The sequence below is a fragment of the Triticum urartu genome, chromosome 6A (assembly GCF_056163025.1).
Source record: "Triticum urartu cultivar PI428250 chromosome 6A, HENAU_Tu73, whole genome shotgun sequence".
Taxonomy (NCBI): Eukaryota; Viridiplantae; Streptophyta; class Magnoliopsida; order Poales; family Poaceae; genus Triticum; species Triticum urartu.
In genome coordinates this window covers 277,891,184-277,963,272 of record NC_141878.1, presented here as the reverse complement: position 1 = coordinate 277,963,272, position 72,089 = coordinate 277,891,184, and the positions used below count along the sequence as shown (strand labels likewise).

The following is a 72,089-nucleotide window of genomic DNA, read 5'->3' as shown; positions in this document are numbered from 1 at the left end:
AAAGATTCATGATCAGAATGTATAACAAATTCCTTGGGCCATAAATAATGTTGCCATGTTTCTAAGGTCCGAACAAGAGCATATAATTCATCATAAGTAGAATAGTTCAGACTAGGCCCACTCAATTTTTCAGAAAAGTATGCAACATGTTTGCCGTCTTGTAATAACAACCTCCTAATCCAATTCCACTAGCATCACATTCAATCTCAAAAGTCTTATTAAAATCAGGAAGTTGGAGTAAAGGAGCATGTGTCAACTTATCTTTCAATACCGTGAAGGCTTCTTCCTGTGCTATACCCCAAACAAAAGGCACATCCTTCTTTGTAAGCTCGTTGAGAGGTGCAGCAATGGTGCTGAAATCTCTCGCAAAACGCCTATAGAATCCAGCGAGGCCAAGGAAACTCCTCACTTGTGTGACCGTTTTGGGCTGCGGCCAACTCTCAATAGCTTCAATCTTGGCTTTATCAACTTTAATTCCCTGTGGAGTAACAACATAGCCAAGAAAAGATACTCGGTCGGTGCAAAAGGTGTACTTTCCAAGGTTACCAAACAAACGTGCATCACGTAGAGCAATAAAAACAGCACGTAAATGTTCCAAATGTTCCTCCAAAGATTTGCTATAAATCAATATGGCATCAAAGTAAACTACCAAAAATCGTCCAATGAGAGCATGTAAAACTTCATTCATTAATCTCATGAAAGTACTAGGTGCATTAGTTAACCCAAAAGGCATGACTAACCACTCATATAATCCAAACTTAGTTTTAAATGATGTTTTCCATTCATCTCCCAATATCATACGAATTTGATGGTATCCACTACGCAAATCAACTTTGGAGAATATTGTAGAGCCACTCAATTCATCAAGCATATCATCTAGCCTAGGAATAGGATGACGATAACAAATAGTAATATTATTAATGCCTCAACAATCAACGCACATACGTGACGTACCATCCTTTTTCGGCACTAAAATGATAGGAACAGCACAAGGACTAAGGGATTCGTGTATATAACCTTTGTCGAGCAGTTCTTGTACTTGATGCATAATCTCCTTCATCTCCTCTGGATTGGTACGGTATGGTGCACGGTTGGGTAATGATGCACTGGGAATTAAGTCAATTTGATGCTCAATTCCTCTAATAGGTGGTAATCCCGGTGGCATGTCTTGTGGAAAGACGTCAGCGAACTCCTGCAAAATTTTAGTGACAGCAGGAGGCAAAGAGGAAGGCATGTCCTCAAATGAAAATAATGCCTCTTTGCACACAAAATCATAGCAAACAGATTTGCTAAAATCTAGATCATCAATATCAGATTTGGTGGCAAGTAAACATGCACTTTTCAATTTAATTTCAGAAACAACACTAGATGGTTTATTATTAGGCTTCATTTGTTGCTCAAATTATTTTGCCACAATCTGATTTTCACTCTTATTTTTCTCCTGTTTTGCTTTATTAGCTCTATTAATATCATCTTTCAAAATGGAATCAGGAGTCATAGGAAGCAAAGTAATATTTTTATCCTTATGAACAAGAGTATATTGATTGTTTCTACCATGGTGTACATAATTTTTATCAAATTGCCATGGTCTACCAAGTAATAAGGAACATGCTTGCATAGGTACCACATCACAATCAACATAATCAGCATATGTAGAGAGACTAAAATGCACACGAACAGTATGTGTTACCTTAACCTTGCCGCTGTTGTTGAACCATTGGATGTAGTAAGGATGTGGATGTGGTCTTGTGGTGAGAGATAGCTTCTCCACCATCTCCATGCTAGCCAAGTTATTGCAGCTCCCTCCATCTATGATGACGCGAACAGAACATTCCTTCACAACTCCCTTTGTAGCCATGTATTGCGTCTCATGATCAGAATCCTCTCCGCCGTGTTCTTCATGTGTAATAAGAGCCAAAGTCTCATCATCATAGTCACTAGCGGACTCATACCCACCATCCTCAGTAACAATCATCACACGCTGAGATTTGCATTCTCGCGCAAAATGTCCTCTTCCCTTACAACGACGACAAATAGTATCACTTGTGTGCCTTGTTGATGCCATGGAAGAAGAACTCTGTGCAGGCCCAGCAGGTGTGCTCTTGGCAGATAGTGGTGGTTGTGCTTGCTTTCTTGTATCACGGTTGGAGGTGGCACCTGATGGAGGTGCTGCTGGAGTGGAAATAGAGGATGCACGTGGTGTCCATGATGAAGATCGACCTGCAGAAAAGTTAGTTCACGCCAATGCTTGTCGATCCTGCACTTCACGTTCAGCTTTACAAGCAAGATAGAATAAACGAGTGATATTAGTATACTCCTTGTACTCTAGAATGGTCCGAATCTCTCTATTTAACCCACCCATAAAACGTGCAAGCATGGCTTCATTCTCCTCAACAATACCACATCTAATCATGCCAGTTTGTAATTCTTGATAATATTCTTCTACAGAATTTTTTTCCTTGTCTTAAACGCTGCAATTTTTGAAGTAATTCACGTTGATAATATGGTGGAACCCAACGAGTACGCATAGCAGTTTTCAAAGCTGCCCAAGTAGCTAGAATAGGATATAATCTACAATGTTCAGACCACCAAACACATGCAACGCTAGTGAAAGCACAAACAGCAGCAGGAACACGTCTCTCCTCAGGATATTGTAAACATGTAAATCGTTGTTCAGTTTCTAACTCCCAAGTAAGATATATATCAGGAACATATCTACTCTCAAATGGTGGAATGTTCAATTTCAGTTTAGGGAGATGGTCATGATCACGTACCTGAGGTGGTTGTGCAGCCCTACCATTTGCGATGATATGCATGAGGACGACCTGGTGGCGGTGGTGCTTGTGGTTGCACGTAGTTCTGATTTTGATCAACCTCATCCTCGTAATGGTCCTCCACCTTTGTAGTAGCAGCAGGAGCTACAGAAGCATCAACAGCGGCACCAGAATTTTGACCAGGCTCAAGGGGAATGCGCAGTGCCCGTCCCACTTGATTTGGAAGGCGATGTTGTTGTTGTTGTAGAGGTGCGTTAGGTGCAGCCGATGGTGGTGGTGGAAGACGCGCGAGCAATTCATTAAACTTGTTATCGAGCTTTGTTTCGAATGTCTTCTCCATGCCATCTATCTTCTCCATGGCCTCTTCAAATCTGTTTAGCACATCTTGCACATGTCCACTCATCATTTGCTGAAATTTATCATGTAGCTCTTTGTTCGTCATGTTCTCCCAATCTGTCTCATTGGCTTGTGATCCTGCCATGGTTAGCAGCAATAGAAACACACAAGAATATGATCCTACAGACTACTAGGAAGTGGTGGTGGTGTATCACAAATCCGGCAAGCGAATCTCAAATTCTTACCAGTTCTCACCCAGTAGCAGGTGGTGATCGGCAACTGTCGTAGTCAAAACTCTCAAAGATTGGATAGAGCGATTGCCAGATGGTGTCAAACGCACGATGTAGATATATGTGGAGCTGGGAAGGCTTATGATATGGTAGCAAAAATGTCAGCAATAATCAATTCAGAGATGCAAAGTTGAATAAATGCTGAACAACGGTACTGTGCTAGTCCTAGGTGATGAAGCTATGTACCTAGGGTAGGGTCATGGACCTGTCCAAACTGACCTACCCAAGGACATCTCTAGAAGAAATCATCTTTCAATCGACTTGAAGGTGTCTCACTCGACAGACTTGAAGATACTCGACCAAGAAGCAATCACTCGACCAAGACCAAGCCACTCGACGGTCAGGTGACCTAAAGGTGCTCCGCATGCTAACGGTCGGTTATTAAGTAGCCTTTATGGTCATCATAGCACTTTATTAGGGGCGTTACCAGTAACGCCCCACCTTAATGTATTTAAAACCCTGCATAACTGAGGGCCGGAGGGGTCGCGCGAACTCTATATAAGCCACCCCCCTCCTCAGTGTAAAGGGGTCGCACGCCTGTAATTCACACACGCGTAATCCAGTCGACCGCCTCCGGGCTCCGAGACGTAGGGCTATTACTTCCTCCGAGAAGGGCCTGAACTCGTAAATCTTGCGTTCCTACAACTCCTCTATAGCTAAGATCTTGCCTCTCCATACTTACCCCCATACATCACTGTCAGTCTTAGAACCACGACAGTTGGCGCCCACCGTGGGGCGGGTGTTTTAGCGTTTTGTTGGAGGAGTTGCGATCTTTTCCGACTCGAATCATCATGGTTTTTGGTGGAGTTTGGGTGGAGGGCCGCGAGATCCGTCTCGGCGCGCTCACGTTCATCGCCGATGACTCCGCGTGGCTTCAGGAGGCTCCGCTCGACGTGGACGCACTCCCTGTCCGCGGGGCAATGCACTTTAGCGCGTGCGTCCACGTCGTTCTCCTGCGGACCGTCGACCCCCTACCGGTCGGCTCCTGTGTTGTCCTCCCTCCCAGTTCCCGCCAGCGCAAGCGCTCTGGTCGGTCGAGACTCCAGCGGTGGGTGAGACACGCGGTGGCACGCCAGTCGGCCACCCCTCAAGTCGCAGCGATCGAGCCCGACGAATCCCTCTACGGCCTGTTTGACCTGTCGACCGGCTCCGCAGAGACCGCATCCGAGTGCGACAGCAGCGATCCGACGGCGGAGGTTCTGATGGTCGATGGACCTCCCAGTCCTCCCGGTTTTCCCCGCACCGAGGGAGGCAGAGCTGGAGGAGACCCGTCGCGTCCTCATGAGGAATATCTTCCCGAGCCTCTCACGTCGCTACAGAGAGAAGAACTTCGCCGCCGGAACATGGATGCATTGCACACTCCTATCATTGGAGAAACCCCCGAGGCTCGTGCCTTGGAGGACGCGTGCCTGGCAAACTTGGCCGAGCGCACTCGACTGGAGAACCTCCAGCGAGTACTCGACGAGCGTGCACGACAATGGGTTCCCGAATCCAGTCAACGTCAGCTCTTCCCGCCCCCGCAGGTATATCGAACTCCGATTCAGAATTTAGCAGCTGCAGCCCGCATAGCAGAGTCGATTCAACCTTCCCAGTCGGAGGCTGGCAGAGGCTTGCTGCAAATCAGAGCATTGCTCCGGGCAGCAGGAGACCAGAATTCCGCTGTTTCTCAGTCACGGAACAGGATTCACAGTAGATCCGTTGCCGCAGACACAGTCCAGTCGGCTCATAGCCCAAGATCGCCCCCGAGGCATCAGGGACGTGGGGACCAGCGTAATCAGCATGGTAACCGTGAGCAATATGATCACCGATTCGATCGTGATGATCGACGTCGAGTGCCCACCCCTCCCCCGAGGAGCGGGTCGTATGCGCCTCGACAATAGGATGATAGGCGCCCTCATAGTGTTGGTGAAGGATTCCAGTCGACTCCAGGGAGCCAGGCTTCGATGCGAGATCCATTCTCGTTCAAGGTTTGATTGACAGGAACAGAGCTCACCGGGAAGGACACGACAGAGATGCTCCTACCAGCAGCAGAGCACATGTTTCGGGGCCAGAGTGCTTTAGTAGAGCCATCAGGGCCGCTGTGATTCCTCCCAACTTCAGGTTGGCGACTGGAGTCAGCAAGTTCACTGGCGAGTCCAAGCCCGATACTTGGCTTGAAGACTGCCGAGTGGCCGTCCAGATTGGCGGAGGCAATGATGAGATGGCCATGAAGCACCTGCCTCTCATGTTGGAGGGCTCGGCCAGAGCGTGGCTGAACCAGTTAGCACCCAGCAGCATTTACACTTGGGAAGATCTCGCCCGAGTGTTTATCACCACATTCGAAGGAACATGCAAACGACCAACAGGGTTGACGGAACTGCGGTCCTGCGTGCAGAAGCCGAATGAAACCTTGAGGGATTACATCCAGAGATGGATCACGTTGCACCACACGGTAGAGAATGTGCCTGACCACCAAGTAGTCTGTGCCTTCAAAGAAGGCGTCAAGTACAGAGAACTGAAATTCGGTCGAACCGGAGATATGTCTCTGAACCGAATGATGGAGATTTCCACCAAGTACGCTAATGGAGAAGATGAGGATCGACTCCGGAGCGGCAAGCTGAAGTCAGTCGCCCAAGAAACCGGAGGAAATTCCAATCGGAAACAGAAGCGGAAAGCCGAGCGAGCTGCTCCTGGGGAAGCCTTGGCTGTGACTCAAGGAAAGTTTAAGGGGAAACCCAAAGGACCTTGGAGCCCCAAGAAAGTTAAAGACCAAGACGGAAATGATGTGTTGGATTTGCCGTGCCTCGTCCACACTAAGAAAGATGAAGAGGGTAATTTTATTTACCCAAAACATACCACTCGACAGTGTCGACTCTTGATCCAGCAGTTCCAGGGCAAGCAGCCCAAAGATAAAGAGAAGGAGTCAGACAAAGTTGAGGACAAGGAAGATAGCGACGATGGATACCCCCAAGTCAATTCCACCCTAATGATTTTTGCTGATGTTGAGAGCAAAATTCGACTGAAAGTCATCAACCGAGAGGTGAATATGGTTGCTCCGGTGACACCAAGTTATTTGAAATGGTCTCAGACTGCCATCACGTTCGACCAGTCCGATCACCCAACGCATATTGCCACCCCTGGGAGGCAAGCTCTGGTGGTCGACCCAGTGGCTGAAGGCACTCGACTGACCAAAGTCTTGATGGATGGTGGCAGTGGTTTGAACATATTGTATGCTGAGACGTTGAAAGGGATGGGCATTCCGATGTCCAGACTCAGTGCCAGCAACATGAGTTTCCATGGAGTCATTCCTGGGAAGAAGGCTGAATCACTCGGCCAGATTGCTCTTGATGTGGTTTTCGGTGATTCCAAGAATTACCGCAAAGAAAAGTTGACATTTGAAGTTGTAGACTTCCAGAGTGCCTACCACGCTATTTTGGGCAGGCCGGCTTATGCACGCTTCATGGCCCTACCATGTTATGTGTATCTCAAATTGAAGATGCCTGGCCCCAAAGGTGTGATCACTATTATGGGCAATCGGAAGAAAGTGGAAGAATGTTTTCAGAAAGGTTCGAAGATCGCCGATGCTCAGATGGCAGTGGTGGAGTTGCAGGAATACCAGAAGACTGCAGACCCTAGTGATTTGTTGCGAGCCAAGAAGCCCGCTACAGAATTAGCTTTTCAGTCGACTGGCGATACGAAGACAGCTCACATCCACCCGACCGACCCTAGCGCTGCTCCAACTCATATCTCGACAACACTCGACTCCAAATAGGAAGAAGCGCTCATCCAGTTCCTCCGTGAGAACTGGGACATTTTTCCATGGAAGCCTTCTGACATGCCGGGTGTTCCCAGGGAGCTGGCTGAGCACCGCCTAAGAGTCGACTCAAAAGTAAAACATGTCAAGGAACATCTCCGACGGTCCGCTGTCCAGAAGAGAAAGGTCATTGGCGAGGAGGTGGCTCGGCTCTTGGCAGCGGAGTTCATCCAAGAAGTCTACCACTCCGAGTGGCTCGCCAACGTTGTTATGGTCCCCAAGAAGTACAAGTCACTTCGCATGTGCATTGACTTTAAACATATCAATCGGGCCTGCCCAAAAGATCATTTTCCTCTCCCCCGCATCGATCAGATAGTCGACTCGACTGCGGGATGTGAGCGACTGTCGTTTTTAGACGACTATTCCGAGTACCATCAGATCCGTCTGTATGGACCTGACGAGATCAAAACAGCCTTCATCGCTCCATTTGGGTGCTTCTATTATGTTACCATGCCGTTCGCCCTCAAGAATGCCGGAGCCACATTCATGAGGATGATTCAGAAGTGTTTGCTCACCCAAATCAGTCAGAATGTGGAGGCGTACATGGATGATATTGTGGTCAAGTCACGGAAGGGTTCTGACCTGCTGACTGACCTTGCTGAAACCTTTGCCAACCTCAGGAGGTATGACATCAAGCTTAATCCATCAAAGTTCACATTAGGAGTTCCTGGCAGAAAATTACTCGGTTTTCTCATTTCCGAACGGGGAATCGACGCCAATCCAAAAAAAGTCGGCACTATACTCCGAATGAAAAGTCCTGTGCGAGTGCATGACATCCAGAAGCTTACTGGTTGCTTGGCCGCTTTAAGTCGATTCATATCTCGTCTCGGTGAAAAGGCATTGCCCCTTTACCAATTGATGAAGAAGTCCGACAAGTTCGAGTGGACTCCTAAAGCTGATGCAGCGTTTGCAGAGCTCAAAGTACTGCTCTCCACCTAGCCGGTGCTTGCTGCCCCAATCGGTAAGGAGCCTTTGCTGCTTTACATTGCAGCCACGGGACAAGTCGTCAGTACGGTACTTACGGTCGAGCGGGAAGAAGAAGGAAAGGCCTTCAAAATTCAGCGCCCAGTATATTATATTTCTGAAGTTTTGACCATATCCTCATTATCAGAAGCTTGTATACGGGATTTATATGACCACAAAGAAAGTTGCGCATTACTTCTCCGTTCATTCCATTACAGTCGTCAGCGACGCTCCATTATCAGAGATCCTACATAACAGGGATGCAACCGGTCGAGTGGCAAAATGGGCGATTGAACTCCTTCCTCTAGATATCAAGTTTGAGGCAAAGAAAGCTATTAAGTCCCAGGAAATCGCAGATTTCGTCGCCGAGTGGATTGAATAGCAGCTGCCAACTCAGGTTCACTCGGAGCATTGGACCATGTTCTTCGACGGTTCCAAGATGCTGAATGGTTCCGGTGCCGGAGTAGTGTTGGTCTCCCCCAGAGGAGATAAACTAAGTTATATTCTTCAAATCCACTTTGACTCCTCCAACAACGAGGCAGAATACGAAGCACTTTTGTATGGGTTGCGCATGGCCATTTCACTCGGTGTCCATCGCCTCATGGTCTATGGCGACTCAGATTTGGTGGTTAATCAGGTGATGAAGGAATGGGACGTTAGAAGTCCAACCATGACTGGTTATTGCAATGCAGTGAGAAAGCTGGAGAAGAAATTTGAGGGGTTAGAGCTTCATCACATACCCCGGCTGAAAAATCAAGCAGCTGATGATCTGGCAAAAATAGGTTCCAAAAGAGAAGCCATCCCCAGCAATGTGTTTTTGGAACACATTCACATACCATCAGTTTAGGAGGATCCCTTCAGTGAAGAGGCCCCGCAGCCAAAAAGCGCCACGGATTCGACTGAAGTTGAAATTCCAGCTGTAGTCGACCTGATCATGGAAGTCTTGGTCAGCACTCCCGACTAGACAGTACCGTACATTGCATACATCCTAAGGAAAGAGCTCCTAGAAGACGAAGAAGAGGCTCGACAGATCGTCCGACGATCCAAGGCCTTTACAGTCATAAAAGGACAGTTATATAAAGAAAGCGCGACTGGAGTCAGTCACAGGTGTATTACACCAGAAGAAGGTCAGATGATCCTTGATGATGTCCACTCAGGGACCTGTGGTCACCATGCGTCCTCTCAGGCCATTGTGGCTAAAGCATACCGAGCGGGATTCTACTGGCCAAGAGCCAATGAAATGGCAAAAGAGATAGTCGACAAGTGTGAAGGATGTCAGTATTACTCCAATATGTCGCACAAGCCCGCGTCGGCTCTGAAAACCATTCCACTCGTCTGGCCCTTCGCTGTTTGGGGGCTAGACATGGTTGGACCACTGAGAACAGGCAGGAGCGGCTTCACTCATGTGCTAGTAGCAGTCGACAAGTTCACCAAATGGATTGAAGCCAAGCCTATCAAGAACCTTGACGCTTGCACTGCTATCAGTTTTGTCAGAGGGTTGATATTCAGATACGGAGTTCCACACAGCATCATCACTGACAATGGGTCAAACTTCGATTTTGACAAATTCAGGGCCTTTTGCGCCTCTCAGGGTACCCGAGTCGACTATGCTTCGGTTGCTCACCCCTAGTCGAATGGGCAAGCAGAAAGGGCAAATGGCCTAATTCTCAAAGGACTGAAACCCCGGTTGATGCGCGATCTCAAGCACGTAGCAGGTGCATGGGTCGACAAGCTTCCGTCAGTCCTTTGGGGATTGAGGACAACCCCGAACCGATCGACCGGAAGAACCCCATTCTTTCTAGTCTACGGAGCCGAGGCAGTCTTGCCGAGTGACCTGCTTCACAAGGCTCCCCGAGTCGAGCTCTACTCTGAAGATGAAGCAGAACAAGCCCGGCAGGACGCAGTTGACCTCCTGGAAGAAGAAAGAGAAATGGCCATGATCTGATCGACCGTCTACCAACAAGACTTGCGCCGATTCCATGCCAGAAATGTGAAGGGTCGAGCCTTCCAAGAGGGAGACTTAGTCCTCCGAGTGGATCAGCAGAAACCACACAAACTCGCCCCTACTTGGGAAGGCCCCTTCATAGTCACCAGAGTCCTTCGCAATGGAGCATACCACCTCTATAATGTCGATTGCCAGATTGATGAGCCGCGAGCCTGGAATGCGGAGCTACTCCGCCCCTTTTATACTTGAATTCTCACTCGAATGAGATGTAATAAGAAAAAACTCCTGTAGTTTATTTTTCAAAAACAAGAGCGTTATAATTTTCTCAGTGATTTTTATTGTTTTTTGTTTGCGAATGAAATCCCCCAGTGGGTGGCTTAGCTGTGAATCCGTTTTGCCTAAGTTTGAAAAAATCCTACCGAGTGGAGAGCAGTCCTCCCACTCGGGGGCTTAGCTGCAGTCCAGTACTCGCCTAAGTTCTCTCACTGGAGGACTTAGCTGTAGTCAGGCACTCGCCTAAGTTTGAAAAAATCCTATCGAGTGGAGAGCAGTCCTCCCACTCGGGGGCTTAGCTGCAGTCCAGTACTGGCCTAAGTTCTCTCACTTGAGGACTTAGCTGCAGTCAGGCACTCGCCTAAGTTTGAAAAAATCCTACCGAGTGGAGAGCAGTCCTCCCACTCGGGGGCTTAGCTGCAGTCCAGTACTCGCCTAAGTTCTCTCACTTGAGGACTTAGCTGCAGTCAGGCACTCGCCTAAGTTTGAAAAAATCCTATCGCGTGGAGAGCAGTCCTCCCACTCGGGGGCTTAGCTGTAGTCCAGTACTCGCCTAAGTTCTCTCACTTGAGGACTTAGCTGCAGTCAGGCACTTGCCTAAGTTTGAAAAAATCCTACCGAGTGGAGAGCAGTCCTCCCACTCGGGGGCTTAGCTGCAGCCCAGTACTCGTCTAAGTTCTCTCACTTGAGGACTTAGCTGCAGTCAGGCACTCGCCTAAGTTTGAAAAAATCCTACCGAGTGGAGAGCAGTCCTCCCACTCGGGGGCTTAGCTGCAGTCCAGTACTCGCCTAAGTTCTCTCACTTGAGGACTTAGCTACAGTCAGGCACTCGCCTAAGTTTGAAAAAATCCTACCGAGTGGAGAGCAGTCCTCCCACTCGAGGGTTTAGCTGCAGTCCAGTACTCACCTAAGTTCTCTCTCTTGAGGACTTAGCTGCAGTCAGGCACTCGCCTAAGTTCTCTCACTTGAGGACTTAGCTGCAGTCAGGCACTCGCCTAAGTTTGAAAAAATCCTACCGAGTGGAGAGCAGTCCTCCCACTTGAGGGCTTAGCTGCAGTCCAGTACTCGCCTAAGTTCTCTCACTTGAGGACTTAGCTGCAGTCAGGCACTCGCCTAAGTTTGAAAAAATCCTATCGAGTGGAGAGCAGTCCTCCCACTCGGGGGCTTAGCTGCAGTCCAGTACTTGCCTAAGTTCTCTCTCTTGAGGACTTAGCTGCAGTCAGGCACTCGCCTAAGTTTGAAAAAATCCTACCAAGTGGAGAGTAGCCCTCCCACTCGGGGACTTAGCTGCAGTCCAGCACTCGCCTAAGTTTGAAACACATCCTGCTTTGTAGCAACAAGGGGCAGGTCGACTACCGCCTCCTCCTTGGAGATCTTCGCCACAAATACAACACGCACTTCATCCTGCTCTGTAGTAACAAGGGGCAGGTCGACTGCTGCCTCCTCCTTGGGGAGCTTCGCCACAAATACAACGTACGATCCATCGCTGACCCGCAAAGACGACGAGGTGCAGGTCGACTACTACCGTCTCCTTCGGAACTGCGCCGCAAATACAAAAGTTGTCTCGAATAAAGAACGATTTCCACTCGATGGGGAACGCATAAAGATATTCGACGATAAACCAAGTTCGGATAAATCCTAAAGGTTTTCGGACCACAGATCAAAGTACTCGGGCATTCAGCCTGAAAGAGTTTAACGGTTACAAAAACCACTCAGCATTCCGAGGCAAATTTAAGGTGAGGCATAAAAGTTTGTTCACTCCACAGGAAGAGGGCTGGCAGGCTCGACGAACTCATCCAGGTCGACACCGTCGGCTATCCGAGTGGCTGCAGCGATGAAAGTCTCCATAAAAGTTCGGAAGTCATGTTTCTGGGTGTTGGCGACGTTGATTGCTGCCAGTTTGTCTTGTCGCACCTCCTTGCAATGGACACGAACCAAAGACAGAGCCACGTCAGCGCCACACCGAGCAGCAGACTTCTTCCACTCCTGCACTCGGTTTGGGATTTCATTTAGTCGAGTCATCAGGGACTCAAGATCATTTTGGAGCACAACCTCTGGCCAAAGTGCCGGGTCAATCCCCAACATGGCGACCTTCAGTCGAGCCAAGTAGTCCACGACACCGTCAATGCGGGATTCCAGTCGGAGCAGATTCATGGCAGTTTCATCTTTCACAGGAGAATTGATTGGATCCAAACCAGGTTCGATCCGCCCAGTCTCGCTCGATCGGGTTCAGTTAACACCCATCGATCGATCGCTCGGGTTCAGTAGCGCGTAGCCTGCAGTGCAATCGCTCGGGTTCAGTTAGAGCCCAACGCCTCGCTCGGGTTCAGTTAGAGCCCAACGCCTCGCATGCGTGTACGAGAGAAATGTACATCGCTCGGCCCCGACCACCCACCGTAACCGGGAACACCCCGATATTTTCCTCGCCCTCGCTTCTACCATGGTTTTTTTCCGTCATGGACGACCCAAAGAATGTCATGCAGCTGCATCTCCGGCCCACCAAGGACAAAAAACCCATTTTCTGTCATGATTTTTTGTCGTGGAAGCAGGACCCCACCACATCTATGATGATATCGGGTTTTGTCACAATTATCGTCATAGAAGTGTCATAAGTATGACAGAAAAAACTATACATGGGCCTCGGGCCCGAACACTATGCGCAGACAGGTACCAGACGTCCGCTGGGGACCGGTCGTCCGGTGTCTCAGGAGCTGCCGGACGTCCGGTGTCCTCCAGTCCCCCGCTGGTTCCGCTCTGTGATGGGGGTGCCGGACGTCCGGAGGCTCCGGACTTCCGCTGACTTTGGCTCGGGTGCGGTCGCGCCGGTCGTCCAGTCGGGGCCGGACGTCCGCTCATTGGCCTCGGGTGCAGGGGCATCGGTCGTCCGGTCTGGACTGAACGTCCGCTGGCTGGAGCTCGGCTGACGCTTCAGGCACCGGACGTCCGGTCCCGGCCGGTCGTCTGGTGGCTGGGACTTTTCCTGCAGCCCTTCTTCATCTTCTCCGTCTTCTCATCCATCTTCCTCTTCTTCTTGTCCTTGCTCCTTAGCTTCTCCATTGTACCTGAGTATGCACAAGGTATCCATATGAGGTAGTAGGCATGCTTCATGTGCATCGAAGTGGAATTGTGAGAGGAGAGATGTCACCTTGGTTTCAAGGGCTCTTGCACGTGATCGAGTCATGGGTCCGGTAGGCACTTGATGAGACGATGGTAGGTCCATGGGGATGACCTTGGGATGCTCCGCATCATTGATGGAACCATGTGGGGGTGCATCATATTCCACCATGGCCATCGTCTTGTCCAAAGGTAGGATGAAGTCGTCGAGAATCAGCGCGTCATCATAGATGGGACCTAGCACCAAATGAGAAGACACAATAGAGGTAGAGGTCAAGTCGTTAGAAATGCAAATAGCCTCACATGCCCTATATACTATCATACTCTCTCTTTGTGGTGGTTCACTCACTCCCTCAAAATAGGTGCGCTCAAACTCACATATGGTGGAGTTACTCATCTCACTCAAGTGGTGGGGGTTGTGGCTCTCCTCACATGGGAATTGGGGTAACAGATCTATGGGGCTAGTGGTGAAGTTACTCTCACTCTCAATATGGTGGCACAAGTCACTCAAGTCATCATACGTCGCCGTGGTCGAAGGGAAAATCCCATGCTCAACCATCTCGTTGTTGTCGCCGTGGATGAAGGACGAAGATGGCACATCATCACTCTCGCCTCCTAAGATGGAAGCATCATCCTTGCTCGTCACCATGTCGCTCGCCTCCAAAGCTTGGTCCTTGATGGTGTCCGTAGTCATAGTCGTCGCCGTACCATCTTGAAAAAGAGTCGAAGTAGACTCGGCATCGTCAATGCCACAAAGAGGGATGGCGGTGAAGTCGAACTTGGGAGCATCGTCTTAGAGCTCGTCGGGCTTGGACATCATGGTGGTACTAGCCTCATGCTCCTTGTCATGGAGCTTGGTCGTCGCGAAGTGAGCTTGGGGTGGAGAAGCTTTGGCCTTCATGAGTTCTTGTTCCGCCTTGAGAGCACCAATGTAATTGTCGTCGAGGGACTTGTAGTTCTCGAGGAAGATCGTCTTGGAGATGTTGTTGTTCAATCCCATCATGAAGTGGAACTTCATCAAAATGGGGTCGTCCACGCCAGCTCGTTGCAAGGCTTTCTTCATCTCCTTGAAGTACTCGTCGATGGACTTGGATCCTTGGGTGGTGTTATCCAATTAGCATAGAAGTTGTTCCGTGTAGGTTGGAGGCACGACCTCTCGTCGCATAGCTCTCCTCGTCTTGGGTCAACTCATGTCGTAGGTCTCCGAAGGTGTGTTAAGCCACCATGTCGACGCGTAGTCGTGGAAGTTTCTTGTGGTGCACTTCACTTGATCTTCGGGAGGAACTTGATGTAGCTTGAGGTAGTCGTCCATCAAATGCTCCCACTCGAGATACTCCTCGGGTTCTAGAGTCCCATAGAAAGGAATCTCATGGTCGATGTCGAGGTCATAGTAACTCGTGGAAGTCGTGGACTTGAGCTTGGGGAGCTTCTCTTGAGGTGCTTGTGGGCGAAGATAATGTATGTCCATAGGCGAAGATGCCTTGAAGTCGCTTGGCGAAGATGCCAAGGGGGATGGTGAATTCATTGAGCGGTTGTTGGTGTTGAGCTCCTGACCTTCACGTCCTTGTTGGTGATGGTGTCATTGCTGATGTGATCTTGCCGGAGATGGTAGCTCGGAGGCATGTGCTCTTGAGTGTCTTCTTGAAGATGAGGAAGACCGCTTGTAGGAGTTGATGAGGGCCTTGATCTCCTCCATTTGAGCTTGCATCTTGGCGTCGGTGGAGTTGTTCGCGGCATCGAACTCGTCGTTGTTGTTGTAGACCGAAGATGAAATGCCTTGCCTATCCATCACTCCAAGAGAAAAATGTGAGTGGTAGAAAGAGAAGAACGAATACCAAATGTACATTGACCGATGTTGAAAGTGGATCAATGATCTCTCCAATGTGGACAAGGAAATAGCACAATTGGTACCAATTCTTGTCGGTTTCTCACACCTACACAAGTAAGGCTTATGGTGGAGCTCGGTGAGGATAGTGGCACAAAAATTTGATGTAAAATGTTAGCAAGAGTCAATAATGTTGAAAGAGATTCACAAATTCGCAAGTGTAACAAGTAGACCAATAGCAATATGTGGCACACGGAAACACACACACGGATAGATAAATGGGGTCGTGCAACCAAGGATGAGCACAAAATGTGGAATCCACGGAAAACGCTCGTGTTGCACAACTCAAGAGAGACGCTAGCACGATTACTCTATAGGCAGATACGACACTTGTGCACAACCTATAAGATGCAAAAGGGATAAACTTTCTATCCCAAGTATGCTATGTATGTATGGTTCCCGATGTTTGATCCAAGATGATCGGATATGACAATCTTATGCAATGTGGTGGATGCTATGGCTATTGCTTACAAGATTCTTTGCTCTTTCTCTTTTGCTTAAAAAGCTTATTCTTTTTTTTATATATCCACTTTGCGAAATGCACAAACCAAGATAGTAATTGTGTATATGCGGGAACAAACTTGAGGCACACGAGATGATATGATACTAATATGATATGGTATGTATGCAATGTATGGTGTAGATCACTAATGTGCACAAGTAACATTGCCGGCAATACTCAAATGGCTAGTCTCGATAGCCAAGTAACGCAAAATGGCTAGGGGTTAACAATGCAATTGCAAGGGGAAATACAATGGAGGGGTACCACGATACCATGATGATATGGAGGTTACCGTCCTTGGCGATGATGAGTAGCGGTGTTCTTGATGTAGATACCAAGATGATGGAGACTCGTCCCTAAGTAGCCGAAACACCTTAGGAAACGGAAAAACCATGAACTCAAAATCTCAAATGTCAAATGGTGATAGCGGGATGTGGTGGTGTTGCACTAGGCAATGCGGAAGTGGAGGTTATGGTGGTGGATTATACACGATGTCGGATTTGAAAGCACGGTCCCTAAGTAGCCGAAACACCTTAGGAGACACAACTCACAACACAACCAAAATTGGGTTAAGTTGGGGTGGCGGAAGTGTATAGTGGTCAAGCCTATGCGGAAGTGGTGGTGGTGGTTGATGAAGAAGCAACTGTCCCTAAGTAGCCTAGACACCTTAGTAGACTCAAATCACTCCTCAAGCAACCACATATGCTATGGGGATCAATATTGGTTAGGTTGCGGGAGTCAGTGGTGGTGTAGCGGATGATGTGGTGGAAGCCCTAGGAAAAGATGCCAAAATTGTCAAAATTTGATGGAGTCAAAAGATGATGATGGTATTTTTGTGGGAAGGAGGATGTCAAGAGCTTTTCAACGAGCTAAAGAACGCAAAAATCGGAGTTCGGATGAATTAGTTATGGCCGAAACAAAAATCAGCCGAAGGTGATATCTACAGGTAGCGGATGTCCGGAAAAAACGGTCGTCCGATCGCCGGACGTCCGGTCGAGTCAGAAATCCGCTGATTCTGCTCAGGTTAGGGGGTTCTGGTCGTCCGGTAAGGTCAGACGTCCGGTGGTTCCTGCGGCTCCGGACGTCCGGTAAGGTGACGGTCGTCCGGTGTATCGGGGTCAACTCCAGATCCGAGATTCGGGACGCGATTTTGGGCGGAATTTGGGGATTTTGGGGTCAAAATTGATGAGATTTCGTGGATGAAAGATGGGGAAACTTGGGGAGATGCTAGATCCACTTGAAACCAAGCAAATCCATGGATCAAAATAAACAAAACTTCCTCAAACCAACAAATCACAAAAAAATTTGGGGGCTATTTTTGGTGGGGATTTTCGAATTTAGGACGAAATCAAGCAAAAGAAGGCTAGAAAACGGTGGGGGAGGCTCCAAAATCGTGATCAACGTGGCTCATGATACCAAGATGATGTAGGGTAGGAACCCTAGGGGACGATCTTTCACGAAAGGAGCGGATCTCGTCCAAGAACGCGAAGAACATGAGGGGAAAACAAGGGAATACACAAGAGGAAACACGAGAGAATCACTCAACCAACAAGAATAGATCACACATGCGCTAGATCGATGAACACAAAGGTGAGATACAAGATCCAAAGTCAACAACGGACGATACAAAGGTAGCCGGTCTTGTCCGTGAGGAGGTCTTGATGTTCTTCTCCAAAAGGAGGTCCTGAATCCAAGGGGATCTTCTCCGAAGAGGCCACAGTCTCTCACGAGGAGTAGATCCGATGTGGATGAGCGAAGCTCTATCTCTAAGTATGAGCTAAACCAACGCTAACCCTAAAAAGGAGGAGGGAGAGGTCTATTCATAGTCTTAGTGCAAAATGGGGTGAAGTGAAGGGGTACATGGGCCTCAGCCCGCAACTGGACACAGCCAGGTACCGGACGTCCGCTGGGGACCGGTCGTCCGGTGGCTCGTGGACGGCCGGACGTCCGGTGGGGGCCGGTCGTCCGCTCGTTCTGGCTTGGATGCTGGTGCAGCGGATTTCCGGTCTGGACCGGTCGTCCGGTCGCCGGTCATCCGGTGGCGTCGGACGTCCGCTCATTTGGCTCGGGTGCAGGGGCACCGGTCATCCGGTCTGGACCGGTCGTCTGGTGGATCTTCAGGCGCCGGACGTCCGGACCCGACCGGTCGTCCGGTGGCTGGAACTTCTTCGATAGCTCTTCTCTTGCGTCTTCGTTTCCACGCTTCCCTCGCGGATGGTGGAGGTGTTCCTTGGCACTTGCACTCCTCCACGTCATACGCAGCGTTCCGAAAATACCTATGCATGCACACGGGAGAAGTGTCAAGTAGTATACCATCCTTGAAGGGGTCAAGTGAGCACATGTAAAGGATATGATTCACCTTTGTGTATGTGAAGTAGATGTCCCACGTGTCACTCGCCGAACGGACTCTTTACATGGTGATGTCCATAGGATGCTCCGCATCAATAGCTCTATTCTTTGAGTCATTTGGGATATATATCTGCTTATCATTATGAAGAACTTAAGAGATCCAAAAACCAAGATCTATCCCTCAACTACGAGGGGAGGTAAGGAACTGTCATCTAGCTCTGCACTTGATTCACCTTCTGTTATGAGTAAGTTTGCGACACCTACACCTGCTTCTGCAATTTGTTCTGATATGTCGCATGTTATTAATGATGCCACTTCTGCTATGCATGATACTTATGATGAAACTACCTCTATGCCTGATACTACTGTGCCACTCAGTGATTTTCTTGATGAACAAATTGCTAGGGCTAGAGAAATTGAAAATATTGAATCTGATGATACTGATGAAAGTGATGATGAAGAATCACTTGTTATTCCTAAGGGTTATGTTTTTGATCAAGAAGCTTCTTTCACTATTTTAGCTTGCAAAAATAGAAATGAACTAAAAAGGTTATTAGCTAAATGGAGTAAGCAATCTCTAAGTGCTAGAATGAAACCTGGCCCTGCTTTTGATACTTCACCTATCTGTGTTACTGATAAGGATTATGAATTCTTTGTTGATCCTGATATAATTACTTTGGTTGAATCTGATTCTTTTCATGGTTATGAATCTGAAACTTTCGTGGCACATCTTACTAAGTTGAATGATATAGCCACCATGTTTACTAAAGATGAGAGAACCCGCTACTTTTATATCCTTAAAATATATCCGTTCTCATTAAAGGGTGATGCTAAGATATGGTTTAATTCTCTTGATCCTGGTTGTGTGCGTAGTCCCCAGGATATGATTTATTACTTCTCTGCTAAATATTTCCCTGCTCATAAGAAACAAGCTGCTTTAAGGGATATATATAATTTTGTGCAAACTGAAGAAGAGAGTCTCCACAAGCTTGGGGAGGCTTCTCCAATTACTTAATGCTTTGCCTGATCATCCTCTTAAGAAAAATGAAATACTTGATATCTTTTATAATGGACTAACCGATGCCTCCAGAGATTACCTGGATAGTTGTGCTGGTTCTGTTTTCAGGGAAAGAACACTGGATGAAGCTGAAATTTTATTGAACAATATGTTGACAAATCAAAATAATTGGACATCTCCGGAGCCAATTCCTGAGCCTATTCCTAAACCAACTCCAAAGAAGAGGGGTATTCTATTTCTCACTCCTAAAGATATGCAAGAGGCAAAGAAATCTATGAAAGAAAAAGGTATTAAAGCTGAAGATGTTAAGAATTTACCTCCTATTGAAGAAACACATGGTCTTAATTTAACGTCTATTGAAGAAACATATAATCTTAATCCATTACCTATTGAAGAAACTCATGGTCTTGATAACCCAACACAGGTAGTAAAGGTAAATTCTCTCTATAGATATGATAAAGCTGAAATCCCATTTACTAAATTTGCTAGCCCATGCTTAGATGAGTTTGATAAATTTATGGCTAAGTAAGAAGACTTTAATGCTTATTTTGTTAGAAAATTAAAATACAATTCAAATATGCTTGAACACTTGGGTGATTATATGGCTAATGTTAAAGGTGAACTTAAACTTATTAGTAAGCATGCTTCTATGGTTACAACTCAAGTAGAACAAGTACTTAAAGCTCAAAATGATTTGCTCAATGAATTGAACAATAAAAATAATGATAAAGCTGTTAGAGTGGCTACTAGAACTGGTAGAATGACTTAGGAACCTTTGTATCCTGAAGGCCACCCTAAGAGAATTGAGCAAGATTCTCACAGAAATAATATAGATGTACCTAGTTCTTCTAAAAAGAATAAAAAGAAAAATGATAGGACTTTGCATGCTTCTAGTGATCCTACTGTTGAAACACCTGAGAATCCAAATTATATTTCTATTTCTGATGCTGAAACACAATCTGGTAATGAACCTGAAACTAGTGATAATGTTAATAATAATGCTCAACCTAGTAATGATAATGATGTAGAAATTGAACCTGCTTTTAATCTTGATAACCCACAATCAAAGAATCAACGTTATGATAAAAAAGACTTTGTTGCTAGGAAACATGGTAAAGAAAGAGAGCCTTGGGTTCAGAAACCCATGCCTTTTCCTCCCAAACCATCCAAGAAAAATGATGATGAGGATTTTGAGCGCTTTGCTGAAATGATTAAACCTATCTTTTTGCGTATGCGATTAACTGATATGCTCAAAACAAATCCTTATGCTAAGTACATGAAAGCTATTATTACAAATAAAAGAAAGATACCGGAAGCTGAAATTTCCACCATGCTTGCTAATTATACTTTTAAGGGTGGAATGCCAAAGAAACTTGGAGATCCCGGTGTACCAACTATACCATGCTCCATTAAAAGAAACTATGTTAAAACTGCTTTATGTGATCTTGGAGCCGGTGTTAGTGTTATGCCTCTCTCTTTATATCGTAGACTTGATTTGAATAAGTTGACACCTATTGAAATATCTTTGCAAATGGCTGATAAATCAACTGCTATACCTGTCGGTATTTGTGAGGATGTGCCTGTTGTAGTTGCAAACGTTACTATTTTAATGGACTTTGTTATTCTTGATATTCCCGAGGACGATAGTATGTCTATTATTCTTGGAAGACCCTTTTTGAATACTGCGGGGGCTGTTATTGATTGCACTAAAGGCAATGTCACTTTTCATGTTAATGGCAATGAGCATACGCTACACTTTCCGAGGAAACAACCTCAAGTTCATAGTATCAACTCTATTGGAAAAATTCCATCTATTATATTTGGGGGTTTTGAATTTCCTCTTCCTACTGTTAAGAAGAAATATGATATTCTTATTATTGGGGATGTGCATATCCCCGTTGAGGTAACATAGTGTTATTCGAAATTTCTCCGGTTCCATGTTATTCAGAATGAGTTCGTTAACAAGACTTGATCAACCTTGTTAGAGGATTCCTTTTGATGATCATGAGATGGATGAAACTAGAAGGCACAACCTTCTGTACCCCACTTTTACTATCTGTTATTTATATTAAATAAAATAAAAATAAATATTTTTCTATCTGTTATCTGATTATCCATGCAATATAAAAATACCTCGAAAATAAAAGTTCTCCAAATGCCCTGAAATTTAAATATGATTTTTTCTATAATATTTGAGAATATTTGGCACTGAGAACACAGCAGGGGGTCAACCACCTGCCCACGAGGGTGGAGGGCGCGCCCTACCCCCCTGGGCGCGCCCCCTGCCTCGTGGGACCAGGTGGCCCTCCTCCACTTATCCTTTCACCCACACACTTCTTCTTCGTCCCACAAACACGAATATCCAGCTCAAGCACGAGTTCTAGCTCGTTTTGCTGCCATTTCCCCTTGCTCAAAGCACCTCTCACAAAACTGCTTGGGGAGATTATTCCTTGGTATGTGACTCCTCCATTGGTCCAATTAGTTTTTATTCTAGTGCTTTATTCATTGCAAATTTTTGCTGCTTAGGTGACCCTGTTCTTGAGCTTGCATGTCAAATTTATATGGTCAAAAGTAGTTTTGATGCATGATATAGGCCCTAGGCACTTGTAGGAGTAGTTGCTATCAATATTATTGAGTTTGGTTTACTTTTATTTTGAAGTTACTAAAAAATTTCAGAATTTTTCAGAGAAAGAAATATGCTTAGAAAAAATTTCCAAGGAGGTTCTTCAAGGAAGCAAGGACCCAGGCTTGCAATGCGTGATGCTGATGACGAGCCGCCAAGAAATGCTCCAGTGCGTCCTTGTGAATGGCCCTCTGAGAACTTTATGGATCGAGCGGGAATTAAGGAAGAATTCAACGCATATTTGCATAACACTGATCTTGTGAGCTTCGAGGAAGAGAAGTGCAGCCAGTATCACAACCTCACCGGTACCTTTGTGAGGATGTTTGAATTTTCAACTTCACATAATTCTCCAACTGTCCTGTTTGATCTTTATGATAAATCTTACACTATGGACTTAGAGGATTTCACCACTGCATGCAAACTTCCACAATGGGGTAGTATAAGGGATCCTCGCAAATCTGAATTTAGAGATTTTCTTGCTAGCGTAACTGTGGGAGAATCTAGAGATATTACACAAGCTACCATAAGGAGCATTCACTTTCCTGCTATACATTACTTTGCTCTCTTCATAGGTAGATGCATCAATGGTAAAGATGAGGCATGTCACATGTGTGTTCCCGATCTCAGTATCCTTAGGAGCGCTGTGTTAGGAGACCAATCTTATAATTTGGGAGCCATTGTTGCACGTAGGTTGCACCTTAATAGATTTAATGGAGATTTCTTTGGAGTAATTTATGCAACCCGCATAGCTAATTTTCTTGGTATAGCCATACGCGAAGATGATATTGAACTACCACCTGCTTATGTAGATTTTAATGCTATGGTTCACCACGAGTTTGTCGAGAGGAACGAATCACCTCTCCAATATCGACTAATCTTTAACAGACGTCGTGCTGTCCGTATTACTCTCCCTGCTCCTGCCTTCTTTGATTATGAGGCAAGAGGAAGATATACTATCACCAGAGAGGAGGCAGATGAGTATGAGAGGAGAGAGGAGGCCGCTCGTCGCCATGCTGCAGCTCAGCAGGCGATAGCCGCTGCATCGCAGTACGACCCCATCTACTATTAGGGATATCCGCCAGGCTAGCCGTGGCCATAGACCAACTTAGGCCAAAAGCCTAGGCTTGGGGGAGTACGTATTTCCCACCGACATTACATTTATGTTCACACACTCATTTCTAGATGTCGGTGCTCATACTTTTTCATTGTATCATCCATGCTAGTTTAATTTCCTTTTTATGCTTTCTTCTTGTGTGTTTAATAAACCTTAAGAAAAACCAAAAAAATTTAGTTGTAGCTTTTAATCAGTTTAATTTCCATGCTTGTAGTAGTAATTAAAAAGAAAACCCAAAAATATTTCTTGTTCTTCTTTTTGCTTGTTGGGAGCTTTCCCTTGTAAATAGTTTTATTTCTTTTCTTTTCTTTGGGGGTCGATAGGAGAAGACCATGATTAAATTGTTGAAGTGGCTCTTATATGCATTATTGTTGATCTGACAAAAGAGCCCATATTGCCTTGTCTTCTCATGTTGATTGAATGCTTGCAGATTCCAGCTTAGTTCAATGCACGTGCACTATTATTATTATTCACACTATTCGGTCATGCAAGTGAAAGGCAATTATGATGATATATGATGGACTGGCTGAGATGAGAAAAGATGGTATGAACTCAACCTCTTTTGTTTTTGTAAATATGATTAGTTCATCGTTCCTGATTCGGCCTGTTATGAATAAACATGTTTGCAATGACAATTAGAGATCATAGTTTCTTGTGCCATGCTTGATTAGCTATGAGTTATAATGGTTTACCTTGCGTGCCAACATGCTATTGAGATGGTTGTGATGTGGTATGATAGGGTGGTATCCTCCTCTGAATGATTTAAGTGACTTAACTTGGTGCATGTTCACGCATGTAGTTGAAACAAAATCAACATAGCCTTCACGATATTTGTGTTCATGGTGGATTATATCCTACTCATGCTTGCATTCGGTGTTGATTAATTTTAATGCATGTTCATGACTGTTGTCGCTCTCTAGCTGGTCGCTTCCCAGTCTTTTTCTAGCCTTCACCTGTACTAAGCGGGAATACTGCTTGTGGATCCAAACTCCATAAACCCCAAAGTTATTCCACATGAGTCCACTATACCTACCTATATACGGTATCTACCTACCGTTCCAAGTAAATTTGTATGTGCCAAACTCTAAACCTTCAAATAAATATCCTGTTTTGTATCCTCGAATAGCTCATGTATCAACTAGGGATGTCTGTATATTACATGTTAGGCGGGTTATTCTCAAGAGGAGTGGACTCCGCTCCTCACTCATGAGATAAATGGCTGGTCATTGGGATGTGATAGAGGCAAAGGTGTCCCGATGTTTCGATGAGATGGTGGCTATCGTTTTCTGTGGGAGTCGACCTTGACGATCCGACTACGAACGTGCGAGACGCCGCGCCTTAGCAATCGCTAAACCAACTTCCGAGGGGTTATTGACCACGCCGGAGCACGATCAACCTGACCACGAGGGCCTGTTTCCTGCGAGCAAACGAAGAACAAGCAAGAAGCTGAGATTGCAATCTGGATATTGCGAATATAAGATGAAAGCTTTATTGAACAAGGTGGGGTTCTGTGATGTCTTGGTCTGGTCGTTGGACACAAACGAAGTACGAGAAGTTGCAGCTATGGCGAACTTTTAATCTAAACAAAACCCAAAGTCTAAATGACGCCCTAAGGGCTGTATATATGGAGGAAGAGAGGGGAATTTCGTGGCCCTTGAGGGTGGGGTCCGAAACCAACCCTAACTCTTGTTTCCCCACACATACGGACTCTAAAAATAGCCTATACTTAAGTATTTCGAAATTACATGGGCCTGGCCCATTAATAAGGTGACGCAGCACCTAGAATAGCCTATGGACGAATATTATGAAGTGGCATCTTGTATATTTCGTCCATGGCTTCATGCACTCCTTATGGCGGCTTCAAAGTCCTGAAATCATCACTTGTAACTCCGTTCTTGATCCCCTTGCGCATGCCATCAACTCCATGCGTGTTCTTGCTCCAATGTTCATCCTTCTCCAAGCTAGGCCCTTCATTTGAAAGCAAAACAAATGTATCCAATTTAGGCAGCATCATAATCTCATGAACATTAGAATCATTACCAAGAAACGAAAGTACCTGGTAATTTAATTGGCGTGCGCGAGCTCTAGTAATTGGTCCAGTATATGTAACAGTAGGGGCCGTGGGTGTAACAATGGTATTGATGTCCTCATCATCCTCCCCTTCTTGAAATGAAGTCGTCCTCGACGGAAGCTCATCTTCCTCACCCAAATAAGGCTTCAAATCTGCAATGTTAAAAGTGGGACTAACCCCAAAATCTGCAGGTAGCTCAAGTTTATATGCATTATCATTTATTTTCTCTAAAACCTTAAAAGGACCATCAGCACGTGGCATTAGCTTTGATTTGCGCAGATTAGGAAATCTATCTTTACGCAAATGTAACCAAACAAGATCTCCAGGTGCAAACACAACATGTTTTCTACCCTTATCTCCAGCAAGTTTATATTTAGCATTCCTACGCTCAATGTTTTCCTTAGTTAACTCATGCATTTTTAAAATCAATTCAGAACGTTCTTTAGCATCAAAATTAACCTTCTCCGAAGATGGAAGAGGCAACAAATCAATAGGTGCACGAGGTAGGAAACCATACACAATTTCAAAAGGGCACATCTTAGTAGTAGAATGCAATGAACGATTATAAGCAAATTCAATATGAGGCAAGCATTCTTCCCACATTTTCTTGTTATTCTTCAAAACAGCCCTAAGCTTAGTAGACAATGTTCTATTGACTACTTCAGTTTGTCCATCAGTTTGGGGGTGACAAGTAGTACTAAAAAGCAACTTAGTCCCCAACTTAGCCCATAAACATCTCCAAAAGTGGCTAAGAAATTTAGTATCACGATCTGAAACAATAGTATTTGGCACACCATGTAAGCGAATAATTTCACAAAAGAACAAATCAGCAACATTAACAGCATCATCGCTTTTATGACATGGTATAAAGTGTGCCATTTTCGAGAACCTGTCCACGACAACAAATATGCTATCCCTCCCCTTCTTTGTTCTAGGTAAACCTAAAACAAAGTCCATAGATATATCCTCCCAAGGAACACTAGGTATAGGCAAAGGCATATATAAACCATGAGGATTGAGTCGTGACTTAGCTCTTTGACATGTAGTGCAGCGAGCAACAAAACGCTCAACATCCCGTCTCATCTTTGGCCAAAGGAAATGTGTAGCAAGTATATCCTCCGTCTTCTTGACGCCAAAGTGTCCCATTAATCCTCCTCCATGCGCCTCCTGCAACAACAAAAGACGAACGTAGCTAGCTGGAATGCATAGCTTGTTAGCACGAAACACAAATCCATCGTAAGAACGAACTTGTTCCAAGTTCTCCCTTCCTTACAATTTTGCAATACATCTTTAAATTCAGCATCATTAACATATTGATCTTTTATGGTCTCCAAACCAAATATTTTAAAGTCAAGTTGTGAAAGCATAGTATAACGACGAGACAAGGCATCAGCAATAACATTTTCTTTACCCTTCTTGTGTTTAATCACATAAGGGAAAGTCTCAATGAATTCAACCCATTTAGCATGTCGACGGTTCAGTTTTGCTTGACTTTTAATGTGTTTCAAAGATTCATGATCAGAATGTATAACAAATTCCTTGGGCCATAAATAATGTTGCCATGTTTCTAAGGTCCGAACAAGAGCATATAATTCTTTATCATAAGTAGAATAGTTCAGACTAGGCCCACTCAATTTTTCAGAAAAGTATGCAACAGGTTTTCCATCTTGTAATAACACACCTCCTAATCCAATTCCACTAGCATCACATTCAAGCTCAAAAGTCTTATTGAAATTAGGAAGTTGGAGTAAAGGAGCATGTGTCAACTTATCTTTCAATACCGTGAAGGCTTCTTCCTGTGCGGTACCCCAAACAAAAGGTACATCCTTCTTTGTAAGCTCGTTGAGAGGTGCAGCAATGGTGCTGAAATCTCTCACAAAACGCCTATAGAAACCAGCGAGGCCAAGGAAACTCCTCACTTGTGTGACCGTTTTGGGCTGCGGCCAACTCTCAATAGCTTCAATCTTGGCTTTATCAACTTCAATTCCCTGTGGAGTAACAACATAGCCAAGAAAAGATACTCGGTCGGTGCAAAAGGTGCACTTTCCAAGGTTACCAAACAAACGTGCATCACGTAGAGCAATAAAAACAGCACGTAAATGTTCCAAATGTTCCTCCAAAGATTTGCTATAAATCAATATGTCATCAAAGTAAACTACCACAAATCGTCCAATGAAAGCACGTAAAACTTCGTTCATTAACCTCATGAAAGTACTAGGTGCATTAGTTAACCCAAAAGGCATGACTAACCACTCATATAATCCAAACTTAGTTTTAAATGCTGTTTTCCATTCATCTCCCAATTTCATACGAATTTGATGGTAACCACTACGCAAATCAACTTTGGAGAATATTGTAGAGCCACTCAATTCATCAAGCATATCATCTAGCCTAGGAATAGGATGACGATAACGAATAGTAATATTATTAATGCCTCTACAATCAACGCACATACGCGACGTACCATCCTTTTTCGGCACTAAAATGATAGGAACAGCACAAGGACTAAGGGATTCGCGTATATAACCTTTGTCGAGAAGTTCTTGTACTTGACGCATAATCTCCTTCGTCTCGTCTGGATTGGTACGGTATGGTGCACGGTTGGGTAATGATGCACCAGGAATTAAGTCAATTTGATGCTCAATCCCGCGAATAGGTGGTAATCCCGGTGGCACGTCTTGTGGAAAGACGTCGGCGAACTCCTGCAAAATGTTAGTGACAGCAGGAGGCAAAAAGAAAGGCACGTCCTCGAATGAAAATAATGCCTCTTTGCACACAAAAGCATAGCAAACAGATTTGCTAAAATCTAGATCATCAATATCAGATTTGGTGGCAAGTAAACATGCACTTTTCAATTTAATTTCAGAAGCAACACTAGATTGTTTATTATTATTAGGCTTCATTTGTTGCTCAAATTCTTTTGCCACAATCTGATTTTCACTCTTAGTTTTCTCCTGTTTTGCTTTATTAGCTCTATTAATATCATCTTTCAAAATGGAATCAGGAGTCATAGGAAGCAAAGTAATATTTTTATCGTTATGAACAAGAGTATACTGATTGTTTCTACCATGGTGAATAGAATTTTTATCAAATTGCCATGGTCTACCAAGTAATAAGGAACATGCTTGCATAGGTACCACATCACAATCAACATAATCAGCATATGTAGAGATACTAAAATGCACACGAACAGTACGTGTTACCTTAACCTTGCCGCTGTTGTTGAACCATTGGATGTAGTAAGGATGTGGATGTGGTCTTGTGGTGAGAGATAGCTTCTCCACCATCTCGATGCTAGCCAAGTTGTTGCAACTCCCTCCATCTATGATCACGCGAACAGAACGTTCCTTCACAACTCCCTTTGTATGGAACAAATTATGCCTCTGATTTTGCTCAGCTTGTGTAACCTGCACACTCAAAACACATTGAGTAACTAAACATTCATACCTTTCAGCATCTTCAGGAGCCATGTATTGCGTCTCATGATCAGAATCGTCTCCACCATGTTCGTCACGTGTAATAAGAGCCAAAGTCTCCTCATCATAGTCACTAGCGGACTCATACCCACCATCCTCAGTAATAATCATCACACGCTTAGATGGGCATTCTCTCGCATAATGACCTCCACCCTTGCAACGTCGACAAATAATATCATGTGTTTGCCCTGTTGATGCCATGGATGAAGAAGAGCTCTTTGCAGGCCCAGAAGGTGTGCTCTTGGCAGATAGTGGTGATTGTGCCTGCTTTATTGTATCACGGTTGGAGGTGGCAGCCGACGGAGGCGCCGGTGTAGCAGAACGTGTGGAAGTAGATGATGCACGTGGTGTCCATGAAGAAGGTCGACCTGCAGAAAAGTTAGTCCGCGCTAATGCCTGTCGATCCTGCACTTCACGTTCAGCTTTACAAGCAAGATGGAATAAACGAGTGATATTAGTATACTCCTTATACTCTAGAATCTTCTGAATCTCTCTATTTAATCCACCCATAAAACGTGCAAGCATAGCTTCATTCTCCTCAACAATACCACATCTAATCATGCCAGTTTGTAATTCCTGATAATATTCTTCTACAGAATTTTTTCCCTGTCTTAAGCGCTGCAATTTTTGAAGTAATTCACGTTGATAATATGGTGGAACCCAACGAGTACGCATAGCAGTTTTCAAAGCAGCCCAAGTAGCAGGAATGGGATATAATCTACAATGCTCAGACCACCAAACACATGCAAAACTAGTGAATGCACAAACAGCAGCAGGAACACGTCTCTCCTCGGGATATTGTAAACATGTAAATCGTTCTTCAGTTTCTAACTCCCAAGTAAGATATATATTAGGAACATATCTACCCTCAAATGGTGGAATATTCAATTTTTGTTTAGGGAGATGGTCATGATCTCGTACCTGAGGGTGAGCCCTACCATTGCCATTATTTGCATGTGGACGACCTGATGGTTGCTGTGCTGGTGGTGGCACGTAGTTCTGATTTTGATCAACCTCATCCTCGTAATCGCCAGCAAAATCATCCTCCTCCGCATCAGCAGCAGGAGCCACAGAAGTAGCAACAGCAGCACCAACAGTTTGGCCAGGTGCAAGAGGGAGACGGCTTGCTCGGCGGAGGGCTGTTTCACGATGTGTAGGTAGTCGTCGTTGTTGTTGTTGTAGAGGTGCGTTAGGTGCAGCCGATGGTGGTGGTGGAAGACACGCGAGCAATTCATTAAACCTGTTATCGAGATTTGTTTCGAACGTCTTCTCCATGTCATCTATCTTCTCCATGGCCTCTTCAAATCTGTTTAGCACATCCTGCACCTGTCCATTCATCATTTGCTGAAATTTATCATGCAACTCCTGATTCGTCATGTTCTCCCAGTCAGTCTCGTCGGCTTGTGATCCTGCCATGGTTAGCAACAATAGAAAACACACAAGAATATGATCCTACAGAATACTAACAAGAGGTGGTGGTGGCGGGTGTCACAAATCCGTCAAGCAAATCTCAAATTCTTACCAGTTCTTACCCAGCAGCAGGCGGTGATCGGCAACCGTTGTAGTCAAAACTCTCAAAAGCTTGGATAGAGCGATTGCCAGGGAGAGTCAAATGCACGACGTAGAGGTATGTGGAGCTGGGAAGGCTTATAGTATGGTAGCAAAAAGGGTCAGCAATAATCAATTCAGAGATGCAAAGTTGAATAAACGCTCAACGACGGTACTGTGCTAGTCCTAGGCTAGACCGTGCTAGAGACGCGAGCCTAGAACACTAACAAAATCATGGCGCTGCACGTAAATAAGGGAAAAGCACACTCTGGAACTTTTTTTTCGCTTTTTTTTGCGCTTTTTTTTGCGCTCCTCTTTTTTTTTGCGAAAAATTACTATAATGGCGAGTGTCTCAAAACTCTTCCCTCGTCAAACTGATAGGATGGGCACGAAAAAAAAATTTCACTTTTTTTTTCGGAAATCAGGGCAGCGACGACGAAAAAGTGCGACAAAAAATCACTATGATGGCACGTGGCTCAAAAGACTCAGAAAAACCTAAAAATAGGATAGGGAAAAAATATTTTTGCCCGTGAAAATTTTGGCCTAAAAACTGCCCGGGGGTCTCCAGACTCTTTTTTTTCCGAGACCTACGCAGGCAAGGAAACACGAATCGGAATTGAGATTGATCTCAAGAACAAACCTAATATGAGAAGAACTCGGATTGGTGGTGGATATATGGTTACAGATTGGTGGTGGTATATGGATACAGATTGGTGGTGGTATATGGATACGGATTGGTGGTGGTATATGGATACGGATTCAGAACGGTGGCGAATAAGCAATGGTGGTAGATGGGCGATGATGATGGTGCGGCGGCGGCGTGACAACTTATGACCAGAACTCGAAACTTTAAAAGACTAGACTCTAAGACCAGCAACTTGACACGACGATGCAACCGCAAATTCAACAAAGCAAAAACCCTAAAAAGATTATGCAAAGGCTCAGATTGGTTCGGATATGATGAACTACCCTAATTTTTTTGTGGCTTTTTCGTGGACTGTAGGTATGAAGAACAGACTCGATCTAATCTACGAAAAACTGTAAAAATCTCACCGAGCAACCTGGAAATCTGATACCACTTGATAGAGGCAAAGGTGTCCCGATGTTTCGATGAGATGGTGGCTATCGTTTTCTGTGGGAGTCGACCTTGACGATCCGACTACGAACGTGCGAGACGCCGCGCCTTAGCAATCGCTAAACCAACTTCCGAGGGGTTATTGACCACGCCGGAGCACGATCAACCTGACCACGAGGGCCTGTTTCCTGCGAGCAAACGAAGAACAAGCAAGAAACTGAGATTGCAATCTGGATATTGCGAATATAAGATGAAAGCTTTATTGAACAAGGTGGGGTTCTGTGACATCTTGGTCTGGTCGTTGGACACAAACGAAGTACGAGAAGTTGCAGCTATGGCGAACTTTTAATCTAAACAAAACCCAAAGTCTAAACGACGCCCTAAGGGCTGTATATATGGAGGAAGAGAGGGGAATTTCGTGGCCCTTGAGGGTGGGGTCCGAAACCAACCCTAACTCTTGTTTCCCCACACATACGGACTCTAAAAATAGCCTATACTTAAGTATTTCGAAATTACATGGGCCTGGCCCATTAATAAGGTGACGCAGCACCTAGAATAGCCTATGATCGAATATTATGAAGTGGCATCTTGTATATTTCGTCCATGGCTTCATGCACTCCTTATGGCGGCTTCAAAGTCCTGAAATCATCACTTGTAACTCCGTTCTTGATCCCCTTGCGCATGCCATCAACTCCATGCGTGTTCTTGCTCCAATGTTCATCCTTCTCCAAGCTAGGCCCTTCATTTGAAAGCAAAACAAATGTATCCAATTTAGGCAGCATCATAATCTCATGAACATTAGAATCATTACCAAGAAACGAAAGTACCTGGTAATTTAATTGGCGTGCGCGAGCTCTAGTAATTGGTCCAGTATATGTAACAGTAGGGGCTGTGGGTGTAACAATGGTATTGATGTCCTCATCAGGATGCCCCGTCCCATGCTTTATGCAAACTAAATCAAAATAATTGCAAACAAAACTCCCCCTGGGACTCTTGTTAGTTGGAGGCACTCGTTGTTTCGAGCAAGCCATGGATTGATGCTTGTTGGTGGAAGGGGGAATATAAACTTTACCATTCTTTTTGGGAACCGCCTATAATGTGTGTAGCATGGAAGATATCGCCATCTCTTGGTTGTTATGTTGACAATGGAAGTATACCGCTCAAAAATATTATCCACCTCTGTTTCTAAACCAAGCTCTGGCACCTCTACAAATTCTTGCTTCCCTCTGCGAAGGGCCTATCTATTTACTTTTATGTTGAGTCATCATCCTCTTATTAAAAAGCACCAGTTGGAGAGCACCGCTATCATTTGCATTCATTATTGTTAGTTTACATTGAGTATGACTTGACTGGATCTCTTTTACCAGGAATTACAATGTCTAGTCAGTCCTTGCTCTTTAAAGGTGCTCTGCATTTATGTGTTGCGCTCTCATAAAGGGCTAGCGAGATACCACCTTGTTATATCATATTATGATTGTTTTGAGGAAGTGTTGTCATCCGACATTTATTATTATGGCTCGCTAGTTGATTATGCTATTGGTATGAGTAAACTTGAGACCTATGCGTTATTGTGAATGTGGTTAGTTATAATCTTTGCTGATTACTTGAATGCTGGCTTTACATATTTACAACAACAAGAGCAAACAAAGTTTGTAAAAGTTTTTCTTTATCACTTTCAGTTTGTCAACTGAATTGCTTGAGGACAAGCAAGGGTTTAAGCTTGGGGGAGTTGATACGTCTCCAACGTATCTACTTTTCCAAACACTTTTGCCCTTGTTTTGGACTCTAATTTGCATGATTTGAATGGAACTAACCCAGACTGACGTTGTTTTCAGCAGAATTACCATGGTGTTATTTATGTGCAGGAGCAAACGTTCTCGGAATGACCTGAAACTTCACGGAGCCACTTTTCAGAAAATAAGAAAAATACCTACAAAAGATGAAGACCAGGGGGCCCACCACCTCTCCATGAGGGTGGGGGGCGCGCCTGCCTCCCTAGGGCGCGCCCCCCTACCTCGTGGGCCCCCTGTTGCCTCTCCGACTCCAACTCCATATATTGAGTTTCGGGGAGAAAAAAATCAGAGAGAAGAAATCATCGCGTTTTATGATACGGAGCCGCCGCCAAGCCCTAAAACCTCTCAGGAGGGCTGATCTGGAGTCCGTTCGGGGCTCCAGAGAGGGGAATCTGTCGCCATCATCAACCATCCTCCATCACCAATTTCATGATCTTCACCGCCGTGCGTGAGTAATTCCATCGTAGGCTTGCTGGACGGTGATGGGTTCGATGGAATCTATCATGTAATCGAGTTAGTTTTGTTAGGGTTTGATCCCTACTGTCCACTATGTTCTGAGATTGATGTTGCTATGCTTAATGCCTGTCACTAGGGCCCGAGTGCCATGATTTCAGATCTGAACCTATTATGTTTTCATCAATATATGAGTGTTCTTGATCCTATCTTGCAAGTGTATAGTCACCTATTATGTGTTATGATCCGTTAACCCCGAAGTGACAATAATCGGGATACTTACGGGTGATGACCGTAGTTTGAGGAGTTCATGTATTCACTATGTGTTAATGCTTTGTTCCGGTTCTCTATTAAAAGGAGGCCTTAAAATCCCTTAGTTTCCGTAAGGACCCTACTTCCACAGGAGGAGGGTAGGACAAAAGATGTCATGCATGATCTTTTCCATAAGCACGTATGACTATTTTCGGAATACATGCCTACATTATATCAATGAACTGGAGCTAGTTCTGTGTCACCCTAGGTCATGACTGTTACATGATGAACCGCATCCGGCATAATTCTCCATCACTGGTCCATTGCCTACGAGCTTTCCATATATTGTTCTTCACTTATTTACTTTCCCGTTGCTATTGCTATCATCACTACAAAATACCAAAAATATTGCTTTTACTATTGTTACCTTTTGCTACCGTTACCACTACTATCATATTACTTCGCTACTAAATACTTTGCTGCAGATATTAAGTTTCCAGGTGTGGTTGAATTGACAACTCAGCTGCTAATACTTGAAACTATTCTTTGGCTCCCCTTGTGTCGAGTCAATAAATTTGGGTTGAATACTCTACCCTCGAAAACTGTTGCGATCCCCTATACTTGTGGGTTATCACCAGTTGATGAATGACATCATCTGCAAGCTCAACAGACGAATTGATTATCTCCAAGGCCAAGTTTATGATCTCTAAAACCAAAATTTTAAGTATGAGGAAAGATTCAAAGGTGTGAGCATAGCTGCAAGTTTTAGGACTCCAGAGACTCGTGCATCCTTTTATGATGGAGAACCTATGCCATGGAAGCAGGAGGACAAGCCCACCACTTCATCACCACCACCATCACCGAAGATAGAAACTTGAGTATACGGGTATGGGCACTCCCATTGGCTTGTGCCAAGATTGGGGAAGGTGCCCTAGTGTCGTATCACCCCCACTTTTATTATATTTACCTATTTTTAGCTCGATCCTTAGTTATTTCATGATTTAGTTGAATAAAAGTTTAGTATGATCTATTTTTGAGTGCTAGTTTCGTTATCTAACTATCTGTGTAATCGACTTGAGAGCTATATAATAAAGAGTACTTTGAGTTTTTGCCTCTTTAATTTTACTAGCAAAAGAGCTCATGCATTGCAACGGGAGAGAAAACATAACACACGCTCTTAACTCAACAACCATCACTCAAGACCACAATAGATCCATCTCCTTTATTTCTGCAAGGCATCATATTTGTGTTGCCGCTTATCCTCCTTCTCACTCTCGCCGGCGATGGCCTCGGTGTTCACACAAAACAACAAAAAGCGTGTGTTGAATATGGTTAATCCTAAGGCGTCTCCACAAGCTTGGGGAGGCTTCTCCAATTACTTAATGCTTTGCCTGATCATCCTCTTAACAAGTAAAATTAACATCATATTTAGATTCCACACATTTTTCTAATAAAATTTCATATATAATATGTTAAAATCAAAGTTACGGTTTAAAAGATATGGATAATTTAAAAAATCATTTGTTTGACTCAAATATATTCCAAAATACTTAAAAGGTAAACATACTCTCACATTCATATTCTACATATTTTTCTAATCAAATTTCATATATAACATGTTCAAATCGGAGTTACGGTTTAAAAGAAATGGATGATTTTAAAAATCATTTGTTTTAATCAAATTTCATATATAACATGTTCAAATAATCCGCGGATGAATTACCTAAAACATCAGGGGGGTTTCGAGAAATGTAAAATAACGGTTCGTGTGTGACTTAAATCCGGACGGCGGGTTGATTTCAGGAAAAGACATGGACTTTTGTGTAAAACATGAAAATAACGATTCATTTTAACTTAAAATAGGATTGCGGGTTGAATTATCTGAAATAGAGGGACTTTTCTGAAAAATGCCATGATGGACAAAAGAAACCCAGTTTGCTTTATTATTAGGTAAAGATGTTTCGATCCTAGCAATGAAAATATGAAAAAGATCATATGCTAATCTCATGGAAAGTAATGACATTACATAAGGAAAAGTACAAGTGGTAAAATTTATTGAAAGTTGAAAAACATAGCATTGGTCAATGATGCAATTCATCAAAATATTAATAGGGGAAGATAAGATTCACATGAAAATACACTATCTTGGACATATTTTATGATTGTGAGCCCCCATTAAGTATTTTATGTCAAATTGTTTACGTTGGACAAGGAAGACAACATAATGAATTATGTTTGCTTACATTGACATGGAAGTTATATTGTCATAGATCCTCCAACTTGTGGTGCTTGCCCAATATTTTGCTAGCCAAAAACCCGCACCAAGTAGAGATATTACAAATGTGCATCCCAAAACCTTAAACCCAGTTTCATGTCATGAGAGTCCACAATACCTACCTAGGGATTGAATAATATCCTTCAAGTATGTTGTCATTGGTGCATAAATAAATAAAAATAGCTCTTAAATATGTATGATCTTTTAGTGTAAGGGAAAACAAGCTTTGCACGATCTTGTGATGGTAAACAAATAAAAGTGATGGACTGCATAATAAAGGTTGCTATCACAAGTGGCAATTTAAACTGATGTTCCTTTCAGTCAAGAGATTTTGCATCCAAAAACAAAAATTGCATGTCAACCTCTGCTTCCCTCCGCAAAGGGTCTATCTCTTACTTTTATGTATTGACTTTTTTATACAAGAGTCAATAGTGTTCTCCTCTATTCTTTTTTATTTTTCTCTTTTATAAGCATCATGTGGTGGGGAAAGATCTAGGGACATATATCTAGTTGGATGTGAGTGATCGTGAGTTAGTATTCTTCACATCGCCCTTGAGGTGAATAAGTTGGGAGGCGAAATTATAAGCCTCTACCTTTCTATGTGTCTAGCTGAAACTTTTTGCTCCATATATATGACGTGAGTGTTAGCAATCATAGAAGATGGAATGATGGTTGAGTATGTGGACTTGCTAAAAAGCTCTGACCTGAGACCCTTCCTGAAAATATGATGAATTGCAATTGCATTGTTGACTGAGAACATTGTTTGTTAGTTTTCAAGAAAGTTTATACCTTATACTTCATTGTTGTGATGAATTGTTACTTGGTCATGAGAAGTTGTATGATAATGAATATTGTTGTTATAATAATGACCATTATGCTACTATGTCCGTATTTTGTTTTTATTGACACCTGTCTCTCTAAACATGTGGACATGATTTTCGATATCAGCTTTTGCTTGAGGACAAGCGAGGTCTAAGCTTGGGGGAGTTGATATGTTCATTTTGCATCATGATTTCCTACTGTTATTTATAGTGTTTTAATCTATATAGCACTTTGTGGAGCAATTCTAATGCCTTTTCTTTCTTAATATGCAAGATTTACATGAAGAGGGAGGTTGTCGGCAGCTAGAACTCTGGACCTGGAATAGCTATGTCAGAGATACCTATTCATCACATCTCCAAATGAGCTAAAATTTTACGGAGATTTATTTTGGAATAAATAAAAAATACTGGAGCAAAGAAGTACCAGAGGGGGCACCTGGTACCAGAGGGGGCCACCTTGGTGCCCATAAGGCACCAACGCGTGCCCACCCCCCAGGCGTGCCCTGGTGGCTTGTGGGGCTCCTGGCTAGCCTCTGGTGCCCATATTCGGGTATATAAGCCAATTTACCCTAAAAAACTAGGGGGAGGACTTTCGGGACAGATCGGCGTTGTCTCGAGATGGAACTTGGGCAGTAGCACTTGTGCTCTCTGGTGGAGCGATTCCGCTAGGGATAATTCCCCCCGGGAGGGGGAAATCGAATCCATCGTCATCACCAACAACCCTCTCATCTTGGGAGGACCAATCTTCATCAACATCTTCACCAGCACCATCTCATCTCAAACCCTAGTTCATATCTCGTATTCAATCTTTGTATGAAAACCTCATATTGTTACCTATGGGTTGCTAGTAGTGTTGATTACATCTTGTAGTTGATGCTAGTTATTTTACTTGATGGAAGATCATATGTTTAGATCTAATATGCTATTCAATACCCCTCTGATCTTGGACATGAATATGATGTGTGAGTAGTTACTTTTGTTCTTGAGGACATGGGATAAGTCTTGTCATAAGTAATAATGTGAATTTGGTATTCGTTTGATATTTTGATGATATGTATGTTGTTGATTCCCTTAGTGGTGTCATGTGAACGTCGACTACATGATACTTCACCATCTTTGGGCCTAAGGGAATGCATTGTGGATTAGTAATTAGATGATGGGTTGCTAGAGTGACAGAAGCTTAAAACCTAATTTATGCGCTATTTTGTAAGGGGCTGATTTGGATTCATATGTTTAATGCTATGGTTAGATTTATCTTAATTCTTCTTTCATAGTTTCGGATGCTTGTGAGAGGGGTTAATCATAAATGGGAGACTTGTTCAAGTAAGAATAGAACTCAAGCACCGGTCCACCCACATATCAAATTATCGAAGTAGTGAACGCAAATCAAACAAACATGATGAAAGTGACTAGATGAAATCCCCTTGTGTCCTGAAGAACGCTTAGCTTATTATAAGAGAACGTTCTGGCCTGTCCTTTGCAACAAAAAGGATTGGGCTACCTTGCGGCATTGCTACTTGTCACTTGTTACAAGTTATCTTGCTATCAAACGAGTCGTTACCGATAATTTCAGTGCTTTGCAGAAAATACCTTGCTAAAAACTGCTTGTCATTTCCTTCTGCTCCTCGTTGGGTTCGACACTCTTACTTATCAAAAGGACTAGGACAGATCCCCTATACTTGTGGGTTATGAGTGATCACTTGTCTGGGCACACAAAAACATCAAATTAGTCCTTTGAAGAACTCAGCGGCTAACCGTGTTGTTACCTTTCTCACTTGCTCCACCTTAGGCCACTTTGTGAACTTGTTGGTTGCCACATACAAGTACTCAAAGCCCCGTTGGCACAAGGAAAGGGACCAAGGATGTCCAGCCCCCAGACTGAGAAGGGCCGAGAGAGTGGGATTGTCTAAAGAGCTTGAGCTGGCTGATGAATTAATGAGGACATCAACACAATTGTTACACCCACAGCCCCTGCTGCTATACATACTCAACAAATTACTAGAGCTCGTGCACGCCAATTGAATTACCAGGTACTTTCGTTTATTGGTAACGATTCTAATGTTCATGAGAATACGATGCTGCCTAAATTGGATACATTTGTTTTGCCTACAAATGAAGGGCCTAGCTTGGACAAGAAAGATGAACCTTGGAGCAAGTTCAAGCGTGGAGATGATGGCATGCGCAAGGGGAACAAGAACGTAGTTACAAGTGATGATTCCAAGACTTTGAAGCCACCATAATGAGTGCATGAAGCCTTGGACGAAATATACAAGATGCCACTTCATAAATTTCGTCCAAAGGCTATTCTAGGTGCTGCGTCACCTTATTTTTGAGGCAGGCCCATGTAATTTTGAAATACTTGATTTTTTTTATAGTCCGTATGTGTGGGGAATCAAGAGTTAGGGTTGGTTTCGGACCCCTCCTCCAAGGGCCACGAAATTCCCCCCTCTCTCCTCCATATATATACCACTTAGGGCATCGTTTAGACTTTGGGTTTTGTTTAGATTAAATGTTCGCCATAGCTGCAATTTCGCGTACTTCATTTGTGTTAAATGACCAGACAAAGGCGTCACAGAACCCCGCCTTCATTAATAAAGCTTTCCTCTTATATTCACAATATCCAGATTGCAATCTCAATTTCTTGTTTGTTCTTTTTTTGCTCGCAGGAAACAGATCCTTGTGGTCAAGTTTATTGTGCTCCGGCGTGGTCAATAACCCCTCGGAAGTTGGTTTAGCGATTTCTAAGGTGCGACGTCTCGCACGTTCATAGTCGGATCGTCAAGGTCGACTCCCAGAGAAAACGATAGCCACCATCTCATCGAAACATCGGGACACCTTCCCTTCTATCAAGTGGTATAAGATTTCCAGGTTGCTCGGTGAGATTTTACAGTTTTTCCTAGCTTAAGATCGAGTCTGTTCTTCATACCTACATTCCAGGAAAAAGCCAAAAAAATTAGGGTCTGTTCATCATATACCTACATTCCAGCATAATCTTTTTAGGGTTTTTCATTGTTGAATTTGCGGTTGCATCGTCGTGTCTAGTTGCTGGTCTTAGTATCTAGTCCTTTAGAGTTTCGAGTTCTGTTCACAAGTTGTCACGCCGCCGCCACATCATCATCATCACCGCTGCCATATACCACCATCATCGTCACCGCTGCCATATTCCACCATCGTCATCACCGCTGCCATATACCACATATCCACCGCCATCACGATAATCCGAGTCCACCTCCATCACAGATTTGCTACCAGTCCGTGTTCCACCGCCCTACATATATCCGCCACTAGTCCGAGTTTCCACCAGTTTCATCTCCGCCGCTAGTCCTAGTCTGAGCCCAGTATTTGTGTGTTTGTTTTCGATTTGCAGGTCACGCCATACTCCGAGTCGTGATAGAGTAGGACTCCTGAATTTCTGTGCCATCTGTAGTAGAAAAATAGTTTCCAGTTAAAAAAAACTAAGTCTAGAAAATTTTGGCTAGGCGGTTTTTAGACCATTTGTAGACTTTTTCTAACAAAATTGTTGCTGAGAAAAAATAGGAAAAAAGTGAAAAAAGAGAGAAAAAAATCAGAGTGTGCTCCTCCCTTGTTTACGTGCAGCGCCGTGATTTTGTTAGTGTTCTAGGCTCGCGTCTCTAGCACGGTCTAGCCTTGGACCAGCCCAGTACCGTCGTTGAGCGTTTATTCAACTTTGCATCTCTGAATTGATTATTGCTGACCCTTTTTGCTACCATATAATAAGCCTTCCCAGCTCCACATACATCTACGTCGTGCGTTTGACTCTCCCTGGTAATCGCTCTATGCAAAATTTGAGAGTTTTGACTACAACGGTTGCCAATCACCACTTGCCGCTTGGTAAGAACTAGTAAGAATTTGAGATTTGCTTGACGGATTTGTGACACACTGCCACTTTCTAGTTGTCTGTAGGATCATATTCTTCTGTGTTTCTATTGCTGCTAACCATGGTAGGACCACAAGCCGACGAGATTGACTGGGAGAACATGATGAAGAAGGAGCTTCATGATAAATTTCAGCAAATGTTGAGTCAACAGGTAGAAGACGTCATGGCCACCTTCGGAAAGGCACTGGAGAGGATTGATGACATTAAGGAGACAATTGACACCAACTTGGATACCAAGTTCGATGAAGTACTCGCGTGTCTTCCACAACCACCGCCTGCTGCACCTGTCGCACCTCTACATCAACAACAACACGAACAACAACATCACCTTCCAAATCAAGTGGGACGGGCATTGCGTGTTCCCCTTGAGCCTGGTCAAAATTCTGGTGCCGTTGTACCTACTGTTGATGCTTTTGTAGCTCCTGCGGCTACTGCGGAGGCGGAGGACCATTACGAGGATGAGGTTGATCAAAATCAGAATTACGTGCAACCACCAGCACCACCACCACCAGGTCGTCCTCGTGCATATCATCGCAACTGTAGGGCTGCACCACCACATGAGGTACTAGATCATGACCATCTTCCTAAACTAAAATTAAATATTCCACCATTTGAGGGTAGATATGTTCCTGATATACATCTTACTTGGGAATTAGAAACTAAACAACGTTTTACATGTTTACAATATCCTGAGGAGAGACATGTTCCTGCTGTTGTTTGTGCTTTCACTAGTTTTGCATGTGTTTGGTGGTCTGAACATTGTAGATTATATCGTATTCCAGCTACTTGGGCTGCTTTGAAAACTGCTATGCGTACTCGTTGGGTTCCACCATATTATCAATGTGAATTACTTCCAAAATTGCAGCGTTTAAGACAAGGAAAAAATTCTGGAGAAGAATATTATCAAGAATTACAAACTGGCATGATTAGATGCAAGTTTTATGGGTGGATTAATAGAGATTCAGACCATTCTAGAGTATAAGGAATATAATAATATCACTCGTTTATTCCATCTTGCTTGCAAAGCTGAACGTGAAGTGCAGGATCGACAGGTATTGGCATGAACTAACTTTTCTATAGGTCGACCTTCATCATGGACACCACGTGCATCCTCTACTTCCACATATTCTGCTACACCGACACCTCCGTCAGCTGCCACCTCCAACCGTGATACAAGAAAGCAGGCACAACCACCACTATCTCCCAAGAGCACACCTTCTGGGCCTGCACAGAGCTCTTCTTCATCCATGGCATCAACAGGGCGAACACATGATATTATTTGTCGTCGTTGCAAGGGTGGAGGTCATTATGCGAGAGAATGCCCATCTAAGCGTGTGATGATTGCTACTAAGGATGGTGGGTATGAGTCCGCTAGTGACTATGATGAGGAGACTTTGGCTCTTATTACAAGTGAAGAACACGGTGGAGATGATTCTGATCATGAGACGCAATACATTGCTCCTGAAGACGCTGAAAGCTTTGAATGTTTAGTTGCTCAATGTGTTTTGAGTGTTCAGGTCACACACACTGAGCAAAATCAGAGGAATAATTTGTTCCATACAAAGGGAGTTGTGAAGGAACGTTCTGTTCGCGTCATCATAGATGGAGGGAGCTGCAACAACTTGGCTAGCATGGAGATGGTGGAGAAGCTATCTCTCACCACAAGACCACATCCACATCCGTACTACATCCAATGGTTCAACAACATCGGCAAGGTTAAGGTAACAGGTAATGTTCATGTGCATTTTAGTATCTCTACATATGCTGATTATGTTGATTGTGATGTGGTACCTATGCAAGCATGTTCCTTATTACTTGGTAGACCATGGCAATTAGATAAAAGAATTATGTACACCATGGCTGAAACAATCAGTATACTCTTGTTCATAAGGATAAAAATATTACTTTGCTTCCTATGACTCCCGATTCCATTTTGAAAGATGATATTAATACGGATAATAAAGCAAAACAGGAGAAAAATAAGAGTGAAAATCATATTGTGGCAAAAGAATTTGAGAAATAAATGAAGCCTAATAATAAACTATCTAGTGTTGCTTCTGAAATTAAATTGAAAAGTGCATGTTTACTTGCCACCAAATCTGATATTGATGATCCAGATTTTAGCAAATCTGTTTGCTATGCTTTTGTGTTCAAAGAGGCATTATTTTCTTTCGAGGATGTACCTTCCTCTTTGCCTCCTGCTGCCACTAACATTTTGCAGGAGTTCGCTGACGTCCTTCCACAAGACGTGCCACTGGGATTCACTACTAGGGAAAAGCCTAGCCGTAGCGCGGGTTTTAGTTATAGTAGTAGCGCGGGTAACTGCGCTACTGATACGGCGCGACAGCTAACCTGTAGCAGCAACGCTCGTTGGCCCGCACTACTGCTATAAAAGTGGAGCAGCAATGCTTTTGGTAGAAAGCGCTAATGGTAGTTACTAGAAGCGCACCTATCTACATGCGCTACTACTATAGTTACGTATTTCTTTTTTGTTATATGTCGTATTCATACACCATTATACAAGTTTTTATACAATATCAATTTAGAGATTGTTTTTACATCATAATGAGTTATTACATCATTGGGTAAAGAACCATGGATTAGTTTCAAGTGCATGGATCCAAAGTAACCAATGGTCACTTTGGATCCATCAATTTGAAACTAATCCGTGGTTCTTTCACCCAATGACATAATAACTCATCATCATCATCATCATCATATCATTAACAACTTATCATCATAATATATCATTGCCATATAACTCCTCCTCATCACCATTTTCGTCCATGAGACATCATATAACAACTTGGTCACTAGTTATAATAACAACTCCTCCTCATCATCATAGTACTCACAATAACTACTCTTACTCAGCATCACCATCAAGTCTAAGACATTGTAGCACATAATAAAAGCATCTCATCATCATCATAGTCATATATAATCAACACTACTAATTGTTCTTAATACCTAGGACCTACTCCTCTCTCCTAGGTAAAATACCACAAAACAGATAGCCAGTCCTTCTTCATAATGGAGAATGGACATAAACCTATCTCCAACTTGTGGCTTGCGCACATTCATTTTGTCTCCAATTAGTTGCGTGTGCGCATTCATCACTTTGCTCCATTCTTTGATTTTGAGCCTTCCATCATTTGAAGAAATCGAGTATGTAATATGGTAAGCCTTCGAAGGAGTTGGTCGTAAGTTAACCATATGCATATCACCTTCGGTAAATAGCATGTCAGGCACAACCTGCTTCGGGAGCCTCTGTTCGAAAACGTAAGAGTAACATATATTGTTAGCAATGTAGTTTACTTAAGAATAATGTATGCAATGAAGTTACCATCATTAACAAAATCTTACCAAGTTTTTGGCAATGAAGTTACCATCAAGCAATTTATGGGCTAGTGGCACATATGTAGTAAAGTTTGGGTTGATAGACTGATTAGTTTTGAAGGCCTCAACATCTTCTATGAATGAGACAAGATAACCTTTCTCCTCACAATTAAGCTTGGAGTCATAGTAGTAATATGTGTTGTCTACTACCTTTCGAGTATTTCTTGAAGATAAGAAATAAGCTGACAGTTATAAATAAATAAGTTTAGTACCGACGAACACCAACTATTTTTAAATTAACAACATAAATTACTGAACTTAACAAATTAGTTTGACAAACTCACATCTAGGCAACACTGGAGGCATATCCACATCCACCCAGATGTCGATATTATCATCATCATCATAATCTTCGGGACAAATATCAAATCTTATTTGCATTCCCTCCTCAAATCTATATGCCTTCCAGAGAGCCTCCCAATTAGAGCAACCGAAATGGGAGTGATTGACCGCATTGTACAGATTAACCAGAAACTCATAACCATGTTTAGTTCTTAAGTGACCCTCCTCGTCTCCACATTCTAAAAGTCATGTAAACCGAAACCAAGCTTCTCCAATACATATGGTCTAGCATGGCATGGGATGTACTAATCAAATTGAAAAAAAAACAGAAATTACACGTTGAACAAAAAGAAGCACAAGTGATGATATTAATTATGATGAAATGCTTGTCATTGTGTACCGTACAAACATCAAATGTCTCTTCCAGCTTCATGATGAAAAACCTATCATTTTGTAGGTGAGGAAACCTGTCGCACAAACCCCGGTCATCGTAGCAGTACCCTCACTTCGGGATCCCATCGTCATTAGACATCTCCTATGTTCAAAATTCAAAGATTATAACTCGATGGAAAAACCCAAAATGGCGTAGAATGCTCTTTGTGGCATTTCCAACACACTTGATATTTCCTATATTATAGCACAATCCATGCCAAAATTCACAGAAAAATCCGGCATCACCTTTGCTAAGAAAGGACATATCGAGCGCCTGAAATTTGCCGGAACAGAAATTAATCAACACTCCGGCAAAACATAGGCCACTTATTGATGGTCATTGCATTTCAATGGTTGAAAATATGAACAAAAGCATTTCAAAACATCTTATATATAATCCTATCATACCTAAATTTGTCAATATAGGTCTCTCTCTAAACTAGTTCTATTAAGCACTTACTAAATAAACTAGTTTTATTAACTACTTACTAAATAAACTAGTTTTATTAACTACTTACTAAATAAACTAGTTTTATTAACTACTTACTAAATAAAGTAGTTTTATTAAGCACTTAATATAAATAAACTAGTTCTATTAAGCACTTACTAAATAAACTAGTTCTATTAACTATTAAGCACTTAATATAAATAAACTAGTTATATTAATCACTTACTAAATAAACTATTTCTATTAAACACTTGCTAAAAATTCTACTACCCTAGTTCTACCCTAATTTTTCTTACTTCTATTAAAAAAACCTACATTCTACAATATCTAGCTTCTAAAATCTACATTTAAATTACCTATAATTTGCAAGAACAGAGACAAGGGAGGGAGGGAGGAGAGATGAGGGGGAGGGGCGGCCGGAGGAGGAGGGGGAGGGGGCAGCCGGAGGAGGAGGGGGGAGGGGTGGTGGGAGGAGGGTTGCCGGCGGAGGAGGGAGGAGGGACGAAGGGGCGGTCGGAGGAGGAGGGAGGAGGGGGCGGCCGGAGGAGGAGGGAGGAGGGCGCGGTGGGAGGAGGAGGGAGGGGACGAGGGGTGGAGGGAGTACCTCGATGGAGGAGCAGTGCGGCGGCGTCGGATGATGGGTATCGGCGTGGGCGAGAGTGACTAAGAGGGAGAGTGAGTGAGAGGGTCGGCTGCGTGGGGAGGATAAGGTAGGACTAGTAGTAGCGTGTGTTCATGAAAAGCGCAACTGCTACGGAGCATAGCAGTAGCACTCGCACGAATAAGCGCTATTGCTAAGTGGGGCTAGCCATGTGGCGCCCAGTTCAAACATAGCAGCAACGCGTTTTGCTAGTACGTGCTACTGCTAAGGTGATAGCAGTTGCGCGATTTATTTACACATGCTACTCCTAAGTAGCAGTAGCGCACGGTTTTGTCCAGCGCTACTGCTAAGATGCTGTGTATAAGGTTTTCCCTAGTAGTGATTACCACCTATTCGAGGGATTGAGCATCAGATTGACTTAATTCTCGGTGCCTCGCTGCCAGACCGTGCGCCATACCGTACCAATCTAGAGGAGACGAAGGAGATTATGCGTCAAGTACAGGAGCTGCTCGACAGAGGTTGTATACGCGAATCTCTTAGTCCTTGTGTTGTTTCTATTATACTAGTGCCAAAAAAGGATGGTACGTCACGTATATGTGTTGATTTTAGAGGCATTAATAATACTGCTATTCGTTATCATCATCCTATTCCTAGACTAGATGACATGCTTGATGAATTGAGTGGCTCTACAATATTCTCCAAAGTTGATTTGCGTAGTGGATACCATCAAATTCGTATGAAATTGGGAGATGAATGGAAAACAACATTTAAAACTAAGTTTGGATTATATGAGTGGTTAGTCATGCCTTTTGGGTTAACTAATGCACGTAGTACTTTCACGAGATTAATGAACGAAGTTTTACGTGCTTTCAATGGACGATTTGTGGTAGTCTATTTTGATGATATACTGATTTATAGCAGTTCTTTGGAGGAACATTTGGAACATTTACATGTTGTTTTTATTGCTCTACGTGATGCACGTTTGTTTGGCAACCTTGGGAAGTGCACCTTCTGCACCGACCGAGTATCTTTTCTTGGCTATGTTGTTACTCCATAGGGAATTGAAGTTGATAAGCCAAGATTGAAGCTATTGAGAGTTGGCCGCAGCCCAAAATGGTCACACAATTGAGGAGTTTTCTTGGCCTCGCTGGATTCTATAGACGTTTTGTGAGAGATTTCAGCACCATTGATGCACCTCTCAATGAGCTTACAAACAAGGATGTGCCTTTTGTTTGGGGTACCGCACAAGAAGAAGCCTTCACGGTATTGAAAGATAAATTGGCACATGCTCCTTTACTCCAACTTCCTGATTTTAATAAGACTTTTGAGCTTAAGTGTGATGCTAGTGGAATTGGATTAGGAGGTGTGTTATTACAAGATGGCAAACCTGTTGCATACTTTCTGAAAAATTGAGTGGGCCTAGTTTGAATTATTCTACTTATGATAAAGAATGATATGCTCTTGTTCGGACTTTAGAAACATGGCAACATTATTTATGGCCCAAATAATTTGTTATACATTCTGATCATGAATCTTTGAAACATATTAAAAGACAAGCTAAACTCAATCGTAGACATGCTAAATGGGTTGAATTCATTGAGAATTTCCCTGATGTCATTAACCACAGGAGGGTAAAGAAAATGTTATTGCTGATGCATTGTCTCGTCACTATACTATGCTTTCAAAACTTGACTTCAACATATTTGGTTTGGATACCATCAAAGATCAATATGTGTATGAAGGCGATTTCTAAGATGTAATGCTGAATTGTAAAAAGGAAGAACATGGAACAAGTTTGTCGTTAATGATGGATTTGTGTTCCGTGCTACCAAGCTATGCATTCCAGCTAGCTCTGTTCGTCTTTTGTTGTTGCAGGAGGCGCATGGAGGAGGATTAATGGGACACTTTGGCATGAAGAAGACGGAGGACATACTTGCTACACATTTCATTTGGCCAAAGATGAGACGGGATGTTGAGCGTTTTGTTGCTCGCTGCACTACATGTCAAAAAGCTAAGTCACGACTCAATCCTCATGGTTTATATATGCCTTTGCCTGTACCTACTGTTCCTTGGGAGGACATATCTATGGACTTTGTTTTAGGTTTACCTCGAACAATGAAGGGGAGGGATAGCATATTTGTTTCGTGGATAGATTCTCAAAAATGGCACACTTTATACCATGTCATAAAAGCGATGATGTTGTTAATGTTGCTGATTTGTTCTTTTGTGAAATTATTCGCTTGCATGGTGTGCCAAATACTATTGTTTCAGATCGTGATACTAAATTTCTTAGCCAATTTTGGAGATGTTTATGGGCTAAGTTGGGGAATAAACTGCTTTTAGTACTACTTGTCACCCCCAAACTGATGGACAAACTTAAGTAGTCAATAGAACATTGTCTACTATGCTTAGGGCTGTTTTGAAGAATATTAAGAAAATGTGGGCAGAATGCTTGCCTCATATTGAATTTGCTTATAATCGTTCATTGCATTCTACTACTAAGATGTGCCCTTTTGAAATTGTGTATGGTTTCCTACCTCGTCCACCTATTGATTTGCTGCCTCTTCCATCTTCGGAGAAGGTTAATTTTGATGCTAAAGAACGTTCTGAATTGATTTTAAAAATGCATGAGTTAACTAAGGAAAACATTGAGCGTATGAATGCTAAATATAAACTTGCTAGAGATAAGGGTAGAAAACATGTTGTGTTTGCACCTGGAGATCTTGTTTGGTTACATTTGCGTAAAGATAGATTTCCTAATCTGCGCAAATCAAAGCTAATGCCACGTGCTGATGGTCCTTTTAAGGTTTTAGAGAAAATAAATGATAATGCATATAAACTTGAGCTACCTGCAGATTTTGGGGTTAGTCCCACTTCTAACATTGCAGATTTGAAGCCTTATTTGGGTGAGGAAGATGAGCTTCCGTCGAGGACGACTTCATTTCAAGAAGGGGAGGATGATGAGGACATCAATACCATTGTTACACCCACAACCCCTACTGTTACATATACTGGACCAATTACTAGAGCTCGCGCACGCCAATTAAATTACCAGGTACTTTCGTTTCTTGGTAATGATTCTAATGTTCATGAGATTATGATGCTGCCTAAATTGGATACATTTGTTTTGCTTACAAATGAAGGTCCTAGCTTGGACAAGAAAGATGAACCTTCGAGCAAGTTCAAGCATGGAGATGATGGCATGCGCAAGGGGAACAAGAACGGAGTTACAAGTGATGATTCCAGGACTTTGAAGCCACCATAATGAGTGCATGAAGCCTTGGATGAAATATACAAGATGACACTTCATAAATTTCGTCCAAAGGCTATTCTAGGTGTTGCGTCACCTTATTTTTGGGCCAGGCCCATGTAATTTCGAAAGACTTGATTATAGGCAGTTTTTAGAGTCTGTATGTGTGGGGAAACAAGAGTTAGGGTTGGTTTCGGACCCGTCCTCCAAGGGCCATGAAATTCCCCCTATCTCCTCCATATATACAGCCCTTAGGGCGTCGTTTAGACTTTGGGTTTTGTTTAGATTAAAGTTCGCCATAGCTGCAACTTAGTGTACTTCATTTGTGTTCAATGACCAAACAAAGGCGTCACAGAACCCCACCTTGATCAATAAAGCTTTCCTCTTATATTCGCAATATCCAGATTGCAATCTTAGTTTCTTGCTTGTTCTTTCTTTGCCTGCAGGAAACAGACCTTCGTGGTCAGGTTGATCGTGCTCCGGCGTGGTCAATAACCCTCAGAAGTTGGTTTAGTGATTGGTAAGGCGCGACGTCTCGCACGTTCGTAGTCGGATCGCCAAGGTCGACTCCCACTGAAAATGATAGCCACCATCTCATCGAAACATCGGGACACCTTCGCCTCTGTCATGAATGTGCTTGGCGTGGAACTGGCATGCTTAGAACGTTGTTACCACAACCATTGTGTCTTGAAGGGCCATCGGCTAGTAGAAACCTTGATGGATAACCTTGCCGACAAGTGCGCGATATCCGATATGAGAGCCACACACCCCTTCATGTATCTCTGCCACAAGCTTTCCATTTGGCCTCTTTCTACTAGAATGCTATCGACAAACTGATACATACTTGATTGGCGGGCTACTTTCTCAGCTTCTTGTTCATCGGGAAGTTGACCTATCTGAAGGTAAAGGACGATCCGCTGTGCCCATGCTAGAGCCCGTGGCTCGATGACAAGAACTAAAGGCATCTCTTCCGCTGCGGGGGCGCTTGTCTTGACGACAAGGGCATCATGCCCTGCCAGAGCCTGCTGCTCACTGGCAAGTGTCGGTGTCAAAACCAACAGACCTCGGGGTAGGGGGTCCCGAGCTGTGGATCTAGGATCGATGGGTAATAATGGACGACGAACACAGTGTTTACCCAGGTTCGGGCCCTATCGAAGAGGTAAAACCCTATGTCCTTCTTGATTGTATTTAATGTATAACATGGTTTACAGAGTAGATCTACCTCGAGATCAGCATGAGCTAAACCCTAGGCTATGAGGTGATGAATGTAGCTCTAACCATAATGTGTACAACCCTCAGTTTATATAGACACCGATAGGGCTAGGATTACCTTAGATAGTTACAATAAGGAATTAAAGAGATCCTCTGCCTTCTTGACTTGGAGGGCACACCATGGCTTCATAGATCTCCTGTCAATATATGGCTCCACCAGTCCGGCCCATGTACAATGGGCCGTCGCTCCGAGGACCCCTTAGTCCATGTCTCCCTCAGTAGCCCCCGAACTTGCCTCCAATGCCAATACTTGTATCAGGTATTGTAGGATCGAAAGTATGTCTAGAGGGGGGGTGATTAGACTACTTGACCAGTTAAAAATCTATCCTTTTCCCAATTTTAGTCTTTGGCAGATTTTAGCTATCTTAGCACAAGTCAAGCAATCTTAACATAATTCAAGCAAGCATGCAAAGAGTCTATGAGCAGCGGAAAGTAAAGCATTTAACTTGCAAGAATGTAAAGGGAAGGGTTTCGAGAATTCAAACGCAATTGGAGACACAGATGTTTTTGTCGTGGTTCCGATAGGTGGTGCTAGTCCACGGAGGGTAACGGTTGCGCGAGTCCACGGAGGGCTCCACCCACGAAGGGTCCACGAAGAAGCAACCTTGTCTATCCCATCATGGCCATCGCCCACGAAGGACTTGCCTCACTAGCGGTAGATCTTCACGAAGTAGGCGACCTCCTTGCCCTTACAAACTCCTTGGTTCAACTCCACAATCTTGTCGGAGGCTCCCAAGTGACACCTAGCCAATCTAGGAGCATCACTCTCCAAGAAGTAACAAATGGTGTGTTGATGATGAACTCCTTGCTCTTGTGCTTCAAATGATAGTCTCCCCAACACTCAACTCTCTCTCTCTCTCTCACAGGATATGGATTTGGTGGAAAGAAGATTTGAGTGGAAAGCAACTTGGGGAAGGCTAGAGATCAAGATTCATATGGTGGGAATGGAATATCTTGGCCTCAACACATGAGTAGGTGGTTCTCTCTCAGAAAATGTGTATTGGAAGTGTAGGTATGTTATGATGGCTCTCTCCACGAATGAAGAGTGGGTGGAGGGGTATATATAGCCTCCACACAAAAACTAACCGTTACACATAATTTACCAATCTCGGTGAGACCGAATTGAGAAACTCGATCGGACCGATTTAGCAAACCTAGTGACCGTTAGGATTTTTGATGGGACTGAGATGCAACTCGGTAGGACCGATATGGTTAGGGTTAGGGCATAACGTAATCTCGGTGTGACCGATTACACAAACTCGGTGGGACCGATTTTGGTAATAAGCTAACCAAAGAGTTGGTCAGGTAAACTCGGTGGGACCGATTTGCTCATTTCGGTGGGACCAAAATGTTACAAAAGGGAAACAGAGAGTTTACATTGCAATCTCGGTGGGACCAATCGCTCATCTTGGTAGGACCGAAACGTTACAAAGGGAAATAGAGAGATCACAACCCCATCTCGGTGTGACCGAGATCCCTATCGATGAGACCGATTTGCCTAGGGTTTGTGGCAGTGCTATGACATCTGAACTCGGTGGCGTCGGATAGAAAGAATCAGTGGGGCCGAGTTTGACTTTTGGTTTAGGTCATATGTGGATGTGGGAAGGTAGTTGAGGGTTTTGGAGCATGTCACTAAGCACTATGAAGCAAGAACCTCATCAAGCAACACCTCATCCCTCCTTGATAGTATTGGCTTTTCCTATAGACTCAATGTGATCTTGGATCACTAAAATATAAAATGTAGAGTCTTGAGCTTTGAGCTTGAGCCAATATTTTTGTCCTTAGTATTTTTAGGGGTCCACTTTCCTCATCCATGCCATGCCATTCATTGAGATTTTCCTGAAATATTAATCTTGGAATAATGTTAGCTCAATGAGCTATATGTTGTTAGGAATTACCAAAACCACCCAGGGATAGTTGCACTTTCAATCTCCCCGTTTTTGGTAATTGATGACAACATATAGATCAAAGCTTCGACGAATGATAATAAGAGTGAAAAACATTGTCGCTTTGAGAAGTATGTGAAAAGCAAGAGATCCCCCTAAATTTGTGCACAGTTTATGATTTGCTTTGGACTGCAAATGCACAGAGAGTTAGGCTCATGGGTTACTCTTCCATGTCACATACATCTTGGTGGAGCGCTCAAAATGATAATAATTAAATACATGCACTCATCACCAAACAAAGTGAATGATCATATAGGGATAAAATGATAATATCATCCAACAAGCATTAATGTTGCATATGATCAAACACACATGATCATCCAAGTATCACACAGACAGAAAGTATCTCAATCAAGCAAATAAAGTTCAACCACCAAAGCAAGAGAGAATAAAAAAGCAACACTCTCTCTCGAAGCCTATGATCTATACATTTTTCTCCCCCTTTGGCAACAAGTTACCAAAAAGTTCATAGAAAATGCATAGAACTAAATCCTCTCTCAGGCTTGGTCTTCAGGTGGTGGTGTCCGGAGAACTCCAAGAACGAAGGCTTCAGTCGATGTAGATGGAGCTGATGGAGTAGGTGCTGGAGCTGGTGGCACTGAAGCTGTAGTTGGTGCAGATGAAGTGGCTCTGGTGTCTGTTACTGGCACTGCAGTTGACCTCTGAGCTCTAGGCACTCTGGCAAATGCATTAGTGGTTGTCTTGCCTTCCTCTCCTGCATATGATCCTGAAGTTGCTCCACAGCAGACTGGATCTCAGTTACCTTCACATCCATGTCATAGAACTTCTGTTCCATGATCCTTTCCAAGCTCTCCTAGTTTTGAGTCAGGGTGGCCAGCCCTTTCTCAATCCTGAGAGAGGATGCAATCAAGTAGCCGAGCTGATCTTGCTTGCTCTTTAGAAGATACTGAGATGCCTCTTCCATGGTTGGCATCTTTGCAGCTTTCTCAGCCTTTGCCTTCTCCCTCTTTGCTTGAACGTGCATAGAAGATGGTTCATCCTCATTCATAACCACTTGGTTGTCCTCAAAATCTAGATAGATAGGCATGTGCTCCTTGTCCAACAAGTATGTGCCAGTGCCCATCTTGGAGTTAATCAACTCCTGGATCTATGGTGCATACCCACAACTTCTCTTTTGGTCAGCAGTTGTCCTCTTGATAGTTTCAACTATAAGACTCATGACTTTGAACTTTTGTGGCACATCAAATATATGTAGGAGACTGATGGAGTGGCCTCTGATCATTCTGTGATCAACAGACTTGGGCAGAAGAGTGTGCCTGAGGATCCAATTGATAGTAGGCAGTCCTGACAGCAGGTGTTTCACTTATCCAAATTGGTGAGTCTCAAGATCTGCATCAGGAATCTCCTTGTACATGCAAGCCATGGAGTTGTGATCCTTCTTCTTCTTGGCATAGACATCTAAGTCATCTTCATTCTCCTCAGGAGCATTGATCAATTGAGCCCATTATGCTACTGTTCACTGGTATCTAGTGCCTTCAGACATCCAGACTATCTTGCCATCTGGGTAGAAGTGAGCTGTGGAGTAGAACTGCATGATAAGCTCATCATTCCACTTTGTGAGCTTCTGAGCCACAAACTCATCAACTCCACAAGCCTTGAAACTATCATATACTCAGGGATAGTGTTCTTCATTCTCCTTGATGTACTCCCAGTTGACCCATCTCATGTCACATACTATTGGTTTCTTGCCAAGCAACACTATCTCATAAAAATCCTGCTGTTCTTTGGTACAGAACCTGTAGTCCACAGCAGTTCTCCTTCTAGTGGCATATGGATCTGACTCTCTCCATAGCCTCAATCCTGAGTCCTTCCCGATCTTCATGTTTTCTGCTATAGGATGAGCATCATTATGATTTGGAATTTTTGGCTTTAACTTCCTCAAAACATGTGTCTCATCACCTTCTTCTTCATCAACAGTTTTCAGGCACTGGGGCCTTGTTTTTCTCAGCAGCTGGAATGTTCCTGGTACTCCTCTTTGGTGCAGTTTTGGGTTTTGGAGCAGCTGGCTAGGGAGCTTCTTTGGGCATAGATGAAGCAGCCCCTGATCTTATGGCATCTCCCATAAGTTTCTATGCCTTAGGTGCTAGTGCAACATCTTCTTCCTCTTCCTCTTCAGAGTCTCTCATCATAGATGGCTTTCCAATTACTCTGGCCATGGTCTTCTTGACCCTCTCTTTCCTCTTCTTGCCATCTCTAGCTTCCTTGGGTTCAAGAGTGAGCTCCATTTTCTCACCTGTGGCAACTTTCCTAGGTTTAGACATTGGTTGTCTTCCTGTTGGCCTCTTGGTCTTCAGACCTGGCTTAGTTGCAGCAGCAGTGCTATATTCCTTTTTAACCACTTTCTTCTTGGAAGTGGCCTCATCCTCAACTGCCACAGTCTTCATCCTCAGATTCAGAAGTTTTCTTCTTTCTAGCCGTGGTGGCAGCTTTTGGCAAGTTGCTGGGTGTGCTCCTGCTTCCAACATCTGAGCTGCTAGATGGACTAGTTCCCTCACTCATGTGAACCTGCTCCTATGACTTGTTCTGACTGTCACTTTGATCAGACATAATGCAATCTCTGACAGCTGACCCTGTGAATAGATTATAGATGAGGTAGAGTGGATGAGCATCACAAAATACAGAGGTTTTTGCAAAAGAATGAATCAAAAACTTAGTTTTAGTTTTCCTCACAAAGCATTTCGGATCAACCGATTTGTAAACTCGGTGATACCGAAGCAGCTGTTGGAACCTAAACTAGTGAACTCGGTCAGACCGAGTCACAGTTCGGTGGCACCGAGACTGCTAGGGTTTCACAAAGTCCTGAACTCGGTCACACCGATTTTCAATTCTCGGTCAGACCAAGAATCGCATGTGCAATGGCCTGAGCCGAATCGGTGGTACCGAGTTCCTCAACTCGGTTGGTCCGAGATGGTTTCGGCGGAAACCTAACCCTAAATTTTCAAATCATCTCTAATCTACGGAGTGTTTTGACTGGATAAGATAGTTTCAATAGTGGCAAGATTCATGGCAAACACAATGTGCTAGGAATCAGATAAGGATAGCACAGTGATCAATTTCATACCCTAGTTCAGCGATGAACTCGCTACGGCGGCAATGGCGAGGATGATTCCCGTTGACGGCGGCAGAGACCAGCGGCAGGAGGCAACTGGCGACGAGGAGGACGATCCAGAGACCCTGGAGGCAGAGCGGGCTAAGCGCGGGCGAAAGAGTTCGGAGAAAATTTCCAAAATTTTGCCCGTGGGTATATATAGCCCGACCCTGTCGGTGTGACCGAGTGGAACAACTCGGTGGCACCGAGATGCATAACTGCAAGCAGTTGTTGCAACTCGGTGTGACCGAAAAGTTCAAATCGGTTGCACCGAGATTGAAAACCTAGATCGACTTAGTGATCTCGGTATGACCGAAATGGGTGAATCGGTCAGACCGAAATGCACAAAGAAGTTTTGGAAGTTTAAGTCTATGACGAATCGGGGACTCCGAGTGCTCCTCACACAGAGTGGTTCGAATCTGACTTGATCAAATTTTGTGATGTAGCATGAATAGAGTTTGAGACGATAAAAGCGTAGATAGCTAGAGAAGGTTCTTAGGCATTCTTGTCCATCCACTTGGCAAGATAAAAAAAGAAACCAATCAATCAAAACAACAAGTGGATGTCCTTGAATGAGTAAATTATGCAACCAACATGCTCACACAATAAAGTGGCAATTGAAATATGTGGCAAAGCATGCACAACCAATTCTAGCATCTATTAAGCAATTGGCGATGACTAGGTCATCTATATATGAGTATATTGACTTAGGAGTCAAATGAAAACATTTGATCATAGGTCATACTCATCGTTTAAGCACAAGTGGGGTTACCACTTTTACATAAAGCGTTGTTGTTTTCACACCATTAGAGTTGCTTTAGCTCAATTCTTAGAGTAAAGCTCCCCCTAGATGTGAGATCCCCCCTTAAGAGGGATGAACTAACCTTGGGTTTTGTCGATGATGACTTCATGTAGATGTTGAAGATGTAGATGCTCAATGTTGATGTAGATCATTTGGTGCTATCCTTTGGAGTGAGTTGCACTTTCAATACCTACACGGGTTAGTCCCACAAGGAACACACAAGGATATCCATAGGCATAGAGTGATGCACACACAAGATGATGTCTATGAAAGCTTTAGGTTACCTTGTCCCTTGTCTTACCAACAAGAGGGTTTGTGACTCCTTGAACTAGTGCAAGATGTGGAAGTTGATTGCACTCGTTCTTGCCAAAATGATAAGAGTGAAGTATGTTGGCGGAGTCACCCTCAGGAACTCTCTAGTTCTTCTTCTTCGGGATCCACACCATCTTGATGGGAATCCTCGGAGTTGTAGTTGTACTTGATGAAGTGGAACTTGATGTAATCTTGGGAACCCACTTGACCAAGGCCTTAGAAGCTTCTTCAAATGCATCAATTTCCTCTTGAAGCTTGTCCTTGCCTTTTTGCTTGTGGTCTTGTGGTGGAAGATCATCTTGAGCTTGTGTCCCTTTGAAAGAAGTAGGATCATACTTCTCTTGTTGAGGAACAAACTTTGTCTTGGGGTATTGATCTTCTTCCCACTCAACTCCATTGGCATTGAACTTCCGTTCAAAACCAACACCTTGGTTCTTCCGATGCCTTTCTTGCTTGCATACAATTTCCTCCAATTGCTTACTCCTGGAAAGGCTCTTGTAAACACCTTTCTCTATAATTCCCTTCAATAAGCTATTTTCTTGCCCAAGTGTAACTTGGCTAAGAGAATCATTAGTGGAATCAAGAGAACTACTAGAAGCAACAATATTGGATTTAGCATGATTATTGTTACTGCTAGAGGAAGAATCTTTCTTGTTCTTGTGACTAGACTTGACTTGAGGCATGTAAGTGGATAAGAGTAAACGCTTGGCAATGTAAGAAGAACTTTTCTTGCGAAGATCATCATTGATTGCCTTCAAGAACTCATGCTCTTGCTCAAGGTTGAGCTTTTCAAAACGTAATTTCTCCTGAGCCCTTAAAAGTTCTCGATGATCTCCTAAGATAGTTTCATGAGCTAACTTAAGAGTGTTTAGTTCTTTAGTTAGAGACTCAATCTTCTCCTTATCATTGTCATTTGTTTCATCTTGATTAGCATGATTAATTGACGTTTCATCATAGTATTCATCACTAGAGTTGTCAACAAGTAAATCATCATCACCTAACAAGTCATCTTCATCACTATTGAAATCAACATACTCGGGGTGTTATACCTTTGGACCTTTGGCCATGAAGCATCTTCCAATTCCTTCATTTGGTGAATCAAATATGTCGTAGGAGTTGGTTGACACAAGTGCTAGACCGGCAACACCTTCATCTTGAGTATATTCGGGGTCGGAGTGATAGCTTCTCTCGGAGTGATTGTCGGAGTCGGAGCCGGATACCCATTCACCAACATGAGCTTGATGTCTTTGTTTTGTGTAGCTCCTTGATGACTTGTCCTTTCTTTCCGAATCCTTGCTTCTCCGTGAGGGTCTTCGTTCATAACGATCATCTCTACTCCTTCTTTCTCTAGGTGGTGAGTCTTCTCTTCTACTTCTTCTTTTTGGAGAATCTTCTCTTCTTTTGTGGGGTGCCGTACACTCATTGGAATAGTGTCCGGGCCTTCCACAATTGTAGCAGTTTCGCTCTCGACTAGAAGATCTTTTGTCATTGTAGGACCTTGACCTGGAGCTTCTCTCTTTGCTTCTACTCTTGTAGAATTTGTTGAAGTTCTTCACCACTAAGCTCAATTCTTCATTGAAGGTTTGTTTCTCACTTGATGATGTGGGGGCTTCACATGAGGCTTTCTAAGCACCAGTTGATTTGTTGTGAAGTTCCTCCTTATCCTTGAGTGACATCTCATGAGCAACAATTCTTACAATGACTTTCGTTGGCTTGAGATCTTTGTAATTGGGCATCATTTGAATCAATGTGCACACGGTATCATATTTTCCATCCAAGGCTCTTAGGATCTTCTTGATGATGAATCTGTCGGTCATCTCTTCACTTCCTAAGCCGGTAATGTCATTTGTGATAAGAGAAAGCCTAGAGTACATTTCAGCGACACTTTCACCATCCTTCATTTTGAACTTGTCAAGTTGACTTTGAAGCACATCCAACTTGGATTCCTTGACGGAGTTGGTACCTTCATGCATGTCAATCAAAGTATCCCAAATTTCCTTTGCATTCTCAAGACGGCTGATTTTGTTGAATTCTTCGGGGCACAATCCGTTGAAGAGGATATCACAAGCTTGAGCGTTGTATTGCAGCATTTTCAACTCTTCCGCGGTGGCTTCACGATTCGGTTCTCTCACATCAAAGAATTCACCTTGCAAGCCAATACACACAATAGCCCAAACGGCGGGGTTATGTCCAAGGATATGCATTTTCATCTTATGCTTCCAACTAGCAAAATTAGTACCATCAAAGTAAGGACCTCTACGGTGATAATTTCCCTCGCTAGACGCCATACTCTCGTAGGTTGTGAAACCAAGGCTATGACCACCAAAAGCTATGGAAATCAAAGCAAATGGAGACCAAAGCTCTGATACAACTTGTAGGATCGAAAGTATGTCTAGAGGGGGGGTGATTAGACTACTTGACCAATTAAAAATCTATCATTTTCCCAATTTTAGTCTTTGGCAGATTTTAGCTATCTTAGCACAAGGCAAGCAATCATAACACAATTCAAGCAAGCATGCAAAGAGTCTATGAGCAGCGGAAAGTAAAGCATGCAACTTGCAAGAATGTAAAGGGAAGGGTTTGGAGAATTCAAACGCAATTGGAGACACGGATGTTTTTGTCGTGGTTCCGATAGGTGGTGCTATCGTACATCCATGTTGATGGAGACTTCAACCCACGAAGGGTAAAGGTTGCGGGAGTCCACGGAGGGCTCCACCAACGAAGGGTCCACGAAGAAGCAACCTTGTCTATCCCATCATGGCCATCGCCCACGAAGGACTTGCCCCACTAGCGGTAGATCTTCACTAAGTAGGCGATATCCTTGCCCTTACAAACTCCTTGGTTCAACTCCACAATCTTGTCGGAGGCTCCCAAGTGACATCTAGCCAATCTAGGAGACACCACTCTCCAAGAAGTAACAAATGGTGTGTTGATGATGAACTCCTTGCTCTTGTGCTTCAAATGATAGTCTCCCCAACACTCAACTCTCTCTCACAGGATATGGATTTGGTGGAAAGAAGATTTGAGTGGAAAGCAACTTGGGGAAGGCTAGAGATCAAGATTCATATGGTGGGAATGGAATATCTTGGCCTCAACACATGAGTAGGTGGTTCTCTCTCAGAAAATGTGTATTGGAAGTGTAGGTATGTTCTGATGGCTCTCTCCACGAATGAAGAGTGGGTGGAGGGGTATATATAGCCTCCACACAAAAACTAACTGTTACACGCAATTTACCAATCTCGGTCAGATCGAATTGAGAAACTCGGTCGGACCGATTTAGCAAACCTAGTGACCGTTAGGATTTTCGGTGGGACTGAGATGCAACTCGGTAGGACCGATATGGTTAGGGTTAGGGCATAACGTAATCTCGATGTGACCGATTACACAAACTCGGTGGGACCGATTTTGGTAATAAGCTAACCAGAGAGTTGGTCAGGTAAACTCGGTGGGGCCGATTTGCTCATTTCGGTGGGACCGAAATGTTACAAAAGGGAAACAGAGAGTTTACATTGCAATCTCGGTGGGACCGATCACTCATCTCGGTAGGACCGAAACGTTACGAAGGGAAACAGAGAGATTACAACCCCATCTCGGTGTGACCGAGATCCCTATCGGTGAGACCGATTTGTCTAGGGTTTGTGGAAGTGGCTATGACATCTGAACTCGGTGGCGCCGGATAGAAAGAATCGGTGGGGCCGAGTTTGACTTTCGGTTTAGGTCATATGTGGATGTGGGAAGGTAGTTGAGGGTTTTGCAGCATATCACTAAGCACTATGAAGCAAGAACCTCATCAAGCAACACCTCATCCCTCCTTGATAGTACTGGCTTTTCCTATAGACTCAATGTGATCTTGGATCACTAAAATATAAAATGTTGAGTCTTGAGCTTTGAGCTTGAGACAATCTTTTTGTCCTTAGTATTTTGAGGGGTCCACTTTCCTCATCCATGCCATGCCATTCATTGAGATTTTCCTGAAATATTAATCTTGGAATAATGTTAGCTCAATGAGCTATATGTTGTTAGGAATTAACAAAACCACCCAGGGATAGTTGCACTTTCAGGTATCCATCCATCCGACCAGTATTCGTCTTGTGGGGCGAGTTCCTTAGTATGTCTCTCCCCGTTTCAAGCCGTGTTAATTTCACTGAAGTTTATTCAGAACCCGCTCTAATGTATTCGGAGCCAAACACTCTTAAGATTCTAAGGTCCGAAGACATCTCGAGATCGCAGTGGGGCAAGGGCTTCGCACACCTTTCTAGTGGGCGTGCGGCCCAATGTCATCCTTCCATGCACCCGTCCTTTTGACTTCATGATAAGATGCTTATTTATATATCCAAAGGCGCCGACAACAGTTATCTTCCCCTTCGCCAAGAACAACACCGAGAAAACTCTCCAAATCCAAGGCCAACATCGCCGCCGACTTACGACTCTCCGAGCAACGTACAAGGGACTACTTCGACCACAAGCTCGACGATCACAAGCAAGAGAATGACACAAGGATGGACGAAATTCGCGCTTTGTTGCTCAACTGCTCTTCTTCCACTTCGTCTTCATCAAGTCGACACTCCGACTTCACCCTCTCCGGTTCAAGTACACCGACATCGAACACTCTATGCCGTGTCGCGCGCAATGATCGTCTAGGAAGCCTCAATCCTCTACGCGACACCGACTCTCAAGAGCGCCGACGACATCAAACCCAAGAGGCTTTTGCGCTAGCACGAGAACGGCAACAGCACCGCCAACACGAAGAGGAAGAGCGAGCGCGTCTACAACAAGAAGCACAAGATGCCGAAGCACAATGCCAAGAACAACAACTCCGTGAAGCTCAAGCACTTGAGGCGCAACAAGCCCTCCAAGATTCAAGTTGAGCCGTAGCCAACCGCGGCCAACAAGTCCGTGAACAAGAGGAAGCACTTCGTGAAGAACTTCATGAACGACGACATCAAGCTTGCATGCACCGTCACGTTCCTCAAGTTCCTCCTCGAGCTCGACAAGCTCCTCCACAAGCTCGCTAAGAACATCAAGTTCATCAAGAGCGTGAAGAGAATGGAAATAATCCACGACAATTCCAACATGAGGTTGACAATCCTCCTCACCAACAGCGACATGAGCTTGAAAATCATCTACAACATGAGCGTCATCATCCCCGACCCCAACACAATGAAGATCAACGCTATGGCAAGCTCAAGTTCACCATGCCCAAGTTCAATGGGAGCAACGATCCCGAAGAGTACCTTTCATGGGCATTGAAGGTCGATAAAATCTTCTGTTTGCACAACTATGAAGAAGAGAAGAAGATCGCGATGGCATCCCTTGAGTTCCAAGACGATGTCCTCATTTGGTGGGAACAAGTTATCGAGCGCCGAGAGGCAAGAGGTGAACCACCCATCACTACTTGGGCGCAAATGAATGATGTCATGAGAGCACGCTTTGGGCCTACCTACTACAATCACGACCTCTTCAAGAAACTCCAACTACTCAAGCAAGGAACCAAGAGTGTTGAGGAGTACTTCAAGGAGATGGAGATTGCCATGATAAGAGCCAATGTCACGCAAGACGATTTCAAGTATGCCAAGTTCTCATCCAAGTCCTACGGCTTCTCCAACAACCAAGCTTCAACGACTCCAACACCGTCTACCAAGCCTTCTACTAGCAACATCGACAAGTCGAGTTCCAAGAAAGCTTCGTCAACTCCAAGTCATCCTCCTACTATGAGCAACTTCAAGCCGATAGCTTCATCATCATCCACTCCAACCGATGAGACCGTCAAGACAAGTTCCTTCAAATGCTTCACATGCGGAGGCCGAGGCCACAAGTCCTATGAGTGCACCAACAAGCGAACCATGATCCTCAATGACGACGGCACCTACGACTCGATGAGTGACAGAGAAATGGACGCTCTTGAGCAACTCGCCATCCACCGGCAAGTGAATGATGAAGAGGAACAAGTCTTTTGCGATGAAGACTCAAGTCCCGCTCTTATCGTCTCCAAAGTCTTGACTCTCCAACATCACCAAGAAGAAGACCAAAGATGCAACATATTCCACACCAAGGCCAGCATCAATGGACGATCCGTCAAGGTCATCATCGATGGAGGGAGTTTTCATAACCTCGCAAGTGAAGAACTTTGCTCCAAGCTCCAATTGCCTAACATGAAGCACCCTCATCCATACAAAGTGCAATGGCTTAGCGACTCCGGCACTATCCAAGTCGAGCATCGAGTACAAGTCTCCTTCAAAATTGGCGCCTACGAAGACACCTTGGAGTGCGACGTCGTCAACATGAACATGAACACCCTGGTTGGTTGTGGCCATGTCTTAATAGCATTGATCCTGGATTCATCAACATGAACACCCTTAGAGGAAACAACAAAACATAAGACGAGACCTCAACTAGGCACCACTGGACACAAGGTGAACTCGCTCCTCTTCGAACCATCACTTTCCATACGTGAGACATGGCTACTACCTCAAACATGTGTGCTATGCATGACCAGGAACCAAGAGGAAGCCCATGGACAAGAAGGCGAGGACACCAAGAGCGAGGAACAAGAAGAAGGGCCACGGAAGAAGCTCCAGCCACCGGACGACCGGTCGGGATCGGACGTCCGACGCCTGAAGACCCACCAGACGACCGGCCCGAACCGGACGACCGACGATCCCGCACCCGAGCCAAAACAAGCGGACGTCTGACAAATCCCGGACATCCGACACACTCCAGCGTCCGGACGTCCGACCGTCCCCGGAAATCCAGCGCCACCTCAACCGAGCCAAAACGCTGGACGTCCGACAAGTACCGAACGACCAGACCCTCGCGAGCCACCGGACGTCTGGTACCTGTCGGACGACCGGCGCCTGTGCGCTGCCATGTGTTGGGCGCAGCCCATGTACCCCTTCACTTCACCCCCCATTTGCACTAAGACTATAAATAGACCTCTCCATCCTCCTTTCTAGGGTTAGCGCTGGTTTAGCTCATTTTGAGAGATAGAGCTACGCTCATCCACATCGGATCTACTCCTCGTGAGAGACCGCGGCCTCTTCAGAGAAGATCCCTTTGGATTCAAGACCTCCTTGCGGAGAAGAACATCAAGACCTCCTCACGGAGAAGACCGTTACCCTTGTATCGTCCTTAGTTGATCGTGTACCGTGTGAACTCTATGTATCTGAGGATCTAGCACATGTGTGACTTTCTTGTGTTGGTTTAGTGACTCTCTTGTGTTTCCCTTGTGTTTTCCCTCTCATTCCCCTCGTGTTCTCCGTGTTCTTCGCGGGATCCGCTCCTTTCGTGAAAGATCGGCCGATTGGCGTTCTACCCTATATTATCTTGGTATCATGAGCCACGTTGATCACGATTTCGGAGCCTCCCCTCTTCGTTTTCTAGCCTAATTTTATTGTGTTCTTCCCCACTTTCGAAAATCCCCACCAAAAATAGCCCCATTTTTTTTATTTGTTGGTTTGAAGAAGTTTTGTTGGATTTGATCCATGGATTTGCTTGGTTTCGAGTTGATCTAGCATTTCCCCAAGTTTCCCCACTTTCCATCCACGAAATCTCCTCTATTTTGACCCCAAAATCCCCAAATTCCGCCAAAAATCGCATCTCGGATCTGAAATTTCGTGTTGACCCCAACCCACCGGACGACCGACCTTTTCCGGACGACGGGAACCCCTAACCCGAGCCAAATTTATGGATTTCTGAGCCCGCCCGGACGTCCAGCCCCCGGACATCCGACCTTGTCCGGACGTCTGTAACCTGTAGTTTCATATTTCAGTTGATTTTTGTTTTGGCCATAACTAATTCATATGGAGTCGGATGTTCACGTTCTTTAGCTCGTTGGAAAGCTCTTGACATCCCCCTTCCCAAAAAATACCACCAACATCTTTTGACTCCATCAAATTTTGACAATGTTGGCATCTTTGCCTAGGGCTTCCACCACATCATCTGCTACTCCACTACCGACTTCCGCAACCTAACCAATTTTGTTCCCCATCGCATTAGTGGTTGCTTAAGGAGTGATTTGAGTATCCTAAGCTATCTAGGCTACTTATGGACGGTTTCTTCTTCATCAACCACCACCACCACTTCCGCATAGGCTTACCAACCATACACTTCTTCCACACCGACTTAACTCAATTTTTTTTGTGTTGAGAGTTGTGTCTCCTAAGGTGTTTTGGCTACTTAGGGACCTTGCTTCCAACACCGACACCGTGTATAGTCCACCACCTTACCCTCCATTTCCGCATTGCGTGCTCCACAACCCATCATTGCCATTCCGCAATTCCATTGAGCTTTCACAAAACCACCATCGCATTCCCGCTACCACCATTTGACATTTGACATTTGAGATTTTGAGTTCGCAATTTTTCCGTTTCCTAAGGTGTTTCGGCTACTTAGGGACGAGCCTCCATCATCTTGGTATCTCCATCAAGATCACCGCCACTCATCATCGACAGGGACGGTAACCTCCATATCATCTTGGTATCGTGGTATCCCTCCATTGTATATTCCCTTGCCATTGCATTTATAACCCCTAGCCCATTTTGCGTCACTTGCCTATCGATACTAGCCATTTGAGTATTGTCGACAACGTTACTTGTGCACATTAGTAATCTACACCTCCCATTGCATATATATCGTATCATATTGGTATCATCATATCATCTCTTGTGCCTCAAGTTTGTTCCTGCATATATACAATTGCTATCTTGGTTTGTGCATTGTGCCAAAGTGGCCATACAAAAAAACAAGAACAAGCTTTTAAGCAAAAGAGTGAACAAAGAGCTCGTAAGCAATAGCCATAGCATCATACCACATTTCATATATGATCATCTTGGATCACCTTGTGAGAAACACCGGGAACCATACAAACATAGCATACTTGGGATAGAAAGTTATCCATTTTGCCATCTTATAGGTTGTGCACAAGTGTCGTATCCGCCTATTGAGGAATCGTGCTAGCGTCTCTCTTGAGTTGTGCAACACGAGCGTTTTCCGTGGATTCCACATTTTGTGCGCATCCTTGGTTGCACGACCCATTTATCTATCCGTGTGTGTGTCAATATGTGCCACATATTGCTATTGGTCTACTTGTTTCACTTGCGAATTTGTGAATCTCTTTCAACATTAGTGACTCTTGCTAACATTTTGCATCAAATTTTTTGTGCCACTATCCTCACCGAGCTCCACCATAAGCCTTATTTGTGTAGGTGTGAGAAACCGACAAGAATTGGTACCAATTGTGTTATTTCCTTGTCCACGTTGGAGTGATCATTGATCCACTTTCAACTTCGGTCAAGGTACATTTGGTATTCGTTCTTCTCTTTCTTCCACTCACATTTTTCTATTGGAGTGATGGATAGGCAAGGCATTTCATCTCCGGTCTTCCACAACAACGACGGAGTGAACAACTACATCACCAAAGCATCAATCTTCGATCTACAACGACAAATGCAAGGCGCACAATCAAGATTGCGAGAGCGCACCGAGAACCTCTCCATCGACATTCGTCACTCCGAAGCAAGGAAAAGGGACTACATCGACAACAAGCTTTCCACGCACAAGGAGGAGCAAGATGCAAGGATGGAGGAGATTGGAACCTTGTTGATCAACCGTTCTTCCCCTTCATCATCCTCAAGGCGGCGACATTCAAGTCACAAGTCTTCGGAGCGCAAAAATGATGCAAGCACAAGTCGTCCACGTCCACATCTCTATGGCGACCACCATCACATTCGTGATCCACCTCGCCATGAAGGGCAAGTCACCTCTAAGAAACGTGTGCACGACGACGACGAACGACATCTACTACGAGCTCAAGTGCGACAACGATACCATCATCACGAAGATGCTCGCCAAGCGCAAATGTACAAGTCCCAACAAGCTCTACTGCGCGCCAAGTCCAAGCTTCATGAGCAAAAGAAAAGACCGCGAGACGAGCACCACCAAGACGGAGCTACGACTACCACCACCACTTCGGCATCTTCGCCAAGTGTTCTCAAGGCATCTTCGCCTTCGGATGTACGGCATCTTTGCCTACTTCCCATGAGTTCGCCTACATCGACATCTTCAAGTACAAGGCGACCCCCTACGAGCGAGGACGACACTTCCATCTTCGAAAGCCCCCCAAGGAAGATGGCTGAGCATGAGACATTCCCTTCGGTCATGGAGACGAGCTATGAGGTGCCACATCATATGGGCCTCCAACAACAAGACGGTGACAAGAAGGTCGAGCAAGGGCCATCCCCTTCGACCACGACGACGCGCATGAACCTCTTCAACAACATGAAGACGGCGCCCATATTGGACTCATACTTCGAGTCAAGCTACGAAACCACACATGAGACCTTATCTTTGGTCTTAGAGGAGAGTGATGATGTGCCATCTTCGGCCTTCATCCACGACTACAACTACGACATGATTGAGCATGGAGACATTTGCACCAACATCTCTCCAACACCCACACATAAAGAGATGCCCCCATTCCCATGTGAGGAGAGCCACCCCACCATGAGTGATATGAGTGACTCCACCATTTGTGACAATGAGTGCATTTCCTACGAGAGGATGAGTGTGACCACCACTAGCCCCACACTTGAGAGCATCCAAGAGGGAGTGAGTGAGCCACCACACTTAGTGAGTGAGGTAGTTGACACGGCACGTGAGGCCACTATGATTCCTAACGACTTAACCCCTACTCTGAGTGTGTTTTCTTCGTTGGTGCTAGATCTCCTACATGACGACACGCCTATCCTCGACGAGTCCATGCCTCCAATGGAGATAACGATGGCCATGGTGGATGATGATGCACCCCCACATGGTTCCATCAAGATGAAGATGACCACGACTCAGTCTTCGACACCTCACCTACAACACATGAGCGGTGCTCCAAAGGTAACATAGGTGATTGTGCTTCTCTTGTCCCACTAGTGGACTATCTTGCGAATGATTGCTTGCATGATGTTGAAACACCTATTCCCATGCTTCATGCTAGTGCAAATTCTTCATGCCATGACTTACCAATTTATGATGAATATGATGATGAGCATGTTGATTTGCCTAGTTGTGATGCTATGCTTCATACGATATCATGTGAAAATTCTATTGGTCACATCATGTTTGACAATCCATTGAACTTGTCATATGCTATGAGTGAGATCTCCCATAATGCATCATTTCAATCTCAACATAGTAACTATGCATGCCCCATTATAATAAATCCCATTTGCACTTATGGAATAGATCACGAGAGGATGGTCATTGGCTTTTGTTTTTCATGCGATGATATTGCCATGCTTCCTTTACATGATTTGTGCAATTCATCTACTATGCCATGCCATGATCACAATGTTCCAAATATCCATTGTTTTGGATGTTGTCAATATTCTCCGTGTGATGTTTCTACTAATGATCATGAGGAGACCCCCATAGTTTCCTCATACATATTAGGAGATTTTGATGCATTCCATACATTGCATGATTCCCATAATTGCTTGCACCATATGCATTCCATGAATAACAATGCTCTACATGTTGTGAGTGATGCATTACATCCTTTGAGTCTCCATTATGCTATACATAACAATAAACCTACCATGATGGATGACATGTTTCTATATCACGCATCTCATTTATTCGAGCATTGGATATTTTGTGCTAACCAACACAAGCACGTGCGCATCATGATGGATGATGTGTTCATCTACCACACACACAGAATTTCCCCTTTGTCTTTGTTTTGTGTAGGTACTCACGTATACTCGTCAACCTCTCAATCCCAAGAGTTGACGAAACGAGCTCTTGAGAGCAAAGATGACTTGGGATCCCATGAACTATCCTTCCCACCGCCCTCTTCGTGCAACGACTACGCGCATCTCTTTCACTTGGCTCTCACACGGCTATGTGCTATATACCGCTTGTCGCTTCATGGTCATTATATCGTGTTCACTTTGCATGTTATGCCTATTTCTATGCCTTTGCCATGCAATTGTGACCATTGCTTGCATCTACCCATGATTGACCATTTTACTACTCATATGTGTATTTGCATGCTTGGTGGAGATCCTTGTTTCTATTGCCATGTTTATCATGTGCCTCATGCTATTGTTGTTTGTTGTGCTCGGGGAGTCATGATGTCCCATTGCTATTTACATAGGGCCTCTCGCCAATACATTGATGATATTTTGCTCATATCTTGCCTTCATGCTTGTGATATGTCACGTGCATTATTCATGCCCACCATTTGCACACATGACATACTTGACATGATTCCTTCTAATACGTTGCATCTTCGCACTACTAGCTTGCTTGCCTTGATTCATATGATTGTTTGCTTTGTCGCATCACCCATATTCCATTACTACTTGCTTTCTTGGGTTGATGACGTATATGTTCATGCCTCTCACTTGATTTGTCTTGATCATTGTCTCTTGTTTCCATTAGTGGCATCTCTCATATCCACTTGTATTGAGTGCCAACTTGCTATGCTTATTGATCGTGGAGACTTGGACATCTTACTTGTGATGCATGCTTGTTTGATTGAGCCTATTGCATTTGGTTGTTTTCGCATCATATGCCTCCATACTATGAAATGCTCCCTTATCCTTTCTTATGATGAGCATGATGCATCCACTTTTTGGGTATTTTACCACACGAATGATAGGTTTTGCATCTCCGCTAACCTCATTTGTTTTTCCGAGTGTTTGTCATGTTCTTTCATTTTGATGGATTCACAGGGCGATACCGTCAAGCGACAATTTGGTCATGTGAAGGCATACACGATTTGCAACACCAACATTTGTGAGAATCTCCTAAAGGTGAACTCCTTCCCTTCGAGCCATCCTCAAATATGCATATTGGATGGGTCACTCTTTCATTGTTGTTTCCTTCTTGTTGTCTACATGGTACATCTCGCAAACGGAGGAAAGACATTGAAGATTGACTCTATGGACCTTCACATTGAGGAGCACTCAGACTTATTGGAAGCACCTTCGAACCTCCACGCATGCCACAACATCGAGCATTGGTACACCAACACCTCCATATTTGTTGATTGTGCTCACACATGTCATGCTCATTGGACATCTCACACTCATGACAAATTTGCATCTTATGCATGGATTGACTCATATTATGATTGCCTTGTTGCATCTTGTATTCCCACGTCATCCATGATATATGAGCTTCTGCATTTTCTTAGCAAATTTGTTGTGATCTACCTTGATGGCATATTCAGACATCATGATCATATTGCCCATCATCAATTGCATGATCACATACTCATTTTGAGCACCCATTACCATGTTCATGCTTTTGATAAACCGTCCCATTATGACATCATTTTGCACAATGGTTGCTTTGATCACATTCACCGCACCTTTGTGCATACTACAAATCCTATTGTTCCCATCAATGCTTTGCATATCATTATATATCATCTTCATAAGCTTCATGCGCTTTGTCATGAACAATCTTGTCGAACAGACTCATTCTTACATGATGCACCCTTTGTGTGCTCTAACAATTGTATTTCCAAGTGTTGTTTGTGTTTGCTCTTTTTGCATGTATACTCCTCAGGCGACACCTTGGAGTACTTGGATTGTGCCATGACTTCCACTTCGTCCAACTACAAGTCCGTCCACGACAACCGTTCCCATGGTGATGAGGATCATGATATGAGGTTGGATCTTTCCCAAGGGGGGGGGAGATGATGTGGAGCATCCCATGTTCATCCCCATGTACACTCCGACTACTCTCCAAGACCCAACAGAACATAAGACGAGACCTCAACTAGGCACCATTGGACACAAGGTGAACTCGCCCCTCTTCGAACCATCACTTTCCATATGTGAGACATGGCTACTACCTCAAACATGTGTGCTATGCATGACCGGGAACCAAGAGGAAGCCCATGGACAAGAAGGTGAGGACACCAAGCGCGAGGAACAAGAAGAAGGGCCATGGAAGAAGCTCCAGCCACCGGACGACCCGTCGGGACCGGACGTCCGATGCCTGAAGACCCACCAGACGACCGGCCTAGACCGAACGACCGGTGATGAGGACATCAATACCATTGTTACACCCACAGCCCCTACTGTTACATATACTGGACCAATTACTAGAGCTCGCGCACGCCAATTAAATTACCAGGTACTTTCGTTTCTTGGTAATGATTCTAATGTTCATGAGATTATGATGCTGCCTAAATTGGATACATTTGTTTTGCTTTCAAATGAAGGGCCTAGCTTGGAGAAGGATGAACATTGGAGCAAGAACACGCATGAAGTTGATGGCATGCGCAAGGGGATCAAGAACGGAGTTACAAGTGATGATTTCAGGACTTTGAAGCCGCCATAAGGAGTGCATGAAGCCATGGACGAAATATACAAGATGCCACTTCATAATATTCGTCCATAGGCTATTCTAGGTGCTGCGTCACCTTATTAATGGGCCAGGCCCATGTAATTTCGAAATACTTAAGTATAGGCTATTTTTAGAGTCCGTATGTGTGGGGAAACAAGAGTTAGGGTTGGTTTCGGACCCCACCCTCAAGGGCCACGAAATTCCCCTCTCTTCCTCCATATATACAGCCCTTAGGGCGTCGTTTAGACTTTGGGTTTTGTTTAGATTAAAAGTTCGCCATAGCTGCAACTTCACGTACTTCGTTTGTGTCCAACGACCAGACCAAGACGTCACAGAACCCCACCTTGATCAATAAAGATTTCATCTTATATTCGCAATATCCAGATTGCAATCTCAGTTTCTTGCTTGTTCTTCGTTTGCTCGCAGGAAACAGGCCCTCGTGGTCAGGTTGATCGTGCTCCGGCGTGGTCAATAACCCCTCGGAAGTTGGTTTAGTGATTGCTAAGGCGCGACGTCTCGCACGATCGTAGTCGGATCGTCAAGGTCGACTCCCACAGAAAACGATAGCCACCATCTCATCGAAACATCGGGACACCTTTGCCCCTATCAAGTGGTATCAGAGTGATTTTTTGTCGCACTTTTTCGTCGTCGCTGCCCTGATTTCCGAAAAAAAAAAGTGAAAAAAAAATTTCGTGCCCATCCTATTAGTTTGATGAGGGAAGAGTTTTGAGACACTCGCCATTATAGTAATTTTTCGCAAAAAAAAAAGAGGAGCGCAAAAAAAAAAGAGGAGCGCAAAAAAAAAAAAGAGGAGCGCAAAAAAAAGCAAAAAAAAAAAGTTCCAGAGTGTGCTTTTCCCTGATTTACGTGCAGCGCCGTGATTTTGTTAGTGTTCTAGGCTCGCGTCTCTAGCACGGTCTAGCCTAGGACCAGCACAGTACCGTCGTTGAGCGTTTATTCAACTTTGCATCTCTGAATTGATTATTGCTGACCCTTTTTGCTACCATACTATAAGCCTTCCCAGCTCCACATACCTCTACGTTGTGCGTTTGACTCTCCCTGGCAATCGCTCTATCCAAGCTTTTGAGAGTTTTGACTACAACGGTTGCCGATCACCGCCTGCTGCTGGGTAAGAACTGGTAAGAATTTGAGATTTGCTTGACGGATTTGTGACACCCGCCACCACCACCTCTTGTTAGTATTCTGTAGGATCATATTCTTGTGTGTTTTCTATTGTTGCTAA

At 44.1% G+C, this 72,089-nt stretch overlaps 1 pseudogene; it reads right to left on the bottom strand.

The window, feature by feature from the left end:
* Positions 1-54,361: 54,361 nt before the first annotated feature.
* Positions 54,362-58,782, bottom strand: LOC147965001 (uncharacterized; annotated as a pseudogene).
* Between the last annotated feature and the right edge of the window lie 13,307 nt (positions 58,783-72,089).